General features: G+C 37.5%; 1 protein-coding gene and 1 long non-coding RNA gene across 3 annotated transcripts; both read left to right on the plus strand.

Annotated features, from left to right (window-relative positions):
• Window positions 1-378: 378 nt before the first annotated feature.
• On the plus strand, window positions 379-50,339 carry LOC149012960 (uncharacterized). Of its 2 annotated transcripts, XR_016173917.1 has the most exons (10): window positions 379-907; window positions 1,899-1,996; window positions 43,562-43,603; window positions 45,776-45,917; window positions 46,005-46,123; window positions 47,324-48,008; window positions 48,094-48,177; window positions 49,175-49,237; window positions 49,424-49,844; window positions 49,957-50,339. It is a non-coding gene; the product is annotated as an uncharacterized LOC149012960 (long non-coding RNA). The 2 variants fall into 2 exon arrangements; XR_016173918.1 differs by lacking the exons at window positions 45,776-45,917; window positions 46,005-46,123; window positions 47,324-48,008; ... (2 more) ...; window positions 49,424-49,844; window positions 49,957-50,339 and adding an exon at window positions 43,760-44,368.
• Window positions 50,340-58,200: 7,861 nt separating this feature from the next.
• On the plus strand, window positions 58,201-62,979 carry LOC149012961 (putative LRR receptor-like serine/threonine-protein kinase At1g56140). The gene is made up of 10 exons (XM_089157686.1): window positions 58,201-58,208; window positions 58,382-58,446; window positions 59,503-59,879; window positions 60,160-60,358; window positions 60,450-60,623; window positions 60,871-60,989; window positions 61,230-61,440; window positions 61,563-61,794; window positions 61,886-62,036; window positions 62,352-62,979. Exons 1-10 carry the CDS (start codon window positions 58,201-58,203, stop codon window positions 62,730-62,732), a joined length of 1,917 nt encoding a protein of 638 aa, XP_089013812.1. The 3' UTR covers window positions 62,733-62,979.
• The last annotated feature ends 9,110 nt before the right edge of the window (window positions 62,980-72,089 follow it).

Below are 72,089 nucleotides of genomic sequence, written 5' to 3' on the forward strand. Positions count from 1 at the left end.
TTTTATTAATAATTGACTCGTAAAAGGTCAAAAAGATTATTTTAAAATTTTAATTATCTGTGCCTATAAGAAATAAGATAGAAGAATAGATATATGAAAATAATTTAACACAAAAACCATTATTTTGTTCAAAAAAAAAAAAGAACCACTATGAGAAATAATTTTTTTTTTGAAAAACTTATATTTGATAATTAAAATGCAAACTTGCAAAGTATATTATTTTGTAAAAATAGTTAAAAGTTAAAACAAACCGACGTTATCATAAATGTCGGTTATATCTCGTTGGGGATCGTTCCCTCTTCTTTTTAAATTTTGTTTATTTATATATTTAAACCTCATTTAAGCCGTGCCGATATTTGATCAAATGCCGCTTCATCTCACGCTCAAACCATGGTTTCCCAATTCCCCAGTATCAACTCTCTCTCCCCGATCGATACCCATTTTCGTTCCTCTACTGAAACACTGGTTTCTCCGATCGTTTTGAGTCTCAATACCCGTTTTCTTCTCTCAACTGAAACCCCGGAGAAAGTATCATCTCTCACTCCGATCAGTACCCATTTTCTTTTCTCCACTGAAACCCTGTTTTCTCATCGTTTTGAGCATCTAACTCTTTCTATCGCGCCTTTATTCGGCTTGGAATTCCTGTTCGTTTATTCACGAAGAGAAGAAGAGTGGGTGTTCGTCGGTCAAAGAAGGCCACAAGTGGAAGCAACCGATGCTGGCAAAACAGGGGTTTTGGCCGGTGTCGACTTAACCTCATTACCCATATTTGTTTCACCACTGAAACCCTAATTTCTCTTAGTCTTGAAGGTAGCCGGCTGCTTTCTTCGAGAGCTTCTTTATTGATATTGCTGAGAATTCTACAAGGGGAAGAATTGCAAATCCACGGGGTTCCATACTGGCAAAGGTTTGAAATCACTTTCACTGGTTTTCATCTACTGTTTGTTAATTCTGCCTTCCTATAGTTCTTTTGCTTTCTCTGCTTGGTATATAGAATTTTTCTCATACTTCAGATGTTAAATGGTTATGAGGGAGATGGATCAACGATATGAGGAAGTTACTGAAAGTGTACTACTATTTAATTTATGGTTTGTAACGAGTTAATTTCTCAACAAGGAAACTGTGAGATGGAACCGTGATCCCTGGTAACGCTGTAATAAATTTGAAAAAGTGGCAATGTCGTTTAGAAGGAAAAAAAATTAAAGGGTAGTTACGTCTGAGGGTGCTTCATACTACAAGTCTCTTATGATTGTCTTCTTCCACTTAACAGTACTGCTTCACAAGTAACTAATCAAATTCAGCGATTCCTAAGTAATATCAAGAATTCCTCTAGTAATCCATCCAACTATTTTAATTCATGAGTGAAAGATTTTTTAATATGAAATTTCAGAAGCAGGATCCCGATCCACTGCTCTCTACCATCCACAAATGATGGTTTGAAACCTGAATGAATTCTCAGAGAGTTTGTAACCTCAAGTTCAGGGACTGTTTCAGATGTAGAACTCATGATAGTGGAGATGGATGGGGACAGGAATCTAGTGATTGAATTGCCTAGGGTAGAGAGAGATTTTAAAACCAGAATTTTATCAAGAAAAGAAGTATTTAGGAATTTGATACTGAATCCTAAGGGAACCATTATACAGCAGAGAAGAAAATAACAAACAGAGGTTCACGTGTCAACATGACACCCATTTACACAATAATGAATAGATCGATTCTGCACTGCACTGGAAAAGTTATGGTTCTGTATTTGGCTTCTTCTAGACAATTCTTATAGATTGTTTAGTAGGTTATTCTTCATGCATGATGTTGCTTCTATTGTTCCCGTAAGTATGAATGCACATTCTTCTCAGTATTTTGTCTATTTGCTTTTTGATTTCTATGTTGGCTTGCTGAAGGATATGGATCTCGAGGAGTGGAAGGTGGAAGATCTTGAAAAAGCCACGAAAGGGAGTGATGACAAACAGTCGAAGCTTGAACACGAGTGTGTGATCAGGTTTGTGTCTCAACAATTACTGGCTGTCTTAGTGTCTTTTCTTTCAGTATTTCTGTCTAATATGCTATCTAAATCATTTTATTTCATGGGTAAACCAATGGATCCTGTATAAACCATTTCTATAGCATTATTTATGATCTTTTGTTTTTGGAATCAAGTTTATTGGCTGATTTGTTCTCATTTGTACAGATGTTTTTCTTTGTCTATTGGTCCACTGCACTTGTTTTTATTAAAAAAAAATGGTCATTTGCTCCTTGAAAAGAAACCGTTTTTTGATGAACACCTATTTCCAAGTGTGGCCAACTCTTATGTGGTTGGTCTAGGTAGACTGAACTATATGAAGTGGAAATTCATTTGATTTGACTCAGTGACCTAATCCTACCAATTGCCAATTGTGCCAGCTCTTATGAAGTCGGCCTAGGTAGACTGAACTATTTTGGTGTCAATTCATTGATTTGACTTCTCACTAACCTATTCCATCTGAAGTTGGTATGTCATTAATAGTTAACCGACCATTTTATGGCTAAAATTAATGACTACTTTGCACCAAAGTGACTAACAAAACCAAATTAGAAAGCAAGGCCATAAATTTAGAAGCTTATCAATAAAACCAAATTAGAAAGCAAGGCCAGAAATTTAGAAGCACACTGTGTAAGTCAAACCGTTGGCTACAATTCTAATCAGACTATACTCAAGTAATGCTTGTATTTAGAGGAAGGACTGCTGCAAGTCTCACTTGATTATGCATTGATTGCTAGAGATGACATTGTTCACCAACTTGGAAACTTATGTTCTGTAGACTAAAGTTCCAATCAGCACCGCTTCAATGTGGGATTGAATGCAAGCCATGAACTTGTGTTGCATTTAAAACTGATTAATGTTGGTCAGAATATCTGCTGTAGTGGTGTTTCGAACTCAGAAAGTAATGCATGTTGGTGAAGTAATTGGAAGAACATCGGATGGGAGGTGGATCAATTGTAAGTAGAATGGAGTTAGGTTTGTGAATAGAATGAAGGAAGAAGGACGGCTACCAAGTAAGGGAGCAGCTGCCAATCCACAACTCTTTCCATTAATGACACCAACATCTCAACTCTTCAACTACGAAAAGATTTGAACAACGAAGGAGAACAAGAAAATACAAAGTTTAGATGGATGAATTTTGCCTTTAAGGTTTCTTTGCCCTAAGGGTTTAGTAGTCACAACAAGGCCCACATCCATTTGTATTACTCAAGTTTGACAAGAGAAATAGGATAGTGGAAATTGTTCTCTAGTATGGATGGCTAAATTAAAGATATTCAATGCAAAGTTGTCATTATATTGGACTAGGCTATAAATAATCATATTGTGTCACACCAATTTCTACCCCTGATTTTTATCATAATTCTATTCATGTCCTTGTGTTGGTACCTATCCTATAAGGATGAAGGTCCGTCTCTACACTGAGATTTACCCTCCTCCATTTTGACACTTGATTTCAATTATAGTCTTATTCTTGCCCTGAGATTAAACATGTTGTATAAGGTTAACGGGTGCGTCCCCACTTTTAAGATTCACCCTCCTTGATTTTGACACTTGATTTCAAACATTATTCTATGGGATAATTAGTAGATTAGCTACTTCTAGGTTTATTTTTACAGAATAGTCACCCAATGTTTATTTGAACAAAATTAGCTAAAGCCAACTTTGGGTTTACAAAACTAAAAAAAAAAAAACTTTTCCTCTTTAGACATTTTTACACCTAAAACTAACCATACCTTCACATTAGGCACTTACTTGATTATGGCTATTTGATATACTTGATTTTATCATATGGCTATTTATATTCTTTTGATTATAGTTATTCTAAGGTTAAGGGTGGTTCTCCACCTTGAGGTTCACCCTTGTTGATTTTGACACATCATTTTAGTCATAAATATATTCCTGTCCTTATGATTATACTTTCGACACGTTCCACCTTGAGTTTTACCTTTGATTTTAACACTTAATTTCAAATCATTATTCTATTATCATCCTTCTGATTGTACTTATCCTATAAATCGATATTCGGGCTGCTCAAAGTTGACACTTAATTTCTCTTATTAAACTACACTGTTCCTTATGATTATTACTCTTATAAGGTTGATGGTACATCTCCACCTTGAGATTCGCCATGCCAAATTCGACACATGATTTCAATGATTATTCTATCGCTGTCCTTTTGATTCTACTTATCCTATTGGGTTGGTGGTGCGTCTCCAACTTGAGATTCCCCTCCCTCGATTTCGACTCTTTATTTTAGCCATAAATGTGGGAATGTGTCTGTGATTATATCTTTCTTAGAGGTAATGGCTATTTGATATACTTGATTTTTATCATATGGCTATTTCTATTCTTGTGATTATAGTTATTCTTAAAGTTAAGGGTGCATTTCCACCTTGAGGTTCACCCTTGTTGATTTTGGCACATGATTTTAGTCATAAATGTATTCTTGTCCTTAGGATTATACTTTCCTGCGGGGTCCACCTGGAGTTTCACCTTTGATTTTGACACTTAATTTCGATTCATTAATCTATTCTCATCCTTCTGATTGTACTTATCCTATAAATCGATATTCGTCGAGATCAAAGTTGACACTTAATTTCTCTTATTGACCTACCCTGTTCCTTATGATTATTACTCTTATGTGGTCGATGGTACATCTCCACCTTGAGATTCGCCATGCGAAATTCGACAAATGATTTCAATGATTATTCAATCGTTGTCCTTTGGATTCTTCTTATCCTATTGGGGTGGTGGTGCGTCTCCAACTTGAGCTTCCCCCCCCTCGATTTTGACTCTTTATTTCAGCCATAAATGTGGGAATGTGCCTGTGATTATATCTTTCTTAGAGGTAATGGCTATTTGATATACTTGATTTTTATCATATGGCTATTTTTTTTCTTTTGATTATAGTTATTCTCAAGGTTAAGGGTGCCTATCCACCTTGAGGTTCACTTTTGTTGATTTTGGCACATGATTTTTGTCATAAATGTATTCTTGTCCTTAGGATTATACTTTTTTGCAAGGTCCACCTCGAGTTTCACCTTTGATTTTTATACTTAATTTCGATTCATTAATCTATTCTCATCCTTCTGATTGTACTTATCCTATAAATCGATATTCGTCGCGATCAAAGTTGACACTTAATTTCTCTTATTGAACTACACTGTTCCTTATGATTATTACTTATGTGGTCGATGGTACATCTCCACCTTGAGATTCGCAATGCCAAATTCGACACATGATTTCAATGATTATTCTATCATTGTCCTTTGGATTCTTCTTATCCTATTGGGTTGGTGGTGCGTCTCCAACTTGAGATTCCCCCCCTCGATTTCGACTCGTTTTTTCAGCCATAAATGTGGGAATGTGCCTGTGATTATATCTTTCTTAGAGGTAATGGCTATTTGATATACTTGATTTTTATCATATGGCTATTTCTATTCTTGTGATTATAGTTATTCTTAAAGTTAAGGGTGCATTTCCACCTTGAGGTTCACCCTTGTTAATTTTTGCACATGATTTTTGTCATGTGTATTCTTGTCCTTAGGATTATACTTTCTGCAGGGGTCCACCTGGAGTTTCACCTTTGATTTTGACACTTAATTTCGATTCATTAATCTATTCTCATCCTTCTGATTGTACTTATCCTATAAATCGATATTCGTCGAGATCAAAGTTGACACTTAATTTCTCTTATTGAACTACACTGTTCCTTATGATTATTACTAGTTATGTGGTCGATGGTACATCTCCACCTTGAGATTCGCCATGCCAAATTCGACAAATGATTTCAATTATTATTCAATCGCTGTCCTTTGGATTCTTCTTATCCTATTGGGTTGGTGGTGCGTCTCCAACTTGAGATTCCCCCCCCCCTCGATTTTGACTCGTTTTTTCCGACATAAATGTGGGAATGTGCCTGTGATTATATCTTTCTTAGAGGTAATGGCTATTTGATATACTTTATTTTTATCATATGGCTATTTCTTTTCTTTTGATTATAGTTATTCTTAAGGTTAAGGAATCCTATCCACCTTGAGGTTCACTCTTGTTGATTTTTTCATATGATTTTTGTCGTGTGTATTCTTGTCCTTAGGATTATACTTGTCTGCGGGGTCCACCCGGAGTTTCACCTTTGATTTTGACACTTAATTTCGATTCATTAATCTATTCTCATCCTTCTGATTGTACTTATCCTATAAATCGATATTCGTCGAGATCAAAGTTGACACTTAATTTCTCTTATTTAACTACCTTGTTTCTTATGATTATTACTGTTATGTGGTCGATGGTACATCTCCACCTTGAGATTCGCCAATGCAAATTCGACAAATGATTTCAATGATTATTCAATCGATGTCCTTTTGATTATACTTATCGTATTGGGTTGGGGGTGCGTCTCCAACTTGAGATTCCCCCCCCCTCGATTTTGACTCTTTATTTAAGACATAAATGTGGGAATGTGCCTGTGATTATATCTTTCTTAAATCTAATGGCTATTTGATATACTTTATTTTTATCATATGGCTATTTCTATTCTTGTGATTATAGTTATTCTTAAAGTTAAGGGTTCTTTTCCATTTGAGGTTCACTCTGGTTGATTTTGACAAATGATTTTTGTCATAAGTGTATTCTTGTCCTTAGGATTATACTTTCCTGCAAGGTCCACTTGGAGTTTCACCTTTGACTTTGACACTTAATTTCGATTCATTAATTTATTCTCATCCTTCTGATTGTACTTATCCTATAAATCGATATTTGTCGTGATCAAAGTTGACACTTAATTTCTCTTATTGAACTACACTGTTCCTTATGATTATTACTCTTATGTGATCGATGGTACATCTCCACCTTGAGATTCGCCATGCCAAATTCGAAAAATGATTTCAATGATTATTCAATCGTTGTCCTTTGGATTCTTCTTATCCTATTTGGTTGGTGGTGCGTCTCCAACTTGAGCGTTCCCCCGCCCCCCGATTTTGACTCTTTATTTCAGACATAAATGTGGGAATGTGTTTGTGATTATATCTTTCTTAAAGGTAATGGCTATTTGATATACTTGATTTTTATCATATGGCTATTTCTATTCTTGTGATAATAGTTATTCTTAAAGTTAAGGGTGTATTTCCACCTTGAGGTTCACCCTTGTTGATTTTGGCACATGATTTTTGTCATAAATGTATTCTTGTCCTTAGGATTATACTTTCTTGCAGGGTCCACCTGGAGTTTCACCTTTGATTTTGACACTTAATTTCGATTCATTAATCTATTCTCATCCTTCTGATTGTACTTATCCTATAAATCGATATTCGTCGCGATCAAAGTTGACACTTAATTTCTCTTATTGAACTACACTGTTCCTTATGATTATTACTCTTATGTGGTCGATGGTACATCTCCACCTTGAGATTCGCCATGCCAAATTCGACAAATGATTTCAATGATTATTCAATCGTTGTCCTTTGGATTCTTCTTATCCTATTTGGTTGGTGGTGCGTCTCCAACTTGAGCTTCCCCCCCCCCTCGATTTTGACTCTTTATTTCAGCCATAAATGTGGGAATGTGTCTGTGATTATATCTTTCTTATAGGTAATGGCTATTTGATATACTTGATTTTTATCATATGGCTATTTTATTCTTTTGATTTTAGTTATTTTTAAAGTTAAGGGTGCTTTTCCACCTTGAGGTTCACCCTTGTTGATTTTGGCACATGATTTTTGTCATAAATGTATTCTTGTCCTTAGGATTATACTTTTTCTGCAGGGTCCACCTGGAGTTTCACCTTTGATTTTGACACTTAATTTCGATTCATTAATTTATTCTCATCCTTCTGATTGTACTTATCCTATAAATCGATATTTGTCGTGATCAAAGTTGACACTTAATTTCTCTTATTGAACTACACTGTTCCTTATGATTATTACTCTTATGTGGTCGATGGTACATCTCCACCTTGAGATTCGCCATGCCAAATTCGACAAATGATTTCAATGATTATTCAATCGCTGTCCTTTTGATTCAACTTATCCTATTGGGTTGGTGGTGCTTCTCCAACTTGAGCTTCCACCCCCCTCGATTTCGACTCTTTTTTGATATACTTGATTTTTATCATATGGCTATTTCTATTCTTGTGATTATAGTTATTCTTAAAGTTAAGGGTGCTTTTCCACCTTGAGGTTCACCCTTGTTGATTTTGGCACATGATTTTAGTCATAAATGTATTCTTGTCCTTAGGATTATAGTTTCCTGCATGGTCCACCTGGAGTTTCACCTTTGATTTTGACACTTAATTTCGATTCATTAATTTATTCTCATCCTTCTGATTGTACTTATCCTATAAATCGATATTTGTCGGGATCAAAGTTGACACTTAATTTCTCTTATTGAACTACACTGTTCCTTATGATTATTACTCTTATGTGGTCGATGGTACATCTCCACCTTGAGATTCGCCATGCCAAATTCGACACATGATTTCAATTATTATTCTATCGCTGTCCTTTGGATTCTTCTTATCCTATTGGGTTGGTGGTGCGTCTCCAACTTGAGATTCCCCCCCTCGATTTCGACTCGTTTTTTCAGCCATAAATGTGGGAATGCGCCTGTGATTATATCTTTCTTAAAGGTAATGGCTATTTGATATACTTGATTTTTATCATATGGCTATTTCTTTTCTTTTGATTATAGTTATTCTTAAGGTTAAGGGTGCCTATCCACCTTGAGGTTCACTCTTGTTGATTTTTGCACATGATTTTTGTCATAAGTGTATTCTTGTCCTTAGGATTATACTTTCCTGCGGGGTCCACTTGGAGTTTCACCTTCGATTTTGACACTTAATTTCGATTCATTAATCTATTCTCATCCTTCTGATTGTACTTATCCTATAAATCGATATTCGTCGAGATCAAAGTTGACACTTAATTTCTCTTATTGAACTACCCTGTTCCTTATGATTATTACTGTTATGTGGTCGATGGTACATCTCCACCTTGAGATTCGCCAATGCCAAATTCGACAAATGATTTCAATGATTATTCAATCGATGTCCTTTTGATTATACTTATCCTATTGGGTTGGGGGTGCGTCTCCAACTTGAGATTCCCCCCCTCGATTTTGACTCTTTATTTAAGACATAAATGTGGGAATGTGCCTGTGATTATATCTTTCTTAAATCTAATGGCTATTTGATATACTTGATTTTTATCATATGGCTATTTCTATTCTTGTGATTATAGTTATTCTTAAAGTTAAGGGTTCTTTTCCATTTGAGGTTCACTCTTGTTGATTTTGGCACATGATTTTTGTCATAAATGTATTCTTGTCCTTAGGATTATACTTTCCTGCAGGTCCACCTGGAGTTTCACCTTTGATTTTGACACTTAATTTCGATTCATTAATTCTATTCTCATCCTTCGATTGTACTTATCCTATAAATCGATATTTGTCGTGATCAAAGTTGACACTTAATTTCTCTTATTGAACTACACTGTTCCTTATGATTATTACTCTTATGTGATCGATGGTACATCTCCACCTTGAGATTCGCCATGCCAAATTCGACAAATGATTTCAATGATTATTCAATCGTTGTCCTTTGGATTCTTCTTATCCTATTGGGTTGGTGGTGCGTCTCCAACTTGAGATTCCCCCCCCCCTCGATTTTGACTCTTTATTTCAGCCATAAATGTGGGAATGTGCCTGTGATTATATCTTTCTTAGAGGTAATGGCTATTTGATATACTTGATTTTTATCATATGGCTATTTCTATTCTTGTGATTATAGTTATTCTTAAAGTTAAGGGTGCATTTCCACCTTGAGGTTCACTCTTGTTGATTTTGGCACATGATTTTTGTCATAAGTGTATTCTTGTCCTTAGGATTATACTTTTCTGCAGGGTCCACTTGGAGTTTCACCTTTGATTTTGACACTTAATTTCGATTCATTAATCTATTCTCATCCTTCTGATTGTACTTATCCTATAAATCGATATTTGTCGAGATCAAAGTTGACACTTAATTTCTCTTATTGAACTACACTGTTCCTTATGATTATTACTCTTATGTGGTCGATGGTACATCTCCACCTTGAGATTCGCCATGCGAAATTCGACAAATGATTTCAATGATTATTCAATCGTTGTCCTTTTGATTCTTCTTATCCTATTGGGTTGGTGGTGCGTCTCCAACTTGAGATTCCCCCCCCCTCGATTTCGACTCGTTTTTTCAGCCATAAATGTGGGAATGTGCCTGTGATTATATCTTTCTTAGAGGTAATGGCTATTTGATATACTTGATTTTTATCATATGGCTATTTTTTTCTTTTGATTATAGTTATTCTCAATGTTAAGGGTGCCTTTCCACCTTGAGGTTCACTTTTGTTGATTTTGGCACATGATTTTTGTCATAAATGTATTCTTGTCCTTAGGATTATACTTTTTTGGAGGGTCCACCTGGAGTTTCACCTTTGATTTTGACACTTAATTTCGATTCATTAATCTATTCTCATCCTTCTGATTGTACTTATCCTATAAATCGATATTCGTCGCGATCAAAGTTGACACTTAATTTCTCTTATTGAACTACCACTGTTCCTTATGATTATTACTCTTATGTGGTCGATGGTACATCTCCACCTTGAGATTCGCCATGCGAAATTCGAACAAATGATTTCAATGATTATTCAATCGTTGTCCTTTTGATTCTTCTTATCCTATTGGGTTGGTGGTGCGTCTCCAACTTGAGCTTCCCCCCCCTCGATTTTGACTCTTTATTTCAGCCATAAATGTGGGAATGTGCCCGTGATTATATCTTTCTTAGAGCTAATGGCTATTTGATATACTTGATTTTTATCATATGGCTATTTCTATTCTTGTGATTATAGTTATTCTTAAAGTTAAGGGTTCTTTTCCACTTTGAGGTTCACTCTTGTTGATTTTGGCACATGATTTTAGTCATAAGTGTATTCTTGTCCTTAGGATTATACTTTCCTGCAGGGTCCACTTGGAGTTTCACCTTTGATTTTGACACTTAATTTCGATTCATTAATCTATTCTCATCCTTCTGATTGTACTTATCCTATAAATCGATATTTGTAGTGATCAAAGTTGACACTTAATTTCTCTTATTGAACTACACTGTTCCTTATGATTATTACTCTTATGTGGTCGATGGTACATCTCCACCTTGAGATTCGCCATGCCAAATTCGAAAAATGATTTCAATGATTATTCAATCGTTGTCCTTTTGATTCTTCTTATCCTATTGGGTTGGTGGTGCGTCTCCAACTTGAGCTTCCCCCCCCCCTCGATTTTGACTCTTTTTTGATATACTTGATTTTTATCATATGGCTATTTCTATTCTTGTGATTATAGTTATTCTTAAAGTTAAGGGTTCTTTTCCACTTTGAGGTTCACTCTTGTTGATTTTGGCACATGATTTTTGTCATAAGTGTATTCTTGTCCTTAGGATTATACTTTTCTGCAGGGTCCACTTGGAGTTTCACCTTTGATTTTGACACTTAATTTCGATTCATTAATCTATTCTCATCCTTCTGATTGTACTTATCCTATAAATCGATATTTGTAGAGATCAAAGTTGACACTTAATTTCTCTTATTTAACTACACTGTTCCTCATGATTATTACTGTTATGTGGTCGATGGTACGTCTCCACCTTGAGATTCGCCATGCGAAATTCGACAAATGATTTCAATGATTATTCAATCGTTGTCCTTTTGATTCTTCTTATCCTATTGGGGTGGTGGTGCGTCTCCAACTTGAGATTCCCCCCCCCTCGATTTGGACTCTTTATTTAAGACATAAATGTGGGAATGTGCCTGTGATTATATCTTTCTTAAATCTAATGGCTATTTGATATACTTGATTTTTATCATATGGCTATTTCTATTCTTGTGATTATAGTTATTCTTAAAGTTAAGGGTTCTTTTCCACTTTGAGGTTCACTTGTTGTTTTGATTTTGACAAATGATTTTTGTCATAAGTGTATTCTTGTCCTTAGGATTATACTTTCCTGCAAGGTCCACCTGGAGTTTCACCTTTGATTTTGACACTTAATTTCGATTCATTAATTCTATTCTCATCCTTCGATTTTACTTATCCTATAAATCGATATTTGTCGTGATCAAAGTTGACACTTAATTTCTCTTATTGAACTACACTTGTTCCTTATGATTATTACTCTTATGTGATCGATGGTACATCTCCACCTTGAGATTCGCCATGCGAAATTCGACAAATGATTTCAATGATTATTCAATCGTTCTCGTTTTGATTCAACTTATCTTATTGGGTTGGGGGTGCGTCTCCAACTTGAGCTTCCCCCCCCCACGATTTTGACTCTTTATTTCAGCCATGAATGTGGGAATGTGTCTGTGATTATATCTTTCTTAGAGGTAATGGCTATTTGATATACTTGATTTTTATCATATGGCTATTTCTATTCATTGTGATTATAGTTATTCTTAAAGTTAAGGGTGCATTTCCACCTTGAGGTTCACCCTTGTTGATTTTGGCACATGATTTTAGTCATAAATGTATTCTTGTCCTTAGGATTATACTTTCTACGGAGGTCCACCTGGAGTTTCACCTTTGATTTTGACACTTAATTTCGATTCATTAATCTATTCTTATCCTTCCGATTGTACTTATCCTATAAATCGATATTCGTCGTGATCAAAGTTGACACTTAATTTCTCTTATTGAACTACCCTGTTCCTTATGATTTTTACTCTTATGTGGTCGATGGTACATCTCCACCTTGAGATTCGCCATGCCAAATTCGACAAATGATTTCAATGATTATTCAATCGTTGTCCTTTTGATTCTACTTATCCTATTGGGTTGGTGGTGCGTCTCCAACTTGGAGTTCCCCCCCCCTCGATTTCGACTCTTTATTTCAGCCATAAATGTGGGAATGTGCCTGTGATTATATCTTTCTTAGAGGTAATGGCTATTTGATATACTTGATTTTTATCATATGGCTATTTCTATTCTTGTGATTATAGTTATTCTTAAGGTTAAGGGTGCATTTCCACCTTGAGGTTCACCCTTGTTGATTTTGGCACATGATTTTTGTCATAAATGTATTCTTGTCCTTAGGATTATACTTTCCTGCAGGGTCCACCTGGAGTTTCACCTTTGATTTTGACACTTAATTTCGATTCATTAATCTATTCTCATCCTTCTGATTGTACTTATCCTATAAATCGATATTCGTCGTGATCAAAGTTGACACTTAATTTCTCTTATTAAACTACACTGTTCCTTATGATTATTACTCTTATGTGGTCGATGGTACATCTCCACCTTGAGATTCGCCATGCCAAATTCGACAAATGATTTCAATGATTATTCAATCGTTGTCCTTTTGATTCTACTTATCCTATTGGGTTGGTGGTGCGTCTCCAACTTGAGATTCCCCCCCTCGATTTTGACTCTTTATTTTAGCCATAAATGTGGGAATGTGCCCGTGATTATATCTTTCTTAAAGTCTAATGGCTATTTGATATACTTTATTTTTATCATATGGCTATTTCTATTCTTTTGATTATAGTTATTCTTAAAGTTAAGGGTGCTTTTCCACCTTGAGGTTCACCCTTGTTGATTTTTGGCACATGATTTTTGTCATAAGTGTATTCTTGTCCTTAGGATTATACTTTCCTGCAGGGTCCACCTGGAGTTTCACCTTTGATTTTGACACTTAATTTCGATTCATTAATCTATTCTCATCCTTCTGATTGTACTTATCCTATAAATCGATATTCGTCGTGATCAAAGTTGACACTTAATTTCTCTTATTGAACTACACTGTTCCTTATGATTATTACTCTTATGTGGTCGATGGTACATCTCCACCTTGAGATTCGCCATGCCAAATTCGACAAATGATTTCAATGATTATTCAATCGTTGTCCTTTTGATTCTTCTTATCCTATTGGGTTGGTGGTGCGTCTCCAACTTGAGATTCCCCCCCCCCCCGATTTTGACTCTTTATTTCAGCCATAAATGTGGGAATGTGCCCGTGATTATATCTTTCTTAAAGCTAATGGCTATTTGATATACTTGATTTTTATCATATGGCTATTTCTATTCTTGTGATTTTAGTTATTCTTAAAGTTATGGGTGCTTTTCCACGTTGAGGTTCACCCTTGTTTATTTTGGCACATGATTTTAGTCATAAATGTCTTTGTGTCCTTAGCATTATAGTTTCCTGCAGGGTCCACCTGGAGTTTCACCTTTGATTTTGACACTTAATTTCGATTCATTAATCTATTCTCATCCTTCTGATTGTACTTATCCTATAAATCGATATTTGTCGTGATCAAAGTTGACACTTAATTTCTCTTATTGAACTACACATGTTCCTTATGATTATTACTCTTATGTGGTCGATGGTACATCTCCACCTTGAGATTCGCCATGCCAAATTCGACAAATGATTTCAATGATTATTCTATCGTTGTCCTTTTGATTCTTCTTATCCTATTGGGTTGGTGGTGCGTCTCCAACTTGAGATTCCCCCCCCTCGATTTTCGACTCTTTATTTTAGCCATAAATGTGGGAATGTGCCTCGTGATTATATCTTTCTTAAAGGTCTAATGGCTATTTGATATACTTGATTTTTATCATATGGCTATTTCTATTCTTGTGATTATAGTTATTCTTAAAGTTAAGGGTGCTTTTCCACCTTGAGGTTCACCCTTGTTGATTTTGGCACATGATTTTTGTCATAAGTGTATTCTTGTCCTTAGGATTATACTTTCCTGCAGGGTCCACCTGGAGTTTCACCTTTGATTTTGACACTTAATTTCGATTCATTAATTCTATTCTCATCCATTCGATTGTACTTATCCTATAAATCGATATTTGTCGTGATCAAAGTTGACACTTAATTTCTCTTATTGAACTACACTGTTCCTTATGATTATTACTCTTATGTGGTCGATGGTACATCTCCACCTTGAGATTCGCCATGCCAAATTCGACAAATGATTTCAATGATTATTCAATCGTTGTCCTTTTGATTCTACTTATCCTATTGGGTTGGTGGTGCGTCTCCAACTTGAGATTCCCCCCCCTCGATTTTGACTCTTTATTTCAGACATAAATGTGGGAATGTGCCTGTGATTATATCTTTCTTAAAGGTAATGGCTATTTGATATACTTGATTTTTATCATATGGCTATTTCTATTCTTGTGATTATAGTTATTCTTAAAGTTAAGGGTGCTTTTCCACCTTGAGGTTCACCCTTGTTGATTTTGGCACATGATTTTAGTCATAAGTGTATTCTTGTCCTTAGGATTATACTTTCCTGAGTGGTCCACCTGGAGTTTTACCTTTGATTTTGACACTTAATTTCGATTCATTAATCTATTCTCATCCTTCGATTGTACTTATCTTATAAATCGATATTCGTCGTGATCAAAGTTGACACTTAATTTCTCTTATTGAACTACACTTGCTCTTATGATTATTACTCTTGTGTGGTCGATGGTACATCTCCACCTTGAGATTCGCCATGCCAAATTCGACACATGATTTCAATTATTATTCTATCACTGTCCTTTGGATTCTTCTTATTCTATTCGGTTGGTGGTGCGTCTCCAACTTGAGATTCCCCCCCCCCTCGATTTTGACTCTTTATTTTAGCCATAAATGTGGGAATGTGCCGTGATTATATCTTTCTTAGAGGTAATGGCTATTTGATATACTTGATTTTTATCATATGGCTATTTCTATTCTTGTGATTATAGTTATTCTAAAGTTAAGGGTGCCTATCCACCTTGAGTTCACCCTTGTTGATTTTGACCATGATTCTTGATTTTGGCACATACGACTTTGACACCTAAATTTCATTCATTCATCTATTCTCACCTTCGCATTGTACTTATCTACCCCCCAAATCGACACATGATTCCAATGATTATTCAATCCTGTTCTTTGATTCTTCTTATCCTATTGGGTTGGTGGTGCATCTCCAACGGAGTCCGCCTCCCCCGATTCCGACTCTTATTTCAGCGATAAATGTGGGAATGTGCCTGTGATTATATCTTTTTAGAGGTTATGGCTGTTTGATATGCTTGATTTTTATCATATGGCTATTTCCATTCTTGTGATTATAGTTATTCTAAGGTTAAGGGTGCTTTTCCACCTTGAGGTTCACCCTTGTTGATTTTGGCACATGATTTTAGTATAAGTGTATTCTTGTCCTTAGGATTATACTTTCTGCAGGGTCCACCTTGAGTTTTACCTTTGATTTTGACACTTAATTTCGATTCATTAATCTATTCTCATGCTTCCGATTGTACTTATCCTATAAATCGATATTTGTCGTGATCAAAGTTGACACTTAATTTCTCTTATTGAACTACACTGTTCATTATGATTATTACTCTTATGTGGTCGATGGTACATCTCCACCTTGAGATTCGCCATGCCAAATTCGACAAATGATTTCAATGATTATTCAATCCCTTTCCTTTTGATTCTTCTTATCCTATTGGGTTGGTGGTGCGTCTCCAACTTGAGATTCCCCCCCCCCCCTCGATTTCGACTCGTTATTTTAGCCATAAATGTGGGAATGTGCTTGTGATTATATCTTTCTTAGAATTTTGGCTATTTGATATACTTGTTTTTTTATCATATGGCTATTTCCATTCTTGTGATTATAGTTATTCTAAGGTTAAGGGTGCTTCTCCACCTTGAGGTTCAACCTTGTTGATTTTGGCACATGATTTTAGTCATAAATGTATTCTTGTCCTTATGATTATACTTTCTGCGAGGTCCACCTTGAGTTTCACCTTGTGATTTTGACACTTAATTTCGAATCATTAATTCTATTCTCATCCTTCCGATTGTACTTATCCTAAAAATCGATATTCGTTGTGATCAAAGTTGACACTTAATTTCTCTTATTGAACTACAATGTTCCTTATGATTATAACTCTTATGTGGTCGATGGTACATCTCCACCTTGAGATTCGCCATGCCAAATTCGACACATGATTTCAATGATTATTCAATCGCTGTCCTTTTGATTCTACTTATCCTATTGGGTTGGTGGTGCGTCTCCAACTTGAGATTCCCCCTCCCTCGATTTCGACTCTTTATTTAGCCATTAATGTGGGAATGTGCTTGTGATTCTAATTTTCTTAGAGGTTAAGGCTATTTGATATGCTTGATTTTTATCATATGGCTGTTTCCATTCTTGTGATTATACTTATTCTAAGGTTTAGGGTGCTTCTCCACCTTGAGGTTCACCCTTGTTGATTTTGGCACATGATTTTAGTTATAAATATATTCTTGTCCTTATGATTATACTTTCTACAGGGTCCACCTTGAGTTTTACCTGTGATTTTGACACTTAATTTCGAATCATTAATCTATTCTCATGCTTCCGATTGTACTTATCCTATAAATCGATATTCGTCATGATCAAAGTTGACACTTAATTTCTCTTATTGAACTACACTTGTTCCTTAAGATTATTACTCTAATGTGGTCGATGGTAAATCTCCACCTTTAGATTCGCCATGCCAAATTCGACACATGATTTCAATGATTATTCTATCCTCTGTCCTTTTGATTCTACTTATCCTATTGGGTTGGTGGTGCGTCTCCAACTTGAGATTCTCCTCCCTCGATTTCGACTCTTTATTTTAGCCATAAATGTGGGAATGTGCTTGTGATTATATTTTCTTAGAGGTTAATGCCTATTTGATATGCTTGATTTTTATCATATGGCTATTTCCATTCTTGTGATTATACTTATTCTAAGGTTAAGGGTGCTTCTCCACCTTGAGGTTCACCCTTATTGATTTTGACACATGATTTTAGTCATAAATATATTCTTGTCCTTATGATTATACTTTCCTATGCGGTCCACCTTGAGTTTTACCTGTGATTTTGACACTTAATTTCGAATCATTATTCTATTCTCATGCTTCGATTGTACTTATCCTAGAAATCGATATTCGTCGTGATCAAAGTTGACACTTAATTTCTCTTATTGAACTACACTGTTCCATTATGATTATTACTCTTATGTGGTCGATGGTACATCTCCACCTTGAGATTCGCCATGCCAAATTTTCAACACATGATTTCAATGATTATTATATCGTTGTCCTTTTGATTCTACTTATCCTATTGGGTTGGTGGTGCGTCTCCAACTTGAGATTCCCCTCCCTCGATTTTGACTCTTTATTTCAGCCATAAATGTGGGGATGTGCTTGTGATTATAACTTTTTTGGAGGTTATGGGTATTTGATATGCTTGATTTTTATCATATGGCTATTTCCATTCTTGTGATTATAGTTATTCTAAGGTTAAGGGTGCTTCTCCACCTTGAGGTTCACCTTTATTGATTTTGGCACATGATTTTAGTCATAAATATATTCTTGTCCTTTTGATTATACTTTCCTACACGGTCCACCTTTGAGTTTTACCTGTGATTTTGACACTTAATTTTGGATCATTATTCTATTCTCATGCTTCTGATTGTACTTATCCTATAAATCGATATTCGTCGTGATCAAAGTTGACACTTAATTTCTCTTATTGAACTACATTGTTCCTTATGATTATTACTCTTATGTGGTCGATGGTACATCTCCACTTTGAGATTCGCCACGCCAAATTCGACACATGATTTCAATGATTATTCTATCCTGTCCTTTTGATTTTACTTATCCTATTGGGTTGGTGGTGCGTCTCCAACTTGAGATTCTCCTCCCTCGATTTCGACTCTTTATTTTAGCCATTAATGTGGGAATGTGCTTGTGATTGTAACTTTCTTAGAGGTTATGGCTATTTGATATGCTTGATTTTTATCATATGGCTATTTCCATTCTTGTGATTATACTTATTCTAAGGTTAAGGGTTCTTCTCCACCTTGAGGTTCACCCTTATTGATTTTGGCACATGATTTTAGTTATAAATATATTCTTGTCCTTATGATTATACTTTCCTACATGGTCCACCTTGAGTTTTACCTTTGATTTTGACACTTAATTTCGAATCATTAATCTATTCTCATGCTTCGATTGTACTTATCCTATAAATCGATATTCGTCGTGATCAAAGTTGACACTTAATTTCTCTTATTGAACTACACTGTTCCTTAAAATTATTACTCTAATGTGGTCGATGGTAAATCTCCACCTTGAGATTCGCCATGCCAAATTCGACACATGATTTCAATGATTATTCTATCCCTGTCCTTTTGATTCTACTTATCCTATTGGGTTGGTGGTGCGTCTGCAACTTGAGATTCTCCTCCCTCGATTTCGACTCTTTTTTTCAGCCATAAATGTAGGAATATGCTTGTGATTATAATTTTCTTAGAGGTTAAGCCTATTTGATATGCTTGATTTTTATCATATGGCTATTTCCATTCTTGTGATTATAGTTATTCTAAGGTTAAAGGTGTCTACTCCACCTTGAGGTTCACCCTTTTTGATTTTGGGATATGATTTTAGTCATAAATATATTCTTGCCCTTACGATTATACTTTCCTACACGGCCCACCTTGAGTTTTACTTGTGATTCTGACACTTAATTGCGAATCATAATTCTATTCTCATGCTTCTAATTGTACTTATCCTACAAATCGATATTCGTGGTGATCAAAGTTGACACTTAATTTCTCTTATTGAACTACACTGTTCCTTACGATTATTACTCTTATGTGGTCGATGGTACATCTCCACCTTGAGATTCGCCATGCCAAATTCGACACATGATTTCAATGATTATTCTATCCTGTTCTTTTGATTCTACTTATCCTAATGGGTTGGTGGTGCGTCTCCAACTTGAGATTCGCCTTCCACGATTTCGACTTTTTATTTCAGCGATAAATGTGGGAATGTGCTTGTGATTATAACTTTCTTAGAGTTTATGGCTGTTAGATATGCTTGATTTTTATTAGATGGCTATTTCCATTCTTGTGATATAGTTACTCTAAGGTTAAGGGTGCTTCTCTACCTTAAGGTTCACCTTTATTGATTTTGACACATGATTTTAGTCATAAATATATTCTTGTCCTTATGATTATATTTTCCTATGTGTTTCCACCTTGAGTTTTACCTGTGATTTTGACACTTAATTTCGAATCATTATTCTATTCTCATGCTTCTGATTGTACTTATCCTATAAATCGATATTCGTCGTGATCAAAGTTGACACTTAATTTCTCTTATTGAACTACACTGTACATTACGATTATTACTATTATGTGGTCGATGGTACATCTCCACCTTGAGTTCGCCATGCCATATTTGACAAAAGATTTGCTTGATTATTCAATCCCTGTCCTTTTGATTCTACTTATCCTATCGGGTTGGTGGTGCGTCTCTAACTTGAGATTCTCCTCCCTCGATTTCGACTCTTTATTTTTGACATAAATGTGGCAATGTGCTTGTGATTATAACTTTCTTAGAAGTTTGGCTATTTGGTATACTTGATTTTTATTATATGGCTATTTCCATTCTTATGATATAATTATTCTAAGGTTAAGGGTGCTTCTCTACCTTGAGGTTCAACCTTATTGAATTTGGCACATGATTTTAGTCATAAATATATTCTTGTCCTTATGATTATACTTTCCTACACAGTCAACCTTGAGTTTTACTTGTGATTTTGACACTTAATTTCGAATCATTATTCTATTCTCATGCTTCTGATTGTACTTATCCTACAAATCGATATTCGTTGTTATCAAAGTTGACACTTAATTTCTCTTTTTGAACTACAATGTTCCTTACGATTATAACTCTTATGTGGTCGATGATACATCTCCACCTTGAGATTCGCCATGCTAAATTCAACACATGATTCCAATGATTAATATATACCTGTCCTTTTGGTTTTATTTATCCTATTGTGTTGGTGGTGCGTCTGCAACTTGAGATTCTCCTCCATGGATTTCGAATCTTTATTTCAGCTATAAATGTGGGTATGTGCTTGTGATTATAACTTTCTTAGAGGTTATGGGTATTTGATATGTTTGATTTTTATCATATGGCTATTTCCATTCTTGTGATTGAAGTTATTCTAAGGTTAAGGGTGTTTGTCCACCTTGAGGCTCACCCTTATTGATTTTGGCACTCTATTTTAATCATAAATATATTCTTGTCCATTTGATTATACTTTCCTACACGGCCCACCTTGAGTTTTACTTGTGATTTTGACACTTAATTTCGAATCATTATTCTATTCTCATGCTTCTGATTGTAATTATCCTATAAATCGATATTCGTCGTGATCAAAGTTTACACTTAATTTTCTTATTGAACTACAATGTTCCTTACGATTATAACTCTTATGTGGTCGATGGTACATCTCCACCTTGAGATTCGCCATGCCAAATTCAACACATGATTCCAATGATTATTATATACCTGTCCTTTTGATTTTATTTATCCTATTGTGTTGGTGGTGCGTCTGCAACTTGAGATTCTCCTCCATGGATTTCGAATCTTTATTTCAGCTATAAATGTGGGAATGTGCTTGTGATTATAACTTTCTTAAAGGTTATGGGTATTTGATATTCTTGATTTTTATCATATGGCTATTTCTATTCTTGTGATTACTGGTTATTCTAAGGTTAAGGGTGTTTGTCCACCTTGAGGTTCACCCGTATTGATTTTGGCACATGATTTTAATCATTAATATATTCTTGTCCATTTGATTATACTTTCCGACACGGCCCACCTTGAGTTTTACTTTTGATTTTGACACTTAATTTGAATCATTATTCTATTCTCATGCTTCGATTGTAATTATCCTATAAATCGATATTACGTCGTGATCAAAGTTAGTGGTAAATTAAATCAAAGGAGAATTTTTGTAGTTCCTTGAGGTTACCAAGCATTAAGAGTTAAGGAGGTGGAGTTGAGAAGCGATTCACAGCTAGTGGTAATCAAATCAATGGAGAATATGAGGCTAAAGGGAATCATATGGCCAAGTATCTATCAAAGGTGGAACAATACCGAGTCAATTTTGATCGTGTAGTCGTGAAACAAATCCCTCGAAAAGAAAACGTGTGGGACCTACATTTTCTTCGTTATCAAAGGGAATAAGCCGAGATGCTATCTTCGTTAGCCTTCGCGAATTATAAAATTCTTGACTCAGCAGTATAGATAAAAGAGGTGTCTTGCTCCGCAGCAGAGGAAATGTAGTCGATGGAAATTCAGCGGGAGTGGAGCTGAATGAACCTGATCCTAGAATCAATCGGCAAGGATTACCATACTCGATTACCAATTTTACAGGCGATTGTTTTAAAAGCCATTGCTAAAATGTGTGGGACCCTCGCATGGCTAGTATGCTTCGTTGAGGTCTGTGAGGGGATATGTGGAGCTCATATAAGCGGGAGAATGTTGGGACAAATGATTTTGAGGTCGGGACTCTATTGGCTGACCATGCTGCAGGATGCGCTCGAGTATGTGCGGAAATGCAAGCAATGTCAAAATCATGTTCTAATCCCAAGGGTCCCAATAGTAACGTTGACTCCCATCTTAAGCAAGACCACGTTCGTCATGTCGCGAATGGATATAAGTGGGTCGACGCCGAGCCCGTGACGACAATTATTGAAAAGCATATGGATGAATTTTATGAAGGCAAGGTCATCTACTGCTTTGGAATCCCAAAGGTGCTAGTAATAGATATTGGTAAGCAATTTGAGGGAGCAGGATTTAGGAGCTTTTCCAGTACCACTAGTACTAGAAATTCATCTCCTTCACCTAGCGCGATAGCTCTACTTGGCGCTGGTGTGCCGCCCTGCATGCAAACGAAGTGCTATTGGCTGCAATAAATACCTCACTGAGTGATGATTGATCCAGTTAGTCAGTGCCCTTGATTATTCCAGAGAGAAGGATAATGGCGCCCCAGAACCGTGACATCCAGCAGCAGCATCTCCTTGCGTCAGAGTCTTGACCATGCTGCAGAATTCACTCGAGTATGTGCGGAAATGCAAGCAATGTCAGAATCATGTTCTATTCCCAAGGGTCCTAATACCCAAATGCTCGGAACTATACCGGGAAAATCACCTCTCAAGGAACCAGAAAGGCCTATATCTTCAAGCCTTACGGAATACAGAGAAAGAAGCAGATTGGAGAGAACGCCCTTCTATGTTATATTTGGCTCGATTTGTAGGGGCAATGAGTTTGCCCAGGAAAAGAAGAAATGAATCTTGTCCCGAACCAATAACATTTATGGATGAAGATTTAAAAGGTCTCTCGCCCCCCACGATGATGCAATCGTTATAAAAATCAAGTTGGCCAACTGGGAGGTTCATCGGGTTCTTGTGGATACTAGGTCGTCACTTGACCTACTGTTGTATGAAGGATTTCAAAGGCTGAAACTTGAGGATGACATGATGCCGCTTACGGAACGCACTTATACAGGTTTGCAAGGTCTTTTGCAGTAGTGAAAACGACGATGCAGCTTGATCTAAGGATCAGGATCTTGCCTAGGGGTGCCATGGTTAAATCAACGGTTATGGTCCTATAAGATTTGACAGCATACAATGTGAATCTCAGGAGACCAACGCTTAATATGTTAGGAGCGATAGTGTCGCCCAAACATACGAAATTGAAGTTCTCAACTGAGGTTGGAGTTGGCGAACGCTTGTGTAACCTTGCCATTTCAAAACTGCTACGTTAACTATTGAAGCGTAGGTTTAAAAGATTCAGAAAAACATTGACTATTGAGGCTCTCGATTGATTGGGATGAAGTGAGCTGGCAGAGGGCCAAACCTCTCGAGAAGTTGGAGCGGATTCAGCAATGCCTTGACATTCCAGTGTGAGGGATGATGATAGGGTCTGAGCTGCCCGAACTATTCCATAAAGAGTTGATTGAATTCTTACTAAGTAATTTGGACATTTTAGCTTGGTCGGCTAAGGATATACCTGAGATAGATAGGAGGGTATTAGAACATAAACTTTGGATATAGAAAGAAGCGATTTTCGTCATTCAAAACAAGTGATGCTTTTTGCAGAAAAAACATGATGAAATTCGAGGGGAGGCTGAGAAGCTAAAACAATTGGGTTTAATTGTGCCGATCGAATGCCCCATCTGGAAGTGGAAAATGTGCACACACTATATGGACCTCAATAAAACGTGCCCAAAAGATTACTTCCAATTGTCTAGGAACGACCTCCACATTGATGCAACTACAGCTAATGAAGTGCTCTACTTTATGGGTGCTTACTCAAGGTACAATCTAATATTGATAAACCCAGATGACGAGAAGCACACTTCATTCATGACTGGCCAAAAAGCCACTACTATTGAGTAATGCCGTTTGGGTTAAAGTATGTAGAGCAACTTACTTGAGGGTCATGAACAAAATTTTTAGGGAGCAAATTGGGTGTAGCATAGAATTAAATGTGGCTGACTTTAAGGAAGTGTTTGATGTGCTATAGACTTACCAAATGAGGTTAAATCCAAAAAAAAATGTGCATTCGTTGTATCGTTCAGGAAGAATATTGGGAGGTCCTTGAGGTTACCGAGCATTAAGAGTTAAGGAGGTGGAGGTAGAAGTGTTTTACAACTAGTGGTAAATCAAATCAAAGGAGAATATGAGGCTAAGGGGAGTCAGATGGCCAAGTATCTATCAAAGGTGGAACAATACCGAGCCAATTTTGATCATGTAGTTGTGAAACAAATCCCTCAGAAAGAAAATGAGGAAGCAGAGACGCTATCTCCATTGGCCATTGTGAACTTTAAAACACTCGAGTTCGCAGTATATATCGAAGAGGTGTTTTGCCCAAGCGTAGAGAAAATTGAGTTGAGGAAAATTGAGCGGGAGGGAAGCTGGATGGACCTGATCCTAGAATCAGTCGGTAAGGATTACCATTTTAGATGACCAATTTTATAGGCGATCGTTTACGTGCCACTGCTAAAATGTGTGGGACCCTCGCAATGCCTAGTATGCACTTGCTGAGGTTCGTGAGGGGATATGTGGAGCTCATATAAGTGGGAGAATGTTGGCATCAAATGATTTTGTGGTTGGGACTCTGTTGGCAACCATGCGGTTGGATGCACTTGAGTATGTGTAAAAATGCAAGAAATGTCAAAATCATGCGCTAGTCCCAAGGGTTCCAACAGTAATGTATCATGCACTAGTCCCTCCTTCGCCATGTGGGTCGAGGCCCAGCCTGGAACGACAATTACTGAAAAGCATATGGGTCATCTACCTGATTCGGAATCCGAAGGGTGCTAGTAACAGATATTGGTAGGCAATTTGAGGGAGCAGGATTTGGGACATTTTGTACCAGATATCAACTCTTGAAAGTTCGTAATGAAAGGCCCGGTGGAAGGAGGATGACAAAATATGATAAATTCCCTCCATTTATTGGTGGTGGATGGGACGGGCTCGTGTTCAATAAATTTACCCTGGAAGTCAAGCGTCTAGGGCAGCCTCTTGTCTAGGTAATACCAACCCTTTCAGGGGTTGGGGCAGAGCATAAAGAAATGTGAAATAGGCAGAAGATCGGGATGACGCCCAAATTATAACAAAATTTGTCGAACCCTATCATGTTGCGCAAACTATTCGGGCTAAAGTTGGCTGGGACAATGTACAACTTCAACGAAAAGAGAGTGGAATGGGAGGTGTAACCCCCAAATGAAGCACCAAAATATACGGTGAAAAATCCATTATGGGGATCGTTGGCTCTCTCTTCCTTACTTGGGGAACCGGATCCCCCTCGGGAAAATTGAAGTACCTCAAGAATCGGTCTTGGTCCATAGAAGTGAGATAGCATGGGTAGAAGTTTGGGCTCGGGGAATTTTGCATATAATTAATGTGCATAAGCGTTCGTGGTTCTGCCTGTGTTCGGGTCAAGGCGGTGGCCTTCAATTTATTCTCATCAGGCTTAGGAGGCAAAGGATCCATTTGAGATGAAGGCCGACAAGGGGTGGTTTTGGGGATACGGGTGTCATAGACAGTACGGGGATCGAAGTGGTTATAGTGAATGCCCATTGGATGCCAGGGTTAAGCCAAAAGGAAGTGGAAGAGCTAGTAGAGATGGAGATAGAGATAGCTGAGTTAGCACGGGGGCAAAGAAGAAGGATTTTCGTCCAAACCCATGAAGGATTGGAGGGCATAAGAATAGTCCAGAAGGAATCCGACTAGAGAAGATAAGAATAAACCCACCTAACTGACTGGGTGGATGAAGCGAGAGGCTTCCTACCCTTTCTAAAGGAAGGCATAGAATAAGGATTCCATCGCATGGATTGTGGACTTGGGAAAGGAGAAGATTCCGCACTAGTGGAGATAGGTGGACTGGAGCACAGAACGGATGAGAACCACTCGACCAGCAAAGGATAGAAAGCTTGCCCTTCCAAAGATGCAATTTCTTATGAATATTGTCAAGCATTAGAAGGTAGTGGTGGCCAGTGAGCCTACCGTGGATGAGCGGGAGGCTAAGATATACCATAGGGAAGGAATCCTGTTGGGGATTTGTTGGCAATAATGGAGAATTGGGGAATGGAGATGCAGGCTTCTATTCAGCAGATGAAAGGGTGAGGGAAGCCCATGGAAAGGAGGACATCACTAATGAAATCCTAGCAATTGGAGTCAAAGGCTTTATGGAGATCAAACTTAAGGAGTGCAGCCAGGGAGTGGGATGATCTATCAAAGCCACGAACAATTTGCGCACAAAGGAGATTGTTATCCACAATGGTACGGCCCTAGAGAAAGGCTGACTGATTCGGACACAAAAGGGATGGGAGAGTCAATTTGAGCCTATTCGCAAGGACTTTAGAGATGAATTTGCAGATGAGATTCCAGAGGGAGATGGGGCGGAAGTCAGAGTGGGAAAAGGCTCCTTGCTTCTTGGGGATGAGACAAAGGAAAGTTTGATTAATGGAATAGAGTTGGGAAGGGGTAAAGAAGAAGCTAAGGATGGCATGGACAAGATCATTCTCAATGAAATCCCGAAAGGCAAGGAAGAAACCCATACTAGAGCCATCAGACGTCGGGGATTTATTGGACTTGTGGGATCGAATGGCAAAAAGGATTTCTTCCGTGGAAGGGATAGCATAGAGAGAGGAGACGAAGAAAGGATCAATGACTTTATTAATGAGGTTTGGGGTAAGGGGCGCGAGGGAGGAAGAGAGGGGGAAAGAGCGAAGGGTGGAGAAAAAGGAGACGATCTGCGCTTTTTTGCTAGTGGGATAGGAAATGCAAGTGCTGTTATTTGTGACAAGGGAGGGGATGGAGTTGAAGTTGTTTCGGGCCTTAAGGGATCGATGGAAATAGGTAGAATTGGAGTCCCCCAAATCGAACCATTTGATTTTGGCTTTTTTACGGATAAAACTTTCTTTAGAGGAGAGGAGGGATGAAAGCTCAATGGGGAGGGATCTTTCATTCTAAGCATGGATGGGGTTGGAAGGGTCATTTTGGAGAAGGGATTGAGTGAGCTGAAGATTTGATCGGCAAAAGGAAACCCTGGAAGTGATTTTTCCAAAAGAGTTCTAAGAATGGAGGGCTTCCTTAGTGTTGCGAAGCTTGCGAGCAAAGGCAACAAGAGGGAGGGAGTGACATTGGACCGGTTTGGACCTAGCTTCAAGAATAGTGGGAGCGAAAGAAGGGTCCGTAGTCCACATATCAAAGAATTTGAACGGCATTGGACCAAAGGAGGCGAGCGGCAAGAGCTGGACAAAAGAGGGAGAGTGATCGAATATATTGGACATAGAGAAGGAGGCATCGGAGAAAGGGAAAGAAGATAGCCAAAAAGGATTCGCTAGGAAGTGATCCAACTTAGAGCCTATCCTGGCCGAACTTGAACGACGGTCATGCCAAGTAAGGAGTGGCCCGACCAACGGAGGTCAGCTATATCTAAGTCATCAATGCAGGCATTGAAGTCATCCATCGTGACAAGATCCAGGGTGCAGCCACCAACTGGGAGAATCTAATGATGTCAAAATCCCCACCAATACCCTTAATAGCTGGGTCGGGGAGTTACCCTATTTAACATAAGCACTTATGGGAAGATGCCTCTAATAATGTGAATAAGGGAACGAATCTAGACGAAAAGGAACCTTCCAGCAAGGAGCCTAATTACGTAGACATTAGGCACATGCACAAGATCTCGTCGGTAACAAAATAGATAACTCACGCGGTATAAATGTGGAGTCACACCCATGAGGTTAGGAGAGAAGAACTTACTTTTATTATGAATCTTTTGAGCAAGTTCGCTCGGCTTCCTGACATTTTAGCCGGCCATCTGCTGACTATTTAATTGTTGGATTAGCCTTCTGGACGGTTGGGTCATTGGTCAAACTCAACAATTTGGCACCGTCTGTTAGAAATAAAAGAAGGTAATCTCGGAAGGTAGTTGCGCCAATATGTCAAACGCTCAGGACTGTCCATGGAAAATCACCTCCCAAGGAACAGAAAAGGCTTAGATCTTCAAGCCCTGCGGAATCCGGAGAAAGAAGCAGATCGGGAGAGAACGCCCGTCTATGTTATACTTGGCCCGATTTGATGGGGGCTTTGCATTTGCCTAGGAAGAGAAGAAACGAATCTTGTCCAAAACCAATAACATTTATGGATGAAGATCTAAAACTTCTATTAGCCTCACATGATTATGCCAACTGGAAGGTTCATCGGGTTCTTTTGGATACCAAGTTGTTACTCGACCCACTGTCGTATAAGGAATTTCAAAGGTTGACATGATGACCTCTTATGGGATGACAAGCAAGCGCTGGCTCTATTAAAGGCCTCTCGAAAGTTGTGACCTTACTTCTAAGAGCAACCTATCGTGGTAATGAGAAATTTTCCTTTGAGGTATATTTTCCATTGACCAGATGTGGCCAGGCGATTGGGCACTTAGTTGTTCAAGCTGAGCGAGTATTAGATCGATTTCAAGCCTTGACCAGCTATAAAGGCACAAGTACTTGCTGACTTTGTTGCTGAAAGTAATGTCCCTCTACTTGCAAGACTCTAGTTTATGTCTGGATCCTTTATATAACGCTTCTAGTAGTAACACGGGATCTACGGCATGATTAACTTTAAGAAGTCAGCTATGCTTCAAGATTCGACTTCAAGGCTTCAACTATTGAAGCCGAATATGAAGCGGTATTGGCAAGTCCTCGAGGTTACCAAACATTAAGATTTTAGGAGTTGGAGGTGAGAAGGGATTCACAACTAGTGGTAAATCAAATCAGGGGAGAATATTGGTAGGTCCCTGAGGTTACCAAGCATTAAGAGTTAGGAAAGTGGAGGTGAGAAGCGATTCACAACTAGTGGTGAATCAAATCAAAGAAGAATATGAGGCTAATGGGAAACGGAAGGCCAAATATCCATCTAAGGTGGAACAATATCGAGCGAATTTTGATCGTGTAATTATGAAACAAATCCCTCGAAAAGAAAATAAGGAAGCAAAGAATCTATCTCCGTTTGCCTCCGCGAAATATAAAACGCTTGACTCTGTAGTATATATAGAAGAGGTGTCTTGCTCGAGCATAGCGGAAATCGAGTCGATGGAAATTAAGAGGGAGTGAAGCTGGATGGACCCAATCCTAGAATCGTTCAGCAAGGATTACCATTCTAAATTACCAATTTTATAGGCGATCGTTTAAAGAGCCACAGCTAAAATGTGTGGGACACTCACATGCCTAGCATGCATTTGCTGAGGTCTGTGAGGGGATATGTGGAGCTTATATAAACGGGAGAATGTTGGCATCAAATGATTTTCAGGTCGGGACTCTATCAGCCAAGCATGTGGCAAGATGTGCTCGAGTATGTGCGGAAATGCAAGCAATGTCAAAATCCTGTGCCACTCCGAAGGGTTCCCAAATTAAGCGCGACCCCCTTTGCCCTGTGAGGAATGGATATTAGTGGGTCGAGGTCGTGCTCGTAACGACAATTACTAAAAAGCATATAGAAAAATTTTATGATGGCAAGGTTGTCTACCGGTTCGGAATCCCAAAGGTGCTAGGAATAGATATTGGTAAGCAATTTGAGGGAGCCAGATTAGAGACATTTTGTACAAGATTTCATATTTAACATCGTTAGTTATCAGTAGACCTCCCATTGAGCAATGGCAAAGTGGAATTGACAAACTGGGCATTGTTATAGGATTTTCCAAGTCTGTTCTTCTCATACTGGATGGCAAGCTGAACCCCAATAGGCAAGACACCTTTTCAATTGACGTATGGAATTGAGGTGCTTTCTTTGTTAGGTGTCCTAACATGGTAAAAAAGGTATTGGGACTATATCGAAGACTTAAACGAACTAGGAATGAGGGTCAGGAACCACAGGTACCAAAGATATTGGGACTACATGATCTGCGTAACATGGCAGATTACAGGAACCACAGGTACCAAAAAAGAGTAAGGGTGTATTGCCACACCCGAGTTAAGTACCAGAGGTGCAGAGTGGGTGATCTTGTAAAACAAAGTGCGGGTCTTCAAATCTGAAAAATTAATGAAACTTGAGCGCAACATGGGAAAGATCATATGTAGTCGACAAGGGAACAATGCCAGGAGCGTACCGATTAAGAAATTCAGAGCTGAGAAGCCTATTGATCGATCCTTGAATTCAGTAAATTTGAAGTACTATGTATTGAATTGTAAGCATTCAATTACTTCCATAAAACTGCTTTGTGACCTGTTAAATTATGGGCATAACTCCTCTTATGAATGATGCATCTAAACATGAACCAAGTCATTCCTAGCACCTTATATGGGGACTCCTCCAACATGGAGCAAGATCAAAAGTGTAAAGCTATTTTGATGTAGTTCCGGAATAAGGTCTCATGGTGGCTCAACAAACTTCACTTTAGGCCTGTAGACCGAGATGTGAACCAATATTGGCAGTTACATTAAGATTATGGTCATCACCTCCCAAGGAACGGAAGGCAGGTGCACCAATATGTCAAAAGCCCATGACTGTCCCGGGAAAATCACCTCCCAAGGAACGTAAAAGGCTTAGATCTTTAAGCTCTGCGGAATCCGAAGAAAGGATCAGATTGGGAGAGAATGCCCATTTATGTTATATTTGGCTCGATTTGTAGGGGCAATGCATTTGCCCAGGAGGAGACGAAATGAATCTTGTCCAAAACCAATAACATTTATGGATAAAGATCTAAAAGGTCTCTTGGCCTCACATGATGATGCAATTCATCGGGTTCTTGTGGTTACTGGTCTTCATTTGACCTACTGTCATATAAAGGATTTCAATGGCTGAAACTTGAGGATGACATGATGATCGCTTACAGGGCGCACTTATACGGGTTCTCGACTGAGGCTAAAGTTGGTAAACGCACGTCTAACCTGGCCATTTCAAAACTGCTACGTTAACTACCTAACATAGAATCGTAGGTCTCAAAGATTCATAAAAACATTGTCCAATGAGGCTCTCAATGATCGGGATAAAGAGAACTGGCAAAGGGCGAACCATTCAAGAAGTTAGAGTGGATTTTGCGACACCTTAACATTCTAGTTCGAGGGACGATGATAGGGTCTAAGCGGCCCAAATTTTTCCAGAAAGAATTAATGGATTCCTGCTGAGTAATTTCGACATTATAGCTTGGTCATCTTAGGATATACCCGAGATAGATAGATAGAAGGGTACGAGAACAAAAACTATGGATACAGAATTCCATGTCATTCAAAAAAGGCGAAACTTTTCTCTAAAAAAGCACGATAAAATTCGAGGGGACGTTGAGAGCTAGAACAATTGGTTTTTCTTGTGCCAATTGAATGCCCCACCTGGAAGTGGAGAATGTGCACACTATATAGGCCTCAATAAAGTGTGCCCAAAAGATTGCTACTCATTGTCTAGAATTGACCACCACATTGATGCAACTATAGCTAATGAAGTGCTCTGCTTTATGGTTGCTTACTCAAGGTACAAGCTGATATTAATGAACCTAGATGACGAGAAGCACACTTCATTCATGACTTGCCTAGAAAGCCAATAGCTAATGAAGTGCTCTACTTTATGGTCGCTTACTCAAGGTACAAGCTGATATTAATGAACCTAGATGACGAGAAGCACACTTCATTCATGACTTGCCTAGAAAGCCACTACTATCGAGTAATTCCATTTGGATTAAAGTATGCAGGAGCAACTTACCTAAGGGCATGAATAAAAGTTTTAGGGAGCAGATCGGGCGGAACATTGAAGTGGGTGTGGACGATATGCTCGTGGAAAAGACTCACTCGGTCAGAACATGTGGCAAACTTGTGTTTGATGTACTACAGACCTACCAAATGTGGTTAAATCCAAAAAAATGTGCGTTCGGGGTATCATTCAGGAAGTTTCTTGGTTTTATTGTTTCATAAGGGGGTATCGTTTCAAAAAAAATTAAAGCCTTGGTTCAAATGCGGCCCTCTAAAACTATACGAGACATCCAATGCCTTACTGGAAGAGTAGCTGCATTTAATCGTGTCTTTGCCTGGGTAGATGAAAAATGCAATTCATTCTTTAATGCCCTCTAAACAATCGGGAAGTAAGGTGTGAATCTAGGGACGGACGAATGCCAATGGCCCTTTAAAAAGCTTAGAAAAGCACTTGGGAATCCCCTAGTGTATGCAAGGCAATTGTCGGAGGAGTTACTCATATATCTAGCAGTTTCCCAAGTTGTCGTGAACACAATTTTGGTGAAGGATGGGGTGCCCCAGAAGCCGATCTACTACATAAGCCATACGCTTATTTATACATAGACAAGATATTTGAGGGTTGACAAGCAAGCGTTGGCCCTATTAATGGGCTCTTGGAAGTTGAGACCTTACTTCTAAGCGCACCCGATCGTGAAAATGTCTGATTTCTCTTTGAAGAGAATTTTCCACTTACCAGATGTTGCCAGGCGATTGGGCATCTAGTCGTTCAAGTTGAGCGAGTATTAGATCGATTTTAGGCTTTGATTGGCTATAGAGGCACAAGTACTTCTTGACTTTGTTGATGAAAGTAGTGTCCCTCTACTTGTAAATTAATAGACTCCAGTTTATGTCTGGATCCTCTATATAACGCCTCTAGTAATAACACGAGATATAGGGCATGATTAACTTTAAGAAGTCAGCTATGCTTTAAGATTCAACTTCAAGGCTTCAACTATTGAAGCCGAATATGAAGTGATATTGGCAAGTCCTCGAGGTTACCAAACATTAAAAGTTAAAGAGCTGGAGGTGAGAAGGGATTCATAGCCTGTGGTAAATCAAATCAGAGAATTTTGGTAGGTCCTTAAGGTTACCAAGTATTAAGAGTTAAGGAGGTGGAGGTGAGAACCGATTCACATTTAGTGGTAAATCAAATCAAAGGAGAAAATTAGGCTAAGGGGAATTAGGTGGCCATGAATCTATCAAAGGTGGAACAATACCGAGCTAATTTTGATCGTGTAGTTATGAAACAAATCCCTCGGAAAGAAAATAAGGAAACAGAGACGTTATCTTCGTTAGCCTCCCCGAAATATAAAATGCTCGACTCAGGGGTATATATAAGGGGTGTCTTGCCCAAGTGAAGTTGGATGGACCCGATCCTAGAATCAGTCGGCAAGGATTACCATTCTAGATTACCAATTTTACAGGCGAACATTTTAGAAGCCACTTCTAAAATGTGTGGGACCCTCACATGCCTAGTATGCACTCGCTGAGGTCTGTGAGGGGATATGTGGAGCTCATATAAGCGGGAGAATGTTAGCACAAATGATTTTGAGGTCGAGACTCTATTGACCGACCATGCTGAAATGCAAGCAATGTCAAAATCATGTTCTTGTCCCAACTCCCAAGGGTCCCAATAGTACCATTGATTCCCATCTTAAGCGTGACCACGTTCGCATGTGGGGAATGGATATAAGTGGGTCGAGGCCAAGCCCGTAACAACAATTACTGAAAAGCATATGGATAAATTTTTATGAAGGCAAGTTCATCTACTGGTTCGGAATCCCAAAGGTGCTAGTAATAGATATTAATAAGCAATTTGAGGTAGCAGGATTCGGGATATTCTATACCAGATATCATATGTAGCATCGTTAGTCATCAGTAGCCTACCCACAGAGCAATAACAAAGTGGAATTGACAAACCGGGCGTTGTTAGAGGAATTACCAAGTCTTTTCTTTTCATACCGGACAGCAAGCCGAAACCCAACAGGCGAGACACCTTTTTGATTGACATTCAAAATTAAGGTGCTTACTCTGGTCAATGTCCTAACCGGGTAAAAAAGGTATCAGGACTATATCGAAGACTCAAACGAATAGGGATTGAGGGTCAACCTAGACTTTCTAGATCTGCGTAACATGGCATGCTACAAGAACCAAAGGTATCAAAAAAGAGTAAGGGGATATTACCACACCCAAGTCAAGAACCGGAGGTGCAATTAGTGATCTTGTACAACAAAGATCGGGTCTTCATATTTGAAAAATTAAGGAAACTTAAGCGCAACGTGGGAAGGGCTATATGTAGTTGACAAGGGAACAATGCCAAGAACGTAACGATTAAAAGATTCAGAGCCGGGAAGCATATTGATCGATCTATGAATTCAGTAAATTTGAAGTAGTACCAACAGAATTGTAAGCATTCTGTTGAAGTATATGTAAATTTGAGAGTTACTGTTCATGTGAACAGTGCTTTTTACGTTCACGTGAACAGTAAAAACAGCTTTTACTGTTTACGTGAACAGCATTATGCTATTGTTTTGATTATATTTTCTATTTCTAAGTTGGGAATCTTGCTACATAAGTTTTGGAAGTTTTTAGAAAGCATAGTTTCTATTTTGGTGTTGTTTCTATTTTCAGAACTTTCTATTTAGGAAGTTATTAAAGCTGTAATATTTTGTTTCCTTCTTCTAGAGGACAATTACTTGTCTCTCAAGTTGTATTAGATTCATTAGAAGCAATAAATAAAAGTGCTCTGAGATTCTAGACTCTTTAGCTAAGAATCACAAGTCTTTTCTACTGGTTCTTCATCTCTCTCTTCTTCTTCTTCTTCTCTCTTTTCTCTGTTCAAGTTCAACTGCTATTTTGATTGTTTAAAGCTTGTTTTCTAACATGGCATCAGAGCTTTTTTGAATCAAAATAGTGTTGTTCTTAATATTCTCTTCTGAAATTCTTTTTTTCTTTTCTTCTGTTTCCTTGGTGTGCAGCCACCCAATGCTGTATAATATGGACTGTTAGATCAGATATTCATGTGAACTGATCTTCTCTACCTATTACCTTACTCTTACACGTTCCAGAACTTGAATACTTTTGTTACCTCTCTTTTTTCTCCTATTATGTTCTTAGGTTGCAGAATTTTTTTATGTGTTCTTTCTACTTCAAGTTTTGGAAAACTGATTTGAGTGATATCTACCTCAGTTTAATGTCTTTACTTACACGTGACTCAATCATGAGTGTGGCTAAATCAAAAGGATCTCAAGGAGATCATGTAAACGTTCAAATTACATCTATCAAGCTCAAAGGTAGTTCTAATCACTTGTTGTGGTCACAAGCGGTTCGGATACATACTTGCAAAAGGTAAGCTTAAGTTCATTGAGGATGAACCTCCTGCTGAGACTGACAAATCTTATTTTAGTTGGATCCAAGATGATGCAATCATCAAATTTTGGATGTGGAATAGTATGGAACCTGATAATGTAACGAATGTTATGTTCCATAAGACTGCAAAGGAAATATGGGATGATTTTCAAGTTGACAAGTCTCTGCAGGATTATTACAACTCCTTTAAAGGCATGATGGAGGAGTTGAATGTCTTTCAACCTCTCACCACTGATATAGAGAAGCTTAAGGCCCAACGGAATGAATTTTTTGTGTCTAAGTTTCTTGCAGGATTGAACCCTGAACTGAAATCTGTCAAAGGACATCTTCATGCTGGTGAGCATGTCCCTAATCTTAGTGAAGCATATTCTAGACTTCAACGTATTGCCTTGCCTGAAGGGAGTTCTCCAAAAAAATATTCTAAAGGAGAAAATTCAGCCTTCACTACCTCTTATGGAAGGGGACATGGTCGTGGTCGTGGTCGTGGTTCAGGGGGAGTTAGTAGGTCTTCTGGAGGTCGTGGTGTTCAACTGTCTGATAAGACATCTCGACTTTGTACTCATTGCGGTAAAATTGGGCATTTAGTGGAAGCTTATTGGGCCAAACATGGAAAACCAGAGTGGGCCAAGCACTTTGCCAATCATGTCGTTTCTAATGGTGGTACTAATACTGTTGCAAACAACGATAGTGGTTTTGGATCTTCTTCAGGGGACTTGTCTAAGACTCTAAGAGATGATGTAAGCCAAATCCTTCACCGATTACAAAATATTGAAACTGGCGCTTCCACATCCACTAGTACTTCTGCTGCCACACTTTCTCATGCAGGTAACACAGCACTTCTCACTTCTACTCCCACCCCTTGGATCATCGATTCAGGGGCCTCTTCCCATATGACTGGTAAGTCATCACTTTTTAGCTCTTTTTCTAAATCTACCACTAAAAATTCTGTTGTCATAGCTAATGGGACTTCCACACCTATTCTAGGCTCTGGAAGTGTTTCTCCTACACCTTCTCTTACTTTATCATCCGTACTTCATGTTGCTAACTTTCCTTTTAACTTATTATCTCGTTAGTCAATTAACTAAAGCACTAAAACTGCTCGTGACTTTTACTCCCACTTATTGTGTTTTCCAAGACCTTCACACGAGGAAGACGATTGGTGGAGGGTGTGAAAGGAACGGACTCTACTATCTGGACTATGCTACCCCTATTGCGGCTCTTTCTGATGATTGTGTAGATGCTCTCCAGTGGCACTGTCGTTTAGGCCATCTGTCTCTACCTAGATTAAAAATTTTATTTCCTTCTTTTAAATCAGTGTCTAGATTAAATTGTGAAGCGTGTGAGTTAGGGAAGCCTCATCGTGCCACCTATCCTCCACGCTCTATCTCTCGTAGTGAGTCCTTATTTTCTCTTGTTTATTCCGATATTTGGGGCCCTTGTAGAATTAGTAATAGGCATGTTTTCAATATTTTGTTACTTTTGCAGACGATTTCTCCCGTCTTACATGGTTGTATCTTTTAAAGGATCGGACAGAGTTCTTAACTACATTTAAAAGTTTTATTCATGAAATTCGGACTCAATTTTCTCTTCCTATTAAAATTTTTCAGTCTGATAATGCTTTAGAATATGTTCAACATGATATATCTAACTTGTGTGATTCTCTTGGAATGATTCATCAAACCAGTTGTTCATTCACTCCCCAACAAAATGGAGTGGCTGAATGCAAAAATCGTCACCTCTTGGAGGTTGCACGCGCTATTTTGATTCAGATGGATGTTCCAAATAGCTACTGGTGTGATGCAATTTTGACTGCTGGTCATTTAATTAACCGCATGCCTATGCCTTTGCTTTCTGAAAAATCTCCTTTTTCAATTGTTTTTCCCAATAGAGAATCGTTTTCAGTTCCACCCAAAATTTTTGGTTGTGTGTGTTTTGTTCACGTACCACATCCTTTGGATAAACTTTCCCCCCGTTCTATTAAGTGTATTTTTCCCTGGGTACTCACGCACTCAAAAAGGTTTTATTTGTTATGATCCGGTTCTTCGCAAACAATTTACATGTGCGGATGTGACCTTTTTTGAAGACACTCCTTATTATCTAAGTCAATCTGTGTCTGTTGAAAATTATGTTTTGGATGATACTCCTCCTATTCCCTCTTTAGTTCCTTCCACTAGCAATGTTCCTCTACAGGTTTATCAGCGAAGACATAAGTTGCCAGAACATATTGTGGATAGTAGAGTTCCTCCTAACAATATTAGCGGCGGCTCTCCTTTAGTGGAGCCTGAAGCTGGCCCTACGGATGTTCCTTCTTCATCCTCTCCACCGGATTCTTCTAGTGGAGATCCCACTCTGCCTTCAAATGACTTACCAATTGCTTTAAGGAAAGGTACTCGTACTTGCACTTTACACTCTAACATTGTTTATCATGTTTCCAATTTTGTTTCTACCTCTCATCTCCCTCCTAGCTTTCGTTGCCTTGCTTTGTCTATGTCTGTCGTTCATATTCCAACCCATCATACTGAAGCTCTTAAAATTCCTGGCTGGAAAGCCACTATGGATGTGGAAATGGATGCTTTACATTCTCGTCATACATGGTCTTTAGTCAACTTACCTCCTGGGAAAGATGTGGTCCGCTGTCGGTGGGTGTATACTATTAAGTACCATTCTGATGGTACGGTTGAAAGGCTTAAGGCCCGCTTGGTGGCTAAGGGCTATACACAAACATATGGTGTAGATTATTTTGAGACTTTTTCTCCAGTGGCAAGACTTAATTATGTCCGTGTCTTGATATCTTTGGCTGTGAATTACGATTGGACTCTTTTTCAGCTTGACATAAAAAATGCATTCTTATAAGGTGATCTTCATGAAGAAGCTTACATGGAGCAACCTCCCGGATATGTTGCTCAGGGGGAGGACAGTGTTCGTGTTTGCAGGCTAAATAAAGCGATTTATGGACTCAAACAGTCTCCACGGGCTTGGTTTGAGAAATTGAGTAAGACTATGGAGTCTTTTGGTTTTGTACAGTGTTATTCTGATCACTCTATGTTTGTTAGACGGCAAGCTGATTGTGTTGTCATTATGGCAGTTTATGTTGATGATATTGTCCTTTCAGGCAATGATGTTGATGCAATCCATACAGTTAAGGCACACTTACAAAAATCTTTCCAAACCAAAGATTTAGGTGATCTACAATATTTCTTGGGGATTGAAGTGATCCGCAGTAAAAAAGGAGTAAGTTTGTCACAAAGAAAGTATGTGTTAGATCTTTTGACTGAGACTGGCATGCTTGCTTCTAAACCTAGCGACATTCCCATGGATCCTCATTTGAAGTTAGGACGTGATGATGGTGACTTGTTAGATAATGTCCATCGTTACAGGAGTCTTATTGGGAAACTTATTTATCTTACTGTTACTCGTCCTGATATTTCTTATTCTGTTGGTGTGTTGAGTCAGTTTATGCAGTCTCCTAGAAAGGCTCATTGGAATTCAGCGATGAGAGTGCTTCGGTACCTCAAGAGTGTGCCCGGAAAAGGGCTCATCTATCGACCAAATCAGAGTATGGACTTGGTTGCCTTTTCTGATGCAGATTGGGCTAGATCCATCATTGATCGCCGGTCAACCACAGGTTATTGTACTTTTCTTGGTGGAAATCTTGTGACTTGGAAGAGTAAGAAACAGTTCACCATTGCTCGATCTAGTGTTGAAGCTGAGTATAGGGCTATGGCCCACACCGTTGTTGAATTAATGTGGCATCGTTCATTGTTAGAGGAAATAGGATTTCCAGTTTCTACCCCTATGAAAATGTTTTGTGATAATCAGGCAGCCACTTACATTGCTAGTAATCCAGTGTTCCATGAGAGAACGAAGCATATAGAGGTAGACTGTCACTTTGTGCGTGATGCAGTAAAGAAGAAGCTTATAGCAACTCCTTTTGTGAGCTCTACTGACCAACTAGCTGATTTGTTAACCAAAGCTTTGTTCAGACCAAGCGCGGGGGCAGGAGATGGCCCGGCGAGGGGGAGTGTTGAGTATGAATGAGAGTTACTCTTCACGCGTTCTGTGAACAGTTTCGTCCGGACGAAAAGATAGTATTTGCTATTGTTTTGATTATATTTTCTATTTCTAAGTTGGGAATCTTGCTACATAAGTTTTGGAAGTTTTTAGAAAGCATAGTTTCTATTTTGGTGTTGTTTCTATTTTCAGAACTTTCTATTTTAGGAGTTAGGAAGTTACTAAAGCTGTAATATTTTGTTTCCTTCTTCTAGAGGACAATTACTTGTCTCTCAAGTTGTATTAGATTCATTAGAAGCTATAAATAAGAATGCTCTGTGATTCTAGACTCTTTAGCTAAGTATCATAGGTCTTTTCTATTGGTTCTTCATCTCTCTTCTCTTCTTCTTCTTCTCTCTTTTCTCTGTTCAAGTTCAACTGCTATTTTGATTTTTTAAAGCTTGTTTTCTAACACATTCAATTACTTCCGTAAAACTTCTTTGTGACCCATTAAATTATGGGCATAACACCTCGTATAAATGATGCGTCTAAACATGAACCTAGTCATTCTTGGCACCTCATACGGGGACTGCTCCAACATGGAGCCGGATCAACTATGTAAAGCATTGCAAAACCACCGAAATATCAACAATCATTCAAGGTTTGGGTTGGGTTAACAGTAATCCGATCGGGGAAGTGCTATAAGAGGCTTAAAACCTTTGGCACCATATCAAAGAAAACTTCCAATCAACGTGCCAATCTATTAGAAGGGCCTTTCGAGAGGACCTTTGCTTGCAATAGACCTACCAAACCTGAAGCGGAGCATATGACCAAGTCTCATGGGAAACTTTCCGAATGGTAACCCATGTCTAACGGTATCTCAGCTTTTTTTTAATATTAACTTGCTTAAAAACATTGACGGCAACAGATGTTTTCTAAGGGTTGGGTGGTAACTCAGATACGAGTATAGGAACTTTCGTTCAAGGCTAAGGTAAAAAGAATATCTACACAAGAATACAGGAAAGCATTAAGCGAAGTCGGTTCATAAGGTTAAAGGTTAGCTCACGACAGTGTTGTACAAAATGAAACAAATTTTCCATTTCCAAAATTTTCGAGATCAAACCCCAGAGATACGAAGGTGGCTCGGAAAAGAACAAAATTTCCCGAGCAAATGAAATTTGGAACTTGTTCTTGTAATTTAACGATGGCATCAACAGAATTAGGAGCTTCTTTTTCGGCGCTGACTTCATCGAGACTCCTCTCATCCTCAACCTCGGGTTCGGAGTAGAGTTGTCTGCTACAAGTACTTCTTTGTGTGTTGCTGGGGGTTCGGTGAATTCCATGAGGTTGGCAGTTGGTATGAAAGGAAGCTCAAGTAAACCCTCTAGACGAGGCATTTTGCGGTTTCTCAAGCTAAGGAGTTTTGAAATATTCCTTCGTTACCTTCCTCTGCACTTCATCGGGCACTTCCCCGTACGGTGGAACGGCAAAGGGAGTGCTACTCAATGTCTCAATCGACTCTTCCAAGGACTTCTTTTTCTCTTCCAACTTATTGAGGATGGTTGTAGTTTTATCAACCTCTGTCTTTCCTTTCCCGAGCTTCTTCTCCAAAGATTTGGCTTTCTTCCTTTTATTTGTTCCGAATTGGCTTTAAGGTACCCTTCTTAGCTTTTAAAGCCTCCACCTCTTTTTTAGGATCTTCTAGATTGATTGATTTCATGGACATCCCAAAAATCCCCCTCAACCTGGTTGATTTCCTAAACAATCTCCAACTCCTTGGGATAAAGTTCAAACTATGTTCATCCCCTCAAGGTCTTCTTTCGTCCTCTTTTGAAAGTCAGTAATGAGAGGTTCGCTAGAAAGAGGACAACAAAATAGGAAAAATTCCCTCCACTTCTTGGTGGTGGACGGGATGGTCTCATGTTCAATAAAGTTACCCTGGAGGTCTAGCTTCCAGGACGGCCGCTTGGCTAGGTAATGCAAACCCTTTTGGGGGTGGGGGTGGAGCATAAAGAATTGTGAAATAAGCGGAAGTTCGGGATAACAACCAGGTTATAACAAAAGCTGTCGAACCCTATCATGTTGAGCCAACTGTTTCGGGCTAAGTTGGCTAAGACAATGAACAACTTAAACAAAAAGAGTGGAATGGGAGGCGTAAAAATATACAATGAAAAATCCCTCGAGGGGATTGTTGGCTCTCTCTTCCTTTCTCAGGAGCCAAATCCCCCGCGAGAAAATGAGGCCACGATTTCTAATGGCCTTCAATTTATTCTTATTAGGCTTAAAAGGGAAAGGACTTCGAAAGCCCCTCAGGAGTTGGAACAGGGGGTAATAGAAGAAGTTTTGCACCTGGAAGATTGTGAAGGGACATAGGAATTAGGAAGGTCGGATTGTTTGGGAGAATCAGGGTAGAGGAAGATCCCAGTTGGTTCTCATGCTGGGCATGGCACCTCGGCAGAAGATTGCTTGTCCTCACTTGCATAACCCTCCTAGATGGATTTTGTCTTCTTTTTTGAATTGTTAGGATGATCAAACTTAACTAGGCTTTTTAATCATGATATAAAAATAAATAAATAAATAAAAAAGGGAAGAGTTTAGAGGTCGGGAGGGAGCATGGGCAATCAATAGAAGAGAAAGATCTGGAATCGGTAAGAATAGACAACTTTTTATGTTTGCTATGCATGCGCTTCCATGTTTTTGGGGAGATGTGGACCTTACTACAGCTTATTTTATTGATTGAATACCCTCCCATGTTTTGCAACAACGCCACCGCTTTGGAGTTCTTCTAGGGACAATTGTCTTATAACGGGTGAAGCCTAGAGCAGTTCGATGTGTAAAATGCTTTCCTCTATAGAGAACTTCAACTGGAGGTGTTTTTTTGATGTGCCAGTTGGGTATGCTACCATCGAGGCTCTTGGGAAAGTGTGTAGGCTGAAGAGAGCTTTGTACAGGCTAAGCCGTCGCCTAGGTCTTTGTTTGGAAGATTTCATGAGGCCACGATTTCTAATGGCTACAAGCAAAGTAATGTTGATTATACGCTATTCATTAAGAAAGAAAATTCATGTACCACGATAGTTCTAGTCTAAGTGGATGACATTGTACTCAAAGGGAGCAATGAGGATGAGATTGCAGCTCTGAAGAAATTTTTAGGTTCCGAATTTATGATCAAGGACATGGTGAAGCTTAGATACTTCCTCGAGCTGGAATTTGCATATTTGGCCAATGGTATTTCCCTCTCTTGAAGAAAGTTTACTCTAGACATACTGGAAGAAGACTTGAATGTTAGGATGTATGCCAGAAGAAACTTCTATTTCTTAACTTACACTTGTAGACAAAAGAAGGAGATTTGGCCAATGGTATTTCCCTTTCTCAAGAAAGCATACTCTAGAACTAGTGGTAGAGACTAGAATGTTAGGATTTAAGCCAGGAAAAACTCCTATTGAACCTAACCTACACTTGAAGGCAAAAGTAGGAGAACCATTACAAAACTAAGTTATGAAAAGTTAGTGGGGAACTTGATCTATTTGTCTCGTACTAGATTAGACATCACATTTGCAGTCAATTTTCTTAGCCAGTATATGGGTCTCTACTCCTCGCACTTGGGATGCATAATATCGTATCTTGAGGTATTTGAAGGCTATTCTAGGAAAAGGAAATCTAATTTCAGCTCATGAACACTTGAAAATTGTGGCATACACAGATGTAAACTAGGCAGGGTGTCTAGATGATAGGAGATCTACCTTTGGATATTGTATGTCTTGTGAGGAGAAATCTATTTGAGGAGATCTGGACTATTGGTTGATTTGGGTAGATATAGTTTCCTATTATGTTCTTTCCTTATTGAGGGTAGATTGCTAGGATATTTCTAGATATTATTTTTCTTGTAAGATTCCCACATTGGGAAGATTTCGTTTGTTGTGTATTTGATAAATCTTATGTATAAATAAAGCTCCTTCCCGCATTGTGCTTCACAAATAACACCCACCAACTAACATTAATGCACCTTGGTATGTTGTCTATTTGCTTTCTGATTTTTCTATTGGCTTGGTGTAGGACATGGAATTCATAGAGACTATGCGTTAGTGCTCTGATAAGGTTTGTGTCTCAATTCCTGGCTGTCTTACTTTCAATTTTTCTGTCTATTACACTGTTTGAATCTTTTCATTCTTTGGGTAGACCGGTGGATCTTTTTTTTTTTCTTCTTTCTGGCTGGCATGAAGTTTATTCATTGATTAGCTGTCATCTGTGCAGATGTTTTTCTTCATCTACAAGTCCATTGCACTTGTCATGGTATTAACAAAATCTGGTCCTTGGCTTCTGGGATGAAAACCTTGTTTCAAATGAACACCTATTGCCAAGTTTGGCTGACTCTTATGAGGTTGGTATAGGTAGACTGTGAACCATTATTTGCTGTGTCAATTCGTTGATTTGACTTCTGAGTGACCTATCCAACTAATATGTCACTCGGAGATAAAGTGAATATTGTTGGCTAAAATTCATAACAGCATGATGCCCCAGAAAGCAAAATTAGGAAGAGCAAGGACTGAAATTGGAAGCTTACCATGTAAGTTAAACCATTCACAAGAACTCTGATCAAACTTTGGTCAAGAAATGCTTGTATGTAGGGGAAGCACTTGCTGCACTGTGAGATTTATGTCCTACAGACCAAAATTTAAATCAGCAGGGCTTCAAAGTGAGATCAAGTACTGGCCTGATGATACCGAACTTAGGCTGCAATTATGATGGTCAGAGTATCTGCTGTTGGTGTCTCAGAGTCAGAGAGTAGTGTATGCTGGTGAAGCAATTGGATGAAGATGGGATAGAGAGGTGTATCTAATGCAAGAGGAATGGTGTGGAATTCTTGAGGCCCAGGATCCCTGGGCACCAGGTTAAGTTCTTTGTTGAAGATTATGCTTTGTCTCTTGTTTGTAAAGTGTGTTTGTAACAAATAAATTTTGATAGAGAGAGGGGCTTGTGTTTGTTTCAATTAGATTGCCAGATAAAGTATTAAGAACAATTAGATTGAAGCTGATCATATTACCTTTCTTTTGTGGCACACATGGCTTGCACGGTGTCATTTGATTTTGCAACATAAAGAATCTCATCCAAGTTGGGTTATGCAGAAGGCACATAAAGATGCTTTGGATTTTTCGGCTGCAAAGAGAACAAAATGCACCGTCTCATCTGCCTAATGCATTTTGTCTATTAAGTGACCTACCAAATAGTTCAGCTCCAATGATTTTGAAGTGGTAATTTCATGTGACGCAAGCTTTCATTCAGATCTGGGATGTGGAGGGTTAGGTTACTATCTGTCAACCCCAAGTGGAGTGTTCATCTGTGTTCAAGATTGTAGTTACTGTTTTTATTGGCCAAATGATAAATTTGTCCAACAAGATGAATAGATTGTTTGACCAATCTTGTCAACGAAAGAAAAGAATTGATAATTTAGGACTCTCACAGGTTGGTGCACCTGTGATTGTTAATTTTTCTGATCAAAATTATTTGTATACAAAAATTGTTTCTTACTGTTACTCACCAAAATGCCAACCCCCACACCCAAAGGAAAAATAATAAAAGATGAATGCCTTCTAGCATAAAAGTTTGTTAAATGCTTTTTCCTTTATATCAATGATGTGCCACTTTGCTAGTGGGTCCATAGCAATGTTCACATAAGGTCCGTAGCAATGTTCAATGACGTGCCATCTTACGTATAATTCTTTTTATTTGGATAATGTGATGGCGAATGACCCTTTTTGTAGTTTATACTCATGGTATTCATCTCCTTTTTGTACACTATGATCGTCTAGCACTAATTGCAAACCAATCTTGCAACTGTTTTGAAATTGGTACCGGTTCTAAGATTTTGAATCGGTTAGCTTAATGAGACAGTTACAGATTTGACCTCTAGGTCCAAAACCAATTTGAATCCTTGTAGATTTACTCAGAAACAATGATCTTTTGAACATAATGAAAACTTAGACTATGATCTCAATGGATTTTATGTTGGGCTTCACACTCCTTTAATGTCTTCAGATGATTTTTCATCTTATTATTCCTTCTCTGCAACTGATTAAGATTTTTCTCATTTGTGTTCCTATTACCCTTGATTCATCATGTATCAAATTTGTATGCTGATGGGTTATCTCTTGTGCAAATCAAGTTTTGTTTGCTGAAAATCTGTGTTCATAGTAATCTTGTATACTTTGGATTGTTTGATTAACATTTTTTTGTGTCATAGAGGTTACTGATTTGCTATTAGTTTGACAGATCTGAGTTAGGAATGGCAACTTTTGAACTCTATCGTCAATCGACTATTGGCATGTGCTTGACAGAAACATTAGACGAGATGGTCTCAAATGGGACTCTTAACCCCGAGCTTGCCATTAAAGTTCTCCTCCAATTTGACAAGGTAGGACAATTTTCGGATTTTTCATCATCTGACTGCTCTGGTTAGAAATTCTGACATTTTCTCTTGTTTATTTTTTGTGAATATTAGTCTATGACTGAAGCTTTGGAGACTCAAGTCAAGAGCAAAGTCTCAATTAAGATAGCTTTCACAATATAATATATTGCTACCGACTTCCCTGCGCCGCCCTGGGTCTCCAGAAAAGAAAGGTAAAAAATTGGAAGATTAGCATTTAGGGCTTTCGTGAACTGTGCCATGGCTCACAAAGCCTCATTATACATTTTCTTTTGTCTGCAATATGAAGTAAAATTGTTCGCTGCATTTATGAGATCATGGTTCTTCTCCAAAAAAAGTTGTTTGTAATCAGAGGAGAAAGAGTGGTGTCAGTCAAAACAATTTACTCTAGCTGAAGCATCGTGTTTTGTCATAATGACTACTTTTCATTCTTTTGGGTCTAGGCTTCCTGTCTAGTATGAGATTAATCTCTAGGTTCAATCTTATGTGCTATCTCGATCAGTTGCCATGAACTTTACCTAGCAAGCCAGATTTTCTTAACTCAAGTCCTCAAATTAATTGTACTTATTTCTAATACATAAGAGGTGGGTTCTCTGTATTTTAGCCAATGAGGGATTTTTTTTGGGTGCTCTATACAGTTCTCGATTTTGTAGAGTGCAGATTATAGAAAGGATGCGTGCTGCATCTCTCATTGAATCCAAGTATCCAACAACTTCATCACTTCACGTTTTTCTGCACCTCGTAGCTTGCATTGAGTTGTATTCTTGGCATTATGTATCTGCATGGTAAGTCCTCTGCTTTGTAATGCTTCATTTTGGACACCCTTTCAGTGTTTTCCCTGCCATGCCTACTTGACTACCTACAAAGCTGGTTACTCATTGTTTGTGGTTGAGGGCATTGAGAGTTGATGTCACCCGTACAAAAAGGAAAAATCTATGAGGTCTAATCTAATCTCCATTTTGATGGAATTACAGTGGACATTAGTTTTCCTTGGAATTCATGGTCACATTGTAAAACGTGGTTTATTGAGTAATATGCTAATAAATTACTGAAGGTATAAGCATGTAGGTCATCATGGTTGTTGAGCTTCCAACATCTCTTTCTCCATGAATGAGAATAGGTAGATGCCATTATCTGCAATGGACTATTTGCTCAGTATGAATGCATGATCACTTCTTGGATGCAAAATTTTGAAAGTGAAGAGATCAAGGTTGCTTCAGGTTCTTAGTAGAAAACTTCTGTACTACTTGTCCACATTTTGTTAACTGCTGTGTTTTCATTTACTCGCTAGACTATTCCCTATCATTATCAACATCAATGGTTTTTCTTGTGTTGGGTTCTGTGAATGGGAATCTAGGGGTTATACCAATGATCTTTGTGTTTGTTGATTTCAGGGACATTTGCACACTTACAGGTTCTGTGACAATGTCTGGACCTTCATCTTACATGACGCTCTGCTCAAAAATGAGGAATCCCAAGAGACCGTTGGTAGGGTCAAAATTGTCGATTTTGCTTCAGTCCAGCGCTTTAAATGCGTTGGACGATTCAGCCAGCCGTTGGATGCTTTCCAACTGATCGTGGCCGTTGAGCGAAAACTAAGCAGTTAAGTGGGTTTTGTCACCAAACCAGCTAACGAACCGAACCGAACCGCTGGGCCAGACGAACCAACACATATATTTTTCAAAATGGTTTGAAAATACAAAATGGGCGCGTGAATCCTCATTTTGTCTTCTACGACTGGTTTTCGAAGAAGAAGCTCCGATGATGCAAATGCTGATTTCTCTTTCTACCCTGATCTCCGATGATTCTTTCATGTCGTTTCTTCCATTTCTATTGCAGAAACAAATTGAAGAAAACTGTGCCCGAGGAAAAAGAGCCCCAACCTCAACCCATTTGACGACTCTGCAAATCGATAACTCTCCTTTGAATCCTGTCTAATCTCTGGCTCTTCTTCTCTCTCGTACTATCTCAGTTTCTCTCTTCAACTCTAGCGTCTCCTCCATCATTGATGGGTTGTTGATGCTCCACTTTCAGGCGGCCATATCGGTGCCAGAGATGGCAAGTTTGCCCTATTTGCAGGTGAGGATGAAGGCTAGCCCAAATCGGTACGTATAATTCAAGGATAATATCTCAGACTGATTTTATTTCACTTCCTTCTTTGTAGGGATTTGATTTTATCCGGAGATAAAAGCTTCAGAGGCCATTTGCTGCTCTACGACTGTTGAAGTAGAGGAGGTTTGCTTCTCGGGTGAGTTCTAACCTTAACCTAAAACTGTAGCTTAGTTTTTCCCACTGAACGGTAATACAAAATCAACTCGTGAGGACTCTACAGGGAGAGAGTGAACAAATGCTCCATCACCAGATTGTGTCTATTAATGTTTGAAAATATGTCTATGAGAATTTTGCTAGGAAGGATCCACCTTGTGGTTCAATAAAGCTGTAAGGATAGGGCCTTATTAGTTTTACACAATCAACCTTTGGTTCTTCCATTCAGCTTATCTCAATGCTTATCCTCTTGGACATTTTCAAAATGATTATTTTCATGACAAACATGGTTTTTTTTTTTTGGTGTATTCTCATGACAAACATGTTTGTATTTATCCAATGATTAAAACTCTCAATTCAGTTTTTCCCCCCTTCTGAGTCTGCTATTTTTGGTTTACTTTTGTACCCACAATTGTTGTATGGTAAAATTGGGGATCTGTGACAATGTTAAGGGGGAAAAAAAAGGGTCTAGGATTGGTGGTTGTGGCAGCAGAGCAGTAGTAGTATAGTAGAGGTGGATGTGGAGTGAAGGTCCTGTTTATCATGATTTTGTACATTTTTGCTTTTAAGTCTATGTTTTTCATTTGGGAGTTTCTTTAATAGTGTTTTTCCCCCTCCCATTCAGTCCATTTTGGAAAAATAAAAATAAACCTGACGTATGTACATGATCTGTTTCAAAAAACACAAGAAAATCAGTAAAAAAGAAAATTCCCTTTCAATTGTTGCTATGCGTATCTCATGTAGGACAAGTGGACAACCCTAGGAAGTAGGGTGTTCTATAAGGAATGGGATCCAAACTACCTAAGACACTAGGAGAGGGGGGGGGGTTTCCTTTTTTTCTCTCTTTTTTACGTTGTTGGCATCTCAAAATGGTTGTTCTTGACTGCATGATTTGCTCCATAAAGTTCCTTCAGTTTCTGTTTGGCATTTCCTCTAAATTTGTCTTAGGATCTGATGGCAAAATGTTGATGAGAAAACAGCTTGGAATTCATGTATGCGAGGAAGATCTCAGATTAAATGTTCAAGTAACTTTAAGGAAATAGGTAATTCAAATTGCAAATCTCTAACATTGGTTCTAAAGGGAAGGCCCTCTATTGCAGTTTTACTGATGTAGTAATATCACATGGCATGCTTGTGACTAAATAAAGCTGATGTACTTCATAGAAAATTTGAATTCATTATAGCTGGATCCTTGACTTATCTTTGATAATTCTGTTTTTCCTCTTCAGAATATGTATGGTGGAAATTCTACCTTGAAAGGAGGTGGTGTACTTTCTAAAGCAGTTCCAGGGGAACTTGCTGGCCTTCATAAAGCTTGGAAACAACATGGGAGGCTTCCATGGAAAAGGCTAGTAATGCCATGTGAAAATCTTGCACAAAAAGGGTTCAAGATATATCTCCATTTCTCTACATGCAAATGAATAAATCAATATCAAGTATCTTTGCTGACAAGGGCCTTAGCAATATTTTCACATCAAATGGAAACCTACTGCAGCCAGGAGTTATATGCCACAACAGAAAACTAGCACAGACATTAAAAGCAATTTCAAGATATGGTCCGGATGCATTCTATAATGGTTCTGTTGGCCACAGTTTAGTTAGAGATTTTCAGAAGTTTGGAGGAATACTGACTATGCAAGACCTGGAAAAGTATAAGTTAGAGTGAAATAAAAAAGAAAAAAAAAGCAATTAAAAATGAGTTTCAGTTATTTAATTTCATTCCTTTTGTGGTATTGATCCTGGTGCAATACATTACTTGCAGGTTTCCGTGGTTCAAGACCGACTCTTGCATCATTTGGAATCAAAGCTAAGGAGAAGTGGTTCATGACAAAAAGTTGTTGCATTCTACTTGAAGATTTCGTCATGCAAGTCAGATTCTGCATCTCTACCAAGCTCGAGGATGAGTTCAAGACTTCAAGGGTATAGGTCTAAACATGAAGAAAAAGACCATACACTAGTCATGTAAGCCGTGTGTCACATATTTGCGTTATATAGGGATGCTTTTGTAGAATATCATGTGGGTCCATCAAATGGAGAAAGATCATATCCTATTGCTGTCAAAGTTTAGTTTCTAATTTCAATTTGTGACCATTTTATTTTGTTCCTTATGATAGAAACTTCTATTCTGATATGAAGCAGCTAGGTTTTATAAGAAGTTTTTTTTTTTTTTTTGGTGGTGTGGGGGGGGGGGGGGATAGTTTTTATGAATTAGTAGTTTCTGTTTCAGGACTCTTTATTTTTTTCCTTAGCTTTTATGTTTTCCATTCATATATAACAGAAAAACAGCGTGGGGAAAAAGAAAACGCTCATATGGCTTTTTGTATGGATGCTTTGTTTGATCATATATATTTTTGTGGCAAAATTTTTTGTATGATTTTCTTGGAAATGTAATGATACATTTGAATAATAGAAAGTCATATTTTGTATCCATTAATTCTTATCGTTATTTGATCTTATATCCATCATAAAATGTAGCCATCACATAGGGTCATGATACAGAAGTTGGGAAGTTCTGAGCCAACAAAATATGTCTTCATGCAGTATGTAGACCAAATGATGGGTCTCTTTTTGAGGGTCTTTGCTTGCAGAAGTGCCACAGTTATATAAATATTTGGAAATGGGGCTTCAGAATTTTGAGGAGTACCAGGTCTGTGCCATCACAGTTGGGGAAATGAAGTCCCACGGTTCAGAAGTTATCAACAACTTGCAATATTTTTGTGTTTCATGTTTTCTGGTTTTTATCAGGAATAGGTAGTTGATTATGTTATCTTCAGATTTTTTTGGCCCATATTTAGTAGAAGGTTTTATTTCTAGTTCACCTTTTTAGTGGGTGTGGTGGATTTCTTCTTAAATTCATAGGTATTTCAATAGTGGAATCAATGGATGGGTGAAGGGTTGAAGAGTAGGTGAGCAATTAGAAGTTTATCACAGGTATTGCTGACTGCAACAGCAGAATAGCTAGAAATTCGTTTGGATCACACAGGTAATCAAATGATCTCTTCCAGAAGTAGCAACAGTTCAAATCTTGGCACATAGGGTTCACACAAGAAGAGACTCGGAAATAGGAAATATATGTAAGGGATAAAGGTCTGCAGCTCTCTCACCAAGGGCTCCAATCCTTCATATAATTCATGAGGGACATGAGAACTTTCCTTCTTAACAGCAAAGAAGTTTGGTGTTAATGAATTTGTGAACCCAAAAGACCATGAGAAAGCCGTTCAAGAGGTTTGTTTCTCTCTAGTAGCTATAGCTCATATAATGAGATAACCAGAGTCAATATATTGGTTATGCCTTGGTAAAGATTGATGACTATATTTGACTGATGGACTAGGTTTGAACACGTTAATAATAACTAGATTGCAACAGTTTTTGTGAGGAATGAATTTTGTAACATGATAACAGTGAAGAATGTAAGACTGCTGAATATTAGATATCTCAGAGGACCTGTTTCCATGAGTGTCTTGATCCAAACTTGTGTTGTAAAATTTTTAGTTTATTGACCATATGGTTAAGTGGTTGTATAAACTGGGCATGTGTAGTTTCATTCAATGTGATCTGCTGCATTCGTTATGACCTTAAATGTTGGGCAACCTAGGTTCAGCACAGAGGCCAAACAGTTTCTGAGATTGGATCACTAAGATGGATCAAGGACATAATCCTCCACTCACCCCCCCCCCCCCCCAACAAAAAAGAAACGTCAAAAGGAATTAGGTTGGTGACAATTGTAGTAACATGTGTGACTATGAGAATTTAATTACTTTTAAGTCTGGGTGTTGCTGTTCTTGTTGGTGTTCCACACAAGGATGCAGTATTTAAGACCCACCCCATCAACATATTGAATGAAAGGACTCTCAAGGGAACGTTCTTTGGGAACTACAAGCCACGTGTTGTGGAGAAATACATGAACAAGGTTAGTAAGCAATATTGATCATTCAGTGTTTCAATTATCCTATCTTCTATGCAGAAGTCTAGAACAACAACATAATGTGGTTCTTCATTTGTTTGTTGTACATGCAGGAACTTGAGGTTTAGAAGTTCATTCCGTTCCATTCTCAGATATCAACAAGGCCTTGGAGTTAATGGTGAAAGGAGAAGGCATTCGATGCATCATCAATATGGAAAGTTAAAAGGGGGAAGATGTCAACATGATCAATCTTGTAATCTGAAGTTCATGTGAAGTGAAACAAAAAGATTGTTTGTTTCCTTTTGTGGATATGTATGCTTTGTCATGTGTGAACATTCAGTTTTTACTTTTTAAATTGAACTATTGCTTGTTGATGTACAGAGGAAAGACCTTGGCAAATTTCAATGTATCTCAGTTTTCCACCCATTTGCTTATGCCTCACTACGATTCATGTAACTGTCCATGTATGATACTTTGCATTCCATTTATCAAATTGTGACTGTTTTCACATTTTCAGAATCTTGAAGTTATTTAAGTGTTACCTAAAATTAAACCCTCCTTGGACCTGAGTGGTAAATCATTGACCACTGGGTATCCCTCCACCCCTGCATCTTTTAAGTTCAATTTTAAGGATAAAAGGTAGGGGGAAATCTCCAGAATTCATTTAAACTTCTCTAACAAAAACTCATTTATCAGAGGACCTAGGAGTTTAATGACTCTTGCTGGTCCTATGATCATTGATAACAATCTCGGAATAATAACATCATGTCTTTTGTCAAAATAACTTGATAGGTAACAATCAACATACCGTTTAATTAGAATTATGGAATTGCTTCCTAGAAGGATCTTACCAAATGTCGTCCAAGCTGCAATTCTTATTAGGACTTCCAATTTCCAACTGAGCAAATGCATGGCATATATGAAATCAATCGCTATTTTCAACTTGAAAATTAAAAGATGCCCAAATGTATCTCTAGGTACATGATTTCTTTTCTGGTCTCTTTATTTCATTGTATTCACAAAGCATTCTAAAGAGTACATAATGCCAAGGTATAACCACCAAAAAAAAAATACACATCAAAGCCACAAGTTGCAAGGTGAAATGACCCATGCATGTCCCCCTCCCCCCCCCCCCCCACCCCAAATAGACAGGTGGAGCTTACTGTCTATGAACTTGTTCCATGAATCTGTGGACCCCTCGTAGACTCGTAGCTTATTGCCATCCCTGCAGTCCAAAGTATAGAGCAGAAATAGAAGAACAATAAGCAAAAGTTAATCGGGAAGGACAAGAATTGGGGTTATAGCCAAAAGGGTCTCGCAAGAAGAGCAGACACCATAAGCATCAAGCAGCAAACAAGAACTAGGCTTGAAACAACAGTATCAAAACTACACCGATCAGCTTCTCATGGCCACAAGTGAGAAATCTATGGTGAAATATACACAGGGTCTTCAGCAAATTCTCATGCCTAAGACAAATGAGAAATCTAAAGCCATATATACAATAGAGTAAGACAATAAACTCATCCAGAAGTGAAACACTATTGCCACCCAAGGTTTCAACATGAATGATCACCAAATTGCATAATATAATATTATTAAATAGTAAATATTGCTGAAATTTGTATGCTCTTCCATCACTACAAAGCCTTCTTTCAGAATTGCACACATCTCGTGCTGAAGTGGGAGTGTGTCACAGTTTTGAAGCCCAAGGTGGCTAAAAATGAAATTGTGTGAAATGATTTAGAAAGCAACTGCAAATTTTCAGCAAGTATATGAGAAGAAAGGGGTAAAGAAGATAGATTAATGTCATGACTGGCGAATCATTAGAATCCAACAGAACAATTAAAATCAAGACACAAGAAATGAAATCAGATGATCTTTATTCATCCAAAAAAAAAATAATAATAAGAAATTAGATGATTATTTACAGAGCTAACTCTCCTTCTTCATTTTTTCCCCCTTTGTTTTCACAACAAGAAAAGAAATCAGATGATCATTTACATGCCTAGATAGTTTCTCCTTCCTAGCATAGAAAACCAACTCATGTACAACAAAGGCACAACATCAGTTTGCTTTGCAATATTCACAGATCAAAAACGAAGTAAAAGGAGTGTTTAAGTCAACCAAAAAAAAAAAAAAAACCAAAAATGTCAAAAGTTCCCATGGCCACTGATCCATAATATCCTAGAGACACTTCTAGAGAAGGAGCCTTCACGGTGTACATACATAATTCCGACTTTTGATGAAAAGCTCTTTTGAATTGAAGCAACTGTTGTGATAATTCTAATGCATCAATGGCATTTTCTGAAGAAATGATATTCACTGTCTCAAGAATAGGTGAGTTGGCTTAAGATATATTCAATTAATAACAACTCACTTCCAATGCCATCAACTTCAGACATTTTACAGTTCGAAGTTTGTCAAATGTACAATCCAACTGTTCCTTTGCTTCTTGCAAATTCATGACAGGAACTCTAGGATATTCCTTACGATTACAGCACTAGAGAATTGAAAATGTTAATGAGAGCAAGCAACTATAGGAATGTTCCACCACAAAAAAAGAAAAAGAAAAAAATGAAGCATAAGAATGGAAAAAGAAAGGCTATGGCGACAAGAAAGTTACCAAGATTTCAAGCTCTTGCAGATTAGTGGAGTTATTCAATAAAGAGAAGGCAACAAGAATCTGTTTAATATCTTTTGCATTTAGTGAGAAGGTGATACTCTTCAAATGATTATACGTAGAAGAAAGCCTTGTTGCCACATCACCAACTATTAAGGACTGATAGAATGCAAGCAGATACAAACATAAAAGAATGTAAACCAATTGCTATGTAAATATGAAAATTAATCCCAAAGTCCTATTACCTGTAGAAAAAGGCCACTCATCACAAGCTTTCTAATGCTGAGTAGATGCGCAAGAATGTTACTAGAAGCCATCTTTGACTGGTTAGGAATAGGCAGAGTGGTTGCATGGAAGCTTGCATAAGATAAAAGTCTCAAATCTTTGAAGAAAATACCAATAAACTTTCCAAAGATCTTCAAGTACTTAATCTTTGGATTAAAAATTTCAATGTGAGAAGGACCCTTCATATCAATCAATGCCAAGAATGGGATCCTAGCCTAAATAGACGCTAATCTCGCCTGAAAAACTTCCTACCCCCAAGCAAAGTAATCAAACTTAGAAACACCAATAGTCCCAGACTTCACACATAAACCACCAAACTTATTAGACTCATCATTTCCCACAGAAAAAACAACAGAATAGAAGCCTACTGTCTTATAAGACCAATAGATCCAATATGTAATCAGCCCATCATTTGCCGAATTTCACAATACACGTTCAGACACGAAAATGCAGCATTTTGTGCAGCCCCAAATCAGTAAATTTGAAACCCTAAACTGGAAAATGTAGCAATAATCAAGAAAAATAAAAAAAAACTAACAGATACGTAAAATTCCGAAGCTTTCCTCCAAGGGCTGAAAATTCTACGACAATTCCATCTGGGTACCTTTTGGAGATTGAATAGGGTAAGCAAGAAAGCAACATAGGAAAGTGATTCTGGAGTGGGCTTACCAATGGAGTTTGAACTCGGACACCTCTTTCTACTTTCGAAGAAGTTTCACCGACCTCCATCTCAGAAGGGCAGGTCATCTAGAAATTCCGCATGAATCCCTAGAATTAGCAAACCGGCATATAGGGGCAAAGGAGGCTTTGATCGAGCTTCTAGTGCTTTGATCGGTGAAATTGCCCACGGATAGAAGCCACAAATGGAGAAGAAAGAAGACGAAGCAAGAAGCAGAAGAAGATGAAGAAGAAGAACGATCTACCTTATCTTCGAACCCACTGTCTTTACTAACTCCCCTTCCAGGTATAAAACAGAGTATCAATTCATGCCTCATTAGAAAAACAGATACTAACTTCTTCGATCACAAATATTCCTAATAAAGAGTTATTTATTGGTAAAACAAACATCATATATAATTTCTTTTCCGGAATAATAAACAATACAATTGAAAGATCTTATTCAAAAAACAAGATGGTAGTTCTGAAAAGGAAGAAAAACATTTTTTTAAGTTCAAAAAATAAGAAGGGGAAAACAAAAGCTTAAAGACTAATTCGGTTCTCCTCTAAACTCTTGGCTAGCTCCACATAAATGTGCATTTATACTTTAAACTGAGTTCTGGAATTCAGATACAATGGTTGTGTAGATCACCAGCAATTATAATTTTAACTGAAGAAACAACAATACGGACATCCATTGATACCCAAATTGGTAACCCATAACCGTGCAAGATAACCACCAACAGCTGGACCAATAATCAATCCAATGCTCTTGATGAACTAACCTGAAATACAAATGCATCCGAGCTAAATTGATATTCTTCTCCGTAAATTAATACAAACCATAACACACAAACTAAACTCTGAAAATGAAAATATCTGGACCAATAATCAATCCAATGCCTCTTGATGTACTAACCTGAAATAAAATGTATGCTGAGCTAAATTATATTCTTCTCCGTAAATGAATACAAACCTAACACACAAACTAAACTCTGAAAATGAAAATATTTCAAATAGACAATAACTATTTAATCCAAGTTCATTCAGCCATTAAAACCCACAAAGAGAAGTACAAGAACACACCCTAAACCTAACATCCATTCTCTATTAGGCCGAGCCACCATCAGAGGGGAGCTGGCCATGACTATGTTAATCCTTGGGATGCGGTGATTGCGTCAATGGGGTCCATGAGCTTGGATGAGTCTGTAGGCTCCACAGTAGGTTATTGGCCTACGGGTAATTATGGTGTCCCTCTCCCTCCTTCACATGGACAGTATGATATGGGAATTAGTAACCCCTCTAGTTCTTCGTATCATGGGAGCTATGGTGTCCCCTCTAGTTCTTCGTATCATGGGAGCTATGGTGTCCCTCTCCCTCCTTCACAATCAGAGTCATTCGTACCAACAAGGGCATCTGATGGCATGCGGAACGTTCCTTGGCCCTATTCTCACTTCCCTCAAATTGGAGTTCTCATGGCAGCGGAAGATGACCGCTATAGAACTGCAGTTAATGATTACTTAGACCATTTTCAATATCGTATGAGATGGGATGAGTATGTGAATTTGTTGGGGGGGCATCACTGGAGACAGACTGAGTCAGAGGAGTTCGATCCACCTAGGCACAGTACTTGGTATTGAGAGTTTCAGATTTTATATGGTTGGATGACTTTATGTATTACAGTATTTGTACAATGAATTGTAGACTTTATATGATTTGGTTTTATGAGTTTTTAGGTTTTTAGTTTCGGGGCTTTCGTCCGCGTATAGTAGGACATGGGTCGATTAAGAACATTAGTTTATGTAATGTTTTAGATCAAAATAACACTACCAATGTGTTTATTGGCCTCAAATTAGACTACACATCAAATTTCAAGTCAAAATGACCAAAAAAACCCATCAAAATAGGGGTTACTACTCCAAATGTTTATTGGCCTCAAATTAGGCTACACATCAAATTTCAGGTCAAAATGACCAAAAAAAACCATCAAACTCATAGGATGGATCTACTGAGGCACTCCTCTTAGCACTGAGTTGTACTTTCCTTTATCGTTAGTTACTTTGTATTTGATGTTTTGGAGTTAGAAATTATATATTTAATGTGATGTACTTTAGTAAGTTTATAGTGCAATTCTTGAACAACTATACATTGATGTTATGTACATTAAATGATATCTACATTGATTTTTTTAGCAAAATACAGTCAATGTGTTCTTTATACTATAATTAACTTAAATACAGAGTCCCACCTTAAAATATTCCCTAAAACCTGTCGGAATTTCATGTCGAAACTTGTACAAAAAAATCCTAAGTTTCTTCGAAAATTTTCCAGTTTCCAACTTAGTTTTCCCATTTTCACCTAGTCGAAACTTGATTTTCCCTCAAAATTTTTTCTATGCTTGTAATCATACTCATAGTTTAGAAAGTAGGCTTCTCCCTCCTAAAATTTAAATTAAATTGCTCAATCTAACTTGTTATCCAATTTCTCTTGCCGCATTTGCACATGTTTTGATAATACCATTGCTTCTGTCAGAGGAAATAATGCCAAGGTTGTAATGTTTTAATTGATTGTGCTAACTCGTGTTTACTTGTTATCAAAATAGATCAATGCAAAAGAGCAATTGCTTTATGTGCTTGTACCATGTTTGACCCAATAATACTCTACATCTTTTTATTCTTTATCACATCTCATAATCTAAGCACTTGATTGTCGTATTTTAAGTGGTTTGCCTTCAGGACTCAATTGTCTTCAACCAAACTTCCCATGCAATCGGGGCTCTCCAATATGTGAGTGATTTCTTACCTCTATTTTCTTTCTAAAATTTAGTGGATCTGTTCATCCCTCTAACCCCTCTTTCCCTTCTCTCTTGCTTTTCTCCCCTTTTTTTAATATTTTAATTAATAAAATGAGAGAGGCAGCTGAGATCTTACATTCCCCCTAAGAAGTATTTGCAGAGATCAATATCCATCAAACCAGAGAATACTATACACAATACAAAGAAAGTCCTCATTAGGTAGGAGGATAAAAACTAACCTGCAGGAGTCCAGTGGAAAAGACAAAGCAAAAGAACCCACTGCAAGTGCAGTAATCCTTCTCTGTATCCTCCACCAGCACTAGAGCATCTGAAAAATAATATTGCATCGTCCAACCATATCTCTTGCCTACTTTAAAACTGTCATTGTGGCATGACCTTCTGCTTCCTTCACTGCTTTGATTGGTTTACATAATAAAATTTAAAACTACGCAAACCCCTCCCCCCTAACAACAAAAAAAAAAACCACTAGAAAATAAGTTCCTATGTTAATGATGCCAGAGTATGTTTTACAGGCGATGCTTGGATTCTAATTGTAATTAGCAAGGGCCCCGCTGACGATCCTAGTCAATTTAGGGGTAGTAGCCCTATCAAAATTGCAAGATTTTAAACTTCCTAAATAGTCCAACGTATAGAACAGAACATAGAAAAGACATCTTTAATGCACTCTTCACTGAATTGGATCAGGAAAATGTTTTCTTCATTCAAATAGACAATTAAAAACCCTATGCCTCAAGCCTTGGTTCCAATGAGGAAAAGAATGAATTGGTTCAAGGGAGAGGGCATTCAAACAGAATGTAGAAAATAGGTTCAGTTTAATCTGCATAAACAAGAAAAATAGGATCCAAAAGTACATGAAGCTGAGGTATTGAGCATCATATCTTTAGGCATTCTAACATCCAAACCTTCAAATGCTCACCTTAATTTCTTCAAATTTTAAAGGACATATTTTTGAAATTTTATTTCTCAAAATACCTAGTACAACATAACTCTTCTGTATATAACATCGTGACTCTTTTTCTTGGTGTAGATTATAACTTCTCTATCAAGTGTGGAGGTCCACAAATAAAGTCTTCTGAGGGGATTGTATTTGATAGAGAGAATGATACACTTGGTACAGCCACCTATAATGTCACTGATACAGAAAGATGGGCTGTAAGCAACGTTGGACAGTTTGCTGAGAATAACAATGTTCAGTATACCCTATATTCTTCATCGCAATTCCAAAATACTTTAGATTCAGAGTTGTTCCAGACAGCAAGAATTTCTCCAGGGTCACTGAGATACTATGGGCTTGGGCTTGAAAATGGAATATACAATGTGACCCTCCAATTTGCTGAGCTTGCATTCCCAAATACTAAGTCTTGGGAAAGTCTTGGAAGGCGTGTCTTTGATATTTACGTCCAGGTAAGTTGACTAAGTATGGTTGAAGCATTAACTACAAAAAGTTATGCACTGCTTAGGTAGTCCTTGCAATCAATTACTGAAAGTAAATTAGAATATTTCTATTGCATACAATCTATTACTTGTAGAAAGTTAACTTCTATTTATACTTTTGGGAAAATCTATTTACAGCATGGAAAGTTTATCACAGCAATAAAGTTATATACTACATGAAGCCATTTTAGCTTTCCAGTAGTAAGACTCTCCATGGATTTTGAAAGCTATTAATTTCATAATATCTCAGGGTAACCTATGGTTAAAAGATTTTGACATTAGGAAGGAGGCAGGGGGAGTTTCTTATACAGCTGTACAAAAGAAAATCCAAGCCCAAGTGTCAGAGAACTACCTTGAAATCCATTTATTTTGGGCTGGAAAGGGGACTTGTTGTATACCTGCACAAGGTACATATGGACCATCAATTTCAGCCATCAGTGCTGTCCCAAGTAAGTTCTTCAAAATTTAGATGCATTACATTATTAAGTTACATAGTTAATAATCCAATAGAAGCTATTGACATTTACTTTTTTGGTTCAGATTTTGTTCCAACTGTTAGCAACACTCCGCGAACACCTACTTCAACAAGGAAGACAAAGACTGGTTTAATTGTTGGACTCACTGTCCCTATCGGAATTGTAACTTGTCTATTTGTTTTGGGGGTTTACTATATTCTTCAAAGGAGGAAAGGATTGAAAAATGAAGTAGATGAAGGTAAAAAACCCAATTGAATTGTTGTTTCAAGTTTCAAAATCTTAAATCCATGCATGTCTTCAGTTTTTTTCTACTATTTCTGTTTTGTTTGATGAGACGAGAGAAGATTGGATATTCCTTCCCTCGGTCTAGGAAATGTCGAGCTCTAATTATTTGATTCCTTTTATATATGTGGTGAACACATTCTGTTAGTGTCCAGGTTTGGATAAACAAATAATAGTACATCTTTTCATGATTGAAATTGCAGAGTTTCTAGGTATAGCTTCTAGACCAAACACTTTCAGTTATGCAGAACTAAGGACGGCCACAGAAGATTTCAGTTCTGCTAATAAGCTTGGAGAAGGAGGATTTGGACCTGTTTACAAGGTATGTGGTGGCTTTTACATAAATACCAAAAAAACTGAATTTAGATAAAACGATCCCGTTCAATATGAATTATATACAACAGATGAGCACCGGAGAATTTACTGTTAATTCTGAATATGTTTATTTACAAGAGTTGAATAAGAAAGAAATAGATAACCAAAAAAGAAAAAGAAAAAGAAAGAAATGGAAACTGAACATGAAATTGACTTACTAAATCTATTGGACTGGTGTATTCTATAGGGAATGCTTCCTGATGGAAGGGTTGTGGCTGTCAAGCAACTCTCAGTGGCATCTCACCAGGGAAAGAGTCAGTTCATAGCAGAGATTGCTACCATATCTGCAGTGCAACATAGAAACCTTGTAAAGTTATATGGTTGTTGCCTTGAGGGAGATAAGCGACTTCTGGTGTATGAGTACCATGAAAATAAAAGCCTTGATCAAGCACTATTTGGTAGGGAATCCCTAGAAGAATTATTTATATATAACTTTGGCAATTGGAATACCTTCCTAAAAGTTGTAGATGTTTTTATGGGAAAATCATGAAACTCAATCATATCTTGAATTCTTGAATAGGAAGGAGCACATTACATCTTGATTGGCCAACACGCTTTGATATCTGTTTGGGGACAGCACGTGGTCTAGCCTATCTTCATGAGGAGTCGAAGCCTAGAATTGTACACAGAGATGTCAAGGCGAGTAATATTCTACTTGATGCTGACCTCACTCCCAAAATTTCAGATTTTGGTTTGGCCAAACTTTATGATGACAAGAAGACCCATATAAGTACTCGAGTTGCAGGAACAATGTAAAGCACTCTAGCACTTCTTTTTCCCCTCTTCTGGAAACCTGTACAAATTTTGAGTTATGGGATCTGATAACCTTGTTTTATTTTGAAGTGGCTATCTTGCACCAGAGTATGCTATGCGTGGGCACCTAACTGAGAAAGCTGATGTTTTTGCATTTGGAGTAGTAACCCTCGAGATCATCAGTGGGAGGACAATTTCTGATACAAGCACAAATAAAGAAGATGTTTATCTCCTTGAATGGGTAACAGTCTTGTGATCAATCTTTTATCAAAATTGGTTTTTCAACAAAGATGAGCCATGCATTAACATTTGCTTTAGAAATTGACTCTGGAAGGCATCATATGAACATTTAATTTTTGTGAGGTGTATGAAGTGCTATAGGTTCTGCTACCCTTCCCCTTAAAAGAAAATTGGATTTGAAAATAACTTACTTCATTAGTAGGAATTATACTAAAATAACCCTGAGCCTTTTGCATTACCACCAATGATTGTGTCATACTACTAAATTCAAAGCAGGTAAGGGTCTCACATTTATTTTCTTCTTCCTGATTTATAGGCTTGGAATCTACATGAAAGTAATCGTGAAATGGAAGTGGTTGATCCTGCACTATCAGAATACAGTGCTGTTGAAGCAAAACGGATGATGGGAGTCGTTCTCCTGTGCACTCAAGCATCACCATCTCTACGTCCAGCAATGTCCCGTGTGGTAGCAATGCTTTCAGGAGATACTGAAGTTGGCTCTGTCTCATCAAAGCCTGGATACCTAACGGATTGGGCATTCAATGATATAACCGGCAGCTTTATGAGTGGTGACACTAGTGGAACCTCAACGAGTGAAAATCCAAAGAGCCAAATTAACTCTTCGACTGCAACCACTGTGATTGATGAAGACCAAAATCACCAAATATTGCATGAGCATTTGGGAGAGGGAAGGTGATAGCCACTTTCTAAATAAATAAATAAATTGGTCGTTGTTATATAAAGAAGTCAGATTTTATTCCTGTATATTGTTATCATGAATAAGAAATACTCAAAACATGTAATTTATGCCCACCCTTGTTTCTCATTGATAGACAAGATACATTCACTCCATTATGATTTGTTAACAGAGATGTCTCCAAAAAAGAGGTTACTCAAAGAATATCAAGCCCTTAACCTATTTAGGGGATCAAAATTGCAAGGAAAACCCCGGAATGGAAATCTTCTCCGACATCACGGGACAAAAAATCAATTTTAAGAAAAGTGAGGCTGAATCTAACTTACCTCACCAATACATATAGATAGTGTAGGTATCTATGAGTATAAGATGGTCTGAATTTTCAAAACTAGCCAATCCAGCTTGATAAATATTGATATATAAGTTTCACCACTACTAAATTCTCTTTTTACAGAAAACTGGGTCAAAATTACTACACAGGACCCTAACCCTTGCCTACATTTTTTGGAAGCTTTACTCAACTGCACTACTTGTAAGTGGCCGACTCTTCAATTAAAATCAATTGCGATAGCTATATAGTTATGTTGAAAAATGAAAACGTTGTTTTGTATGTTCTGAGTTGGGATTTTCTTACTGTCACTGACATTATACAGGGTTCAGGGGTGTTGGTATATATGCTTTATCTGAAGAGTTTCCAAAAGAGATCGGAAATCTTTCCAGTCTACTTCTATTTGCTTGCAAGTAACCTTCTTTTTTTTGTTATCTCTTCCCTTCGAGTATGTTTCAGTGTTAAACGTCTTCAGTTTTAGCACTTGATTAATGGAAATAAAACTCGTGGTTTCATTTTTTGGCAGGGATGTTGGATCCAATCATTTCTCTTCTGAGCTTGGGAACTTGACAAAGTTGGAACAACTGTGAGTCTATTTACTTGCGTAAAATTAGCCAATATCCACCCCCCACCCCCAAAAAAAGATAAAAAAGAGATTATTTTAATTAATCTTTCATAAAACGACAGCAATGCCATTTTATTTTAAACTTAATGTATTATTGTTTTTGTTATTCTATTTCAGTTTGCTGTCAAAGGTGAAATTTCAGTGAATCTCACATAGCCCTATATCTTGTGTAGTGAAAAATCGTAAAAGAAACACATACACCTTTCCTAACGGGAAGAAGATTCAGACTCAACTATGGTAAGTTTTGAATATAATTCAAAAATCACTTGGGAAGGCACCTTGGGTCTCAGTGCTTTTTAAACATAAAGTGAGGTGACAGTTCTTTAAGGCCTCCATTTTAGGATGTTATTGTAATTTACTCAATTATTTATGAATGAGACCAGTGGCAAAGAATCTTCTGTTTAATGCCTTGATGGAGTCCTCTCAGTTTTTTAATCTTCCATAGAGTGCAGTAGAATCTAAGAACTAAGGTGCCTGTGTACTTTGATCTCCTAGGTATCTTTTTAATGGAAAGGAAAATAAATAAATTTATTTATATTTAATTTATCAAATATTTGTAAGTTATGATAATTTACACTATAAATTTGTATCGTTATTGGATTTAATGGATTCCGTCAATAACTTAATAGCATCGAAAACACGTAAACACCATGATGTCAATAATCACCATTCATAACATTAGGATTAAGTTGCATTGATGTCTACAAATTTTAGAGACTTTGATATCTGGATTTTGCTTATTTTTTTCTTTTTTTGTTTGTAGCCGGGAGGGTATTAGGGGGGGGGTGTGCTGTGAATGGGTGTGAACCCAAGACCTCCCAGGGGAAAAAGAAAGAAAACAAGAAAGCCCCCAAGGCGCCCCACCCCACAAGCGAAGCGGTAAAAGAAGAAAGAGCGTTGATCCTCACCAATGGCGGCACAATATACTGGCAATCCGATATCCGGAGGACCATTACCATCTTCTATAACTAAGACCTCCCGTTCGTTTGGACATTAAGTTCGCTGTCCCAGGCCAATCCGTGGAAATAAAGCTGGCATGGTAATGCTCTCGCGAAGTGGCCCTAAGATGGGCCCGTTGTTTATTAGTCCGATTCATGTTCTCACAATTTTAAATGCCAAATGTGTAATATGGGTCATGGGCTTAGCATTCTTTAGGTCTCATTATTTTGGGTTCAGTATATAAACCCACATTTTCAAGACTCTTAACTCCAAAACAAAATTAGGAAGTTAGTTTTTGATTAAGCGCGTTTTGATATCATTTTTCATTCATGTTACCAAGACTTTTCTCAACAATTTACTCTTAAAATTTGGTAACCACTCCTCCATGTTCTTCACAAGATTTCTAACAAATTTACTCCAATTTTATAGTCCATATGGTTTTTTTTTTTCTTCTTTCTTTATTTCGAGATAATTGCTATTGCGTCTTGTATTATTACTTAATTATTAAAGAATCTTATATTGTAACCAATGGGGGTTGGTCCAAGTGGTAAGCAACTTGGTCCGCTTAAGCAAGGTCCTTTTGGATGCAAAAGTCCCCTGGGAGAATCCCCCCTAGGTGTGCGATGCAAACAAACCCGGGTTGGCCCACGACTTATTACTAGAGCCCCTTTACTCTAATGATGTTAAGAAATCCTTATGCCTTGTGCTGCTGGCGGGCGGATGGATAATTTCCTACTTCGATCCAACAAACTCCGGAGCCTCAGTGGACAAGGTAGGGCGGGCGGATGGATAATTTCCTACTTGATCCAAAACCTAGCCTCAGGACAAGGAAGGGCCCCACGGTAGGTTGCTTTGCCCCTAACCTAACAAGCAAGGGCCCCACTATAGCGTTAGCCCCTATTTGAGTAAGGCGCGCGCAACCTAGTTTTAGTTCCCGCGCCCTGCAAGAAAACCAAAACAGCCGGTTCCGACACTTATCATAAAGCGGCTATATAAAAGAAAAGAGCACGTTAAAGAACTACGAAGCTAAAAAAATAAATATTATATGAAATATCAATTTTATCATTGTTTCTTATAATGTTAGATTCAAAAAAGTTAAGATGAAATTGAATTTATCAAAAAAAAAGGAAAAAGAAATGAAATCAAAAAGCTAATCTCTTATACCAAAAAAATAGAAAAAAAAAAAAACATTTTTTTTCTTTGCAAGTAAGAGGAGAAGGGTAAAGAAAGAATGACAATTTTTGTTTTTTTTATAAGAGAATAAGACTTTTAGCACCTTAAGTTTAGGGTTAATTTTTTTTCTTATGCAATTTAATATCAAGTATAAATAAGTGATATAAAATTTTAGGGGTAATTTGGGTTTTTGAAAAAACAAAGATGCTAAGATCATCACTTAATTAATGAAACTTAATGGCAGAAGGATTGTAAAAACAAGTAAATTCTAAAGTTGAATTAATAATTTGAAAAACTATAAGAGATAAAGTAGTCATTAAATTAGAGTAAATAAAAGCAATACTAATTATCTTTTATTCTTTTATTAATTTAATCCTATAATTTTAATTTTCTATTGTTAAACAATCTGTATAATTTTGTTACACGTGCTTTTTTTATTTTTCTGATACTTGACCTTTTAAAGGAAAAAAAAATATAAGGGTCTTTCAGACTTTCAGTGTTTTCAAAATTCAAAATAATTAAAAAATATTATAAAATTTAGAATTTTATAATAATTAAATCCTAAAAGGTTAAAAAAAATTATTTTAAAAATTTTAATTATCTATGCCTATAAGAATTAAGATAACAAGAAAGATATTATGAAAATGATTTAATAAAAAAATTATTATTTTATTCCAAAAAAAAGAAAAAGAACCACTATGGGAAATAAGATTTTTTGGAAAAACTTATATTTGATAATTAAAATACAAAGTAATTTAAAAAAAAAAAAGTAAAACAAACCGACGCTATGATAAATGTCGGTTAAATCTCTTTTCTAGTCTTTGGGAATCGTTTCCTCTTCTTTTTAAAATTTGTTTATTTATATATTTAAACCTCATTTATCCCGTGCAGATATTATCATTTGTCAAATGCCGCTTCATCTCCCGCTCAAACAATGGTTTCCCAATTCCCCAGTATCAAGTCTCTCTCCGATCGATACCCATTTTCGTTCCTCTACAAACACTGGTTTCTCCGATCGATCGTTTCGAGTATCAATACGCGTTTTCTTCTCTCTCAGATCATTAGCCATTTTCTTCTCTCCATTGAAGCCCTGGTTTCTCCGGTCGTTTTGGGTACTCCCTCCGATCGTTTCCCATCTTCATTCCTCCACTGAAACCCTGTTTTCTCATCGTTTTGAGTATCTAACTCTTTCTATCGCGCCTTTCTTCGGCTTGGAATTCCTGTTCGTTTATTCACGAAGAGAAGAAGAGTGGGTGTTCGTCGGTCAAAGAAGGCCACAAGTGGAAGCAACCGATGCTGGCAAAAGCAGGGGTTTTGGCCGGTGTCGACTTAGCCTCATTACCCATATTTGTTTCACCACTGAAACCCTAATTTCTCTTAGTCTTGAAGGTCGCCGGCTGCTTTCTTCGAGAGCTTCTTTATTGATGTTGCTGAGAATTCTACAAGGGGAAGAATTGCAAATCCACGGGGTTCCATGTTGGCAAAGGTTTGAAATCCCTTTCACTGGTTTTCATCTACTGTTCGTTAATTCTGCCTTCCTATAGTTCTTTTGCCTTTTCTGCTTGGTATATAGAATTGTTCTCATACTTCAGATGTTAAATGGTTATGAGGGAGATGGATCAACGATATGAGGAAGTTACTGAAAGTTTACTACTATTTAATTTATGGTTTGTAACGAGTTAATTTCTCAACAAGGAAACTGTGAGATGGAACCGTGATCCCTGGTAACGCTGTAATAAATTTGAAAAAGTGGCAATGTCGTTTAGAAGGAAAAAAATTAAAGGGTAGTTACGTCTGAGGGTGCTTCATACTACAAGTCTCTTATGATTGTCTTCTTCCACTTAACAGTACTGCTTCACAAGTAACTAATCAAATTCAGCGATTCCTAAGTAATATCAAGAATTCCTCTAGTAATCCATCCAACTATTTTAATTCATGAGTGAGATTTTTTAATATGAAATTTCAGAAGCAGGATCCCGATACACTGCTCTCTAACATCCACAAATGATGGTTTGAAACCTGAATGAATTCTCAGAGAGTTTGTAACCTCAAGTTCAGGGACTGTTTCAGATGTAGAACTCATGATAGTGGAGATGGATGGGGACAGGAATCTAGTGATTGAATTGCCTAGGGTAGAGAGAGACTTTACAACCAAAATTTTTGCAAGAAAAGAAGTATTTAGGAAATTGATACTGAATCCTATGGGAACCATTATACAACAGAGAAGAAAATAACAAACAGAGGTTCACATGTCAACATGACACCCATTTACACAATAATGAATAGATCGATTCTGCACTTGCATTGGAATAGTTCTGGTTCCGTATTTGGCTTCTTCTAGACACTTCTTATAGTTTGTTTAGTAGGTTATTCTTCATGCATGATGTTGCTTCTATTGTTCCCGTAAGTATGAATGCACATTCTTCTCAGTATTTTGTCTATTTGCTTTTTGATTTCTATGTTGGCTTGCTGAAGGATATGGATCTCGAGGAGTGGAAGGTGGAAGATCTTGAAAAAGCCATGAAAGGGAGCGATGACAAACGATCGAAGCTTGAACGCGAGTGTATGATTAGGTTTGTGTCTCAACAATTCTTGGCTGTCTTAGTGTCTTTTCTTTCAGTATTTCTGTCTAATATGCTATCTGAATCATTTTATTTCATGGGTAAACCAATGGATCCTGTATAAACCATTTCTATAGCATTATGTCTGATCTTTTGTTTTTGGAATCAAGTTTATTGGCTGATTTGTTCTCATATGTACAGATGTTTTTCTTTGTCTATTGGTCCACTGCACTTGTTTTTATTAAAAAAAAATGGTCATTTGCTCTTTGAAAAGAAACCTTTTTTTGATGAACACCTATTTCTAAGTGTGGCCAACTCTTATGTGGTTGGTCTAGGTAGACTGAACTATATGAAGTGGAAATTCATTTGATTTGACTCCTCAGTGACCTAATCCTACCAATTGCCAATTGTGCCAGCTCTTATGAAGTCGGCCTAGGTAGATTGAACTATTTTGGTGTCAATTCATTGATTTGACTTCTCACTAACCTATTCCATCTGAAGTTGGTATGTCATTAATAGTTAACTGACCATTTTATGGCTAAAATTAATGACTACTTTGCACCAAAGTGACTAACAAAACCAAATTAGAAAGCAAGGCCATAAATTTAGAAGCTTATCAACAAAACCAAATTAGAAAGCAAGGCCATAAATTTATAAGCTTATCAACAAAACCAAATTAGAAAGCAAGGCCAGAAATTTAGAAGCATACTGTGTAAGTCAAACCGTTGGCTACAATTCTAATCAGACTATACTCAAGTAATGCTTGTATTTAGAGGAAGGACTGCTGCAAGTCTCACTTGATTATGGTTTGATTGCTAGAGATGACATTGTTCACCAACTTGGAAACTTATGTTCTGTAGACTAAAGTTCCAATCGGCAGCGCTTCAATGTGGGATTGAATGCAGGCCACGAACCTATGCTGCATTTAAAATTGATTGATGTTGGTCAGAATATCTGCTGTAGTGGTGTTTCGAACTCAGAAAGTAATGCATGTTGGTGAAGTAATTGGAAGAACATCGGATGGGAGGTGGATCAATTGTAACTTTGTAAGTAGAATGGAGTTAGGTTTGTGAATAGAATGAAGGAAGAAGGACGGCTATCAAGTAAGGGAGCAGCTGCCAATCCACAACTCTTTCCATTAATGACACCAACATCTCAACTCTTCAACTACGAAAAGATTTGAACAACGAAGGAGAACAAGAAAATACAAACTTTGGATGGATGAATTTTGCCTTTTAGCAAGGTTTCTTTGCCCTAAGGGTTTAGTAGTCACAACAAGGCCCACATCCATTTGTATTACTCAAATTTGACAAGAGAAATAGGATAGTGGAAATTTCTCTCTAGCATGGATGGCTAAATTAAAGATATTCAATGCAAAGTCGTCGTTATATTGGACTAGGCTATAAATAATCATATTGTGTCACACCAGTTTCAACCCTTGATTTTAATCATAATTCTATTCATGTCCTTGTGTTGGTACCTATCCTATAAGGATGAAGGTCCGTCTCTACCCTGAGATTTACCCTCCTCGATTTTGATACTTGATTTCAATTATAGTCTTATTCTTGCCCTGAGATTAAACTTATTGTATAAGGTTAAGGGGTGCGTCTCCACTTTTAAGATTCACCCTCCTTGATTTTGACACTTGATTTCAAACATTATTATATGGGATAATTAGTAGATTAGCTACTTCTAGGTTTATTTTTAGTGGATAGTCACCCAATGTTTATTTCAACAAAATTAGCTAAAGCCAACTTTGGGTTTACAAAACTAAACAAAACAATAACTTTTCCTCTTTGGACATTTTTACCCCTAAAACTAACCATACCTTCACATTAGGCACTTACGATTCGCCCTCCTCGATTTTGACACATGATTTCATTCATAAATTTATGTTTGTCCTTGTGATTATAATTTTTCTATAAGGGTTCAGGTGCATTTCCACCTTGAGATTTCCCCTCCATGATTTTGACTCTTGATTTTAATTAATCATAATTCTACTCATGTCCTTGTGATTATATTTATCCTATAAGGATGAAGGTGGATCTCCACCTTTAGATTCACCTTCCTCAATTTTAACACTTGATTTCAATAATAATTCCATTCTTGTCATTGTGATAATACTTATTCTATAAGGTTGAGGGTGTGTCTCCACCTTGCAATTCGACCTTCACAATTTTGACACATGATTTTAGTCATAAATCTATTTTTGTCCTTGTGATTAAAATTTTTCTACAAGGTCAAGGGTGTGTCTCTGCCTTAAAATTGACCCTTCCTGAAATTTATTGTAGTCATATTTTTGTCCCTACCCTTGTAATTGTATTTGTCCGATACGATTGAGTGTGAGTTTGCACCTTGAGATTTGTCATCTTCGATTTTGACACTTGATTTCAATCATAATTTTATTCTTGTCCATATTATTTTACTTATCCTATTGGGTTAAGGGTGCTTCTCAACCTTGAGGTTCACCCTTATTGATTTTGGCACATGATTTTAGGCATAAATATATTAATATCCTTATGATTATACTTTCCTACACGGTCCACCTTGAGTTTTACCTGTGATTTTGACACTTAATTTCGAATCATTTTTTTATTATGATGTTTCTGATTGTACTTATCCTATAAATCGATATTCGTCGTGATCAAAGTTGACACTTAATTTCTCTTATTGAACTACACTGTTCCTTACGATTATTACTCTTATGTGGTCGATGGTACATCTCCACCTTGAGATTCGCCATGCCAAATTCGACACATGATTTCAATGATTATTCTATCCCTGTTCTTTAGATTCTACTTATCCTATTGGGTTGGTGGTGCGTCTCCAACTTGAGATTCTCCTCCCTCAATTTCGACTCTTTATTTCAGCCATAAATGTGGGAATGTGCTTGTGATTATAACTTTCTTAGAGGTTATGGCCATTTGATATTCTTGATTTTTATCAGATGGCTATTTCCATTCTTGTGATATAGTTATTCTAAGGTTAAGGGTGCTTCTCCACCTTGAAGTACACCCTTATTGATTTTGGCACATGATTTTAGCCATAAATATATTCTTGTCCTTATGATTATACTTTCCTACACGGTCCACAATGAGTTTTACATGTGATTTTGACACTTAATTTCGAATCATTATTCTATTCTTATGCTTCTGATTGTACTTATCCTATAAGTCGATAATCGTCGTGATTAAAGTTGACACTTAATTTCTATTATTGAACTACAACTGTTGCGTATGATTATTACTCTTATGTGGTCGATGGTATATCTCCACCTTGAGATTTGCCATGCCAAATTCGACACATGATTTCAATGATTATTCTATTCCTGTCCTTTTGATTCTACTTATCCTATTGGGTTGGTGGTGCGTCTCCAACTAGAGATTCGCCTCCCTCGATTTCGACTCTTTATTTTAGCCATTAATGTGGGAATGTGCTTGTGATTATAACTTTCTTAGAGGTTAAGCCTATTTGATATGCTTGATTTATATCATATGGCTATTTCCATTCTTGTGATGTTGTTATTCTAAGGTTAAGGGTGCTTCTCCACCTTGAGGTTCACCCTTATTGATTTTGGCACATGATTTTATTCATAAATATATTCTTGTCCTTATGATTATTCTTTCATACACGGCCCACCTTGAGTTTTACTTGTGATTTTGACACTTAATTTCGAATCATTATTCTATTCTCATGCTTCTGATTGTACTTATCCTAATAATCGATATTCG

The sequence above is a fragment of the Hakea prostrata genome, chromosome 6 (genome assembly GCF_041222555.1).
Source record: "Hakea prostrata isolate BN-2017 chromosome 6, UWA_Hpros_2, whole genome shotgun sequence".
Taxonomy (NCBI): Eukaryota; Viridiplantae; Streptophyta; class Magnoliopsida; order Proteales; family Proteaceae; genus Hakea; species Hakea prostrata.

Excerpts from the sequence above, each read along its gene's own strand:
- LOC149012961 (XM_089157686.1), top strand. Across the intron at positions 60,990-61,229 it reads GATTTGGACCTGTTTACAAG|GGAATGCTTCCTGATGGAAG; the intron begins GTATGTGGTGGC and ends TGTATTCTATAG. Across the intron at positions 61,441-61,562 it reads CCTTGATCAAGCACTATTTG|GAAGGAGCACATTACATCTT; the intron begins GTAGGGAATCCC and ends ATTCTTGAATAG.